This window comes from Protomyctophum parallelum (genome assembly GCF_964188405.1).
Source record: "Protomyctophum parallelum genome assembly, chromosome: 7".
NCBI lineage: Eukaryota > Metazoa > Chordata > Actinopteri > Myctophiformes > Myctophidae > Protomyctophum > Protomyctophum parallelum.
In genome coordinates, this window is record NC_139705.1 from 19,730,959 (window position 1) to 19,802,616 (window position 71,658).

At 41.7% G+C, this 71,658-nt stretch overlaps 6 protein-coding genes across 6 annotated transcripts in view; 2 read left to right on the top strand and 4 right to left on the bottom strand.

Annotated features, from left to right (window-relative positions):
• Positions 1 to 2,292: 2,292 nt before the first annotated feature.
• On the top strand, positions 2,293 to 7,482 carry LOC310861285 (pepsin A-like; the record flags this gene model as incomplete). Its single annotated transcript, XM_083768684.1, has 9 exons — positions 2,293 to 2,348; positions 3,173 to 3,314; positions 3,552 to 3,669; positions 5,428 to 5,546; positions 6,095 to 6,291; positions 6,434 to 6,550; positions 6,671 to 6,815; positions 7,015 to 7,113; positions 7,311 to 7,482. 9 exons carry the CDS (start codon positions 2,293 to 2,295, stop codon positions 7,446 to 7,448), a joined length of 1,131 nt encoding a protein of 376 aa, XP_083624810.1. The 3' UTR covers positions 7,449 to 7,482.
• Positions 7,483 to 14,554: 7,072 nt separating this feature from the next.
• Positions 14,555 to 18,019, top strand: LOC310861969 (pepsin A-like; the record flags this gene model as incomplete). The annotated part of the gene is made up of 9 exons (XM_083769705.1): positions 14,555 to 14,617; positions 15,350 to 15,491; positions 15,824 to 15,944; positions 16,288 to 16,406; positions 16,523 to 16,719; positions 16,993 to 17,109; positions 17,238 to 17,382; positions 17,566 to 17,664; positions 17,885 to 18,019. Exons 1-9 carry the CDS (start codon positions 14,562 to 14,564, stop codon positions 18,017 to 18,019), a joined length of 1,131 nt encoding a protein of 376 aa, XP_083625831.1. The 5' UTR covers positions 14,555 to 14,561.
• Positions 18,020 to 18,751: 732 nt separating this feature from the next.
• Positions 18,752 to 20,300, bottom strand: LOC310862424 (uncharacterized protein). Its single transcript, XM_083770323.1, has 5 exons — positions 20,215 to 20,300; positions 19,877 to 20,024; positions 19,649 to 19,761; positions 19,475 to 19,521; positions 18,752 to 19,322 (listed from the first exon to the last, which is right to left on the bottom strand). The coding sequence occupies exons 2-5, from the start codon at positions 19,912 to 19,914 to the stop codon at positions 19,155 to 19,157; spliced, it is 366 nt and encodes a 121-aa protein (XP_083626449.1). The 5' UTR covers positions 19,915 to 20,024; positions 20,215 to 20,300; the 3' UTR covers positions 18,752 to 19,154.
• Positions 20,301 to 23,395: 3,095 nt separating this feature from the next.
• On the bottom strand, positions 23,396 to 42,090 carry LOC310861072 (zinc finger protein 335-like). The gene is made up of 28 exons (XM_083768365.1): positions 41,989 to 42,090; positions 39,806 to 39,999; positions 39,234 to 39,510; positions 39,003 to 39,080; positions 37,711 to 38,877; positions 37,423 to 37,605; positions 37,162 to 37,326; positions 35,946 to 36,195; positions 35,581 to 35,758; positions 35,211 to 35,323; positions 35,074 to 35,092; positions 34,796 to 34,912; positions 34,560 to 34,636; positions 34,243 to 34,403; positions 33,540 to 33,763; positions 33,007 to 33,106; positions 32,760 to 32,848; positions 29,538 to 29,809; positions 29,254 to 29,371; positions 27,737 to 27,928; positions 27,198 to 27,340; positions 26,725 to 26,864; positions 26,510 to 26,607; positions 26,249 to 26,335; positions 26,057 to 26,140; positions 25,893 to 25,952; positions 24,680 to 24,785; positions 23,396 to 24,309 (listed from the first exon to the last, which is right to left on the bottom strand). Exons 2-28 carry the CDS (start codon positions 39,995 to 39,997, stop codon positions 24,197 to 24,199), a joined length of 4,803 nt encoding a protein of 1,600 aa, XP_083624491.1. The 5' UTR covers positions 39,998 to 39,999; positions 41,989 to 42,090; the 3' UTR covers positions 23,396 to 24,196.
• Positions 42,091 to 42,563: 473 nt separating this feature from the next.
• On the bottom strand, positions 42,564 to 48,610 carry mmp9 (matrix metallopeptidase 9). Its single transcript, XM_083770047.1, has 13 exons — positions 48,306 to 48,610; positions 47,892 to 48,130; positions 47,308 to 47,456; positions 46,757 to 46,885; positions 46,467 to 46,640; positions 46,189 to 46,362; positions 45,923 to 46,096; positions 45,611 to 45,766; positions 45,268 to 45,493; positions 44,546 to 44,685; positions 44,278 to 44,428; positions 43,673 to 43,776; positions 42,564 to 43,283 (listed from the first exon to the last, which is right to left on the bottom strand). Exons 1-13 carry the CDS (start codon positions 48,438 to 48,440, stop codon positions 43,159 to 43,161), a joined length of 2,076 nt encoding a protein of 691 aa, XP_083626173.1. The 5' UTR covers positions 48,441 to 48,610; the 3' UTR covers positions 42,564 to 43,158.
• A 19,544-nt stretch (positions 48,611 to 68,154) lies between these two features.
• Positions 68,155 to 71,658, bottom strand: part of adora1b (adenosine A1 receptor b) — a gene marked incomplete at both ends in the record, with an annotated part of 6,275 nt that continues 2,771 nt past the window's right edge. Inside the window, one exon of the mRNA XM_083769706.1 lies at positions 68,155 to 68,956. Coding sequence (XP_083625832.1) covers positions 68,155 to 68,956 — 802 coding nt within the window. The remainder of the gene's footprint in view (positions 68,957 to 71,658) is intronic.

Here is a 71,658-nt window from a genome sequence, read left to right on the forward strand (position 1 = left end):
TTCAAAATATACGCCCATAAGTTTAAAACATTGACTATGAGTTGTTTGTGCTTCATCATATCATTGAATATTAGGCTCAGAAATGTAAATACCGATTATCATTATTGGCATTTGTCTCTTAATATTCAGTCACCACCATTAACTTTATTTGATGATGTTTCCTTGGCACACAAAGTGAATTACTGAAGCTACTGTGTAGGTAGGAAGCTAGATAGGTAGGTAGGTAACAAGAAGACTCGCCCCGTTTCTGTTTTCCTCCCAGAATTTTCCCCAATGTGAGGGGTGGGAGAGGCTGGACAGCAGACGGCTGGACTTTGAATTTCTCTAACTATAAACTTTCATGACAGCAGACAGCCTAAGTACAAATATAATTTATGAAAATCTACTACATTGAAGTCTGTTCACAGAAGTTGTTGTAGGATATGTGGGGATTATCTGACCTGTACCATTTGCGTGTGCAAAACCTTACATATACTAAATAATACTAAATTGTTTAAAGGGTCAATATAAGTAAAATAATATAGCCTTTCTACATGAGTATCTTTTTATATTTTTCCAAAAAGAATACAAACAGCCAATAGCATATTACAAAGTTATCCCCCTCACTGGTGACAATTCCGGGAGGAAAAACGGGCAAGCACCGGGTCGAGTCTTCCGGTATTCCGGTATAGGTATAACAGGTGAGGTGTGGGTACTCAATCATCCCCAATACAAGTGGAAAGTAAGGCATTACAGAAGTTTTCATCATCAGAAACAGACAAAGAAAAGATACCAATAAAATCCAATATAATAAAAACATCTAAACTAAGCATCTAAGAATAATCAACCTGCAATGTTCAAAGACAGTCCAAACACTACTAAGAAAAAGTCCAATTGATTCCAACATTCCCCTAATTATCCCCTTTTTATAACCCTAAAAAAGGTTATAAAAAAATACCTCAAGGTTCCATTTTGGGCCCTAATGAATTCCAAGTGCTCAAAGTGGACAGTCGACGCCTCACTTCCCACATTCACACACCAATGGTGGCGAGCTCACACCACAAACTCTTTGGAGGCAATGCAGGTTTCAGTGTCTTGACCAAGGACACTTTGACACTGCCGACCCAGGGATCATTGGATGCCTGCTCTAACTCCTGAGCCACGCGGGCCTCAAGTAAAAAATGTCTGTATCCCCAGATGATTTTTGTCTCATTGATTCCGGAATTTCCGGGGGAAGAGAGCATGATCGGGCCAACCTCCCAATCCCCAACCCACCAACCATCCACTATGTTGCATTATACAGTCCTGTGCAGTGGAAAGGCCAAGGTTCAGAAACCACTACACTACTGCATTATGGTGCTAAAAATAAGCCATTAAAGTTTAATGTTCATTGCTTTACAACAGACAAAAGGACTGAAACTGTGGAGCATACTAAATTTAGCTCACGCAAATTCAAAGTATCTGAGATATCATCGCAAAACGAATACATATAAGCTACTTATTTTCAATTATTTTCAAGTTATTTTCAATTCTATTATACAATTTTTATTTAATGTAGTTTGTTTGATCAGTTGACATGGACAAAGTAATGGAAGCCAAATATGCACAACAGCACATGCATGCACTCAATCTAAGAGGTCAGTGCCACGGACAGCGATCATGTCATTTTGGAACCCACTTTAAATAGAGGGTATATATGCGCGTGACATCATCAGTACACCCAGAAGTTATGCAGGAACGCCTACTGAGTGGCAAAAACTACTTTCTGGCCTTGACAGCCCATATACATCCAAACAGAAAAGTCTGTCTAATTGCATGACGTTAAACTCACTTTGCCACTGGATTTGACACCATAATTTGACACTCAATTTGCCAAACACTGTATGCATGCGCATAGCCTCTATATAGTGTAAATCATCAATGGCTAGATTGTTTTAAACGATTGGCATAGCAGCCCATTACGGCGGCCCATCAGTTGTGCCCATCACTACTTCCCACAATTTATTTATGTATCACATTTGTAGAGGGAGGGGGGGAGGTGGGGGGGTCTGCACAGTCCTAACATAAAGTAATGGTCGATGTGAAGGGCCAAGAGAGTCAACATTAAACGGAACACAGAAGAAATATTAATAATTTATCTGCATGATGCAAATACCAAGAGATAAGGCCATTGTTGCTATCACATATTTCTTATCTCAGGTAATCATGATATTTGGGGACAGGAAATGGCATTTGTTGACATACCCTTGATGGACTGTATATAAAGGATGGCATTGTTCGCCGTCTCTTCACTCTCCATGCCCAACAGTAACCATGAAGTGTCTCGTTGTCCTTTATGCCCTGGTGGCTCTCTCTGAATGCCTCCACAGGTAAGTACCAGCTGGCTGACTGAAGCCACCTAGACCTTATTTTAGCTTGTCAAAGCTATGCACATAAGTTTAAAGGTATAGGGTGCTATTTCCTATTTTGAGCATGTACAGTCTGTCTACATATTTAAAGTATTTAGTAGGCTAAATTATATATATGTGTGTGTGTGTGTGTGTGTGTGTGTGTGTGTGTATGTGTGTGTGTGTGTGTGTGTGTGTGTGTGTGTGTGTGTGTGTGTGTGTGTGTGTGTGTGTGTGTGTGTGTGTGTGTGTGTGTGTGTGCGTCACGTGTGCATGTGTCATAATGCTGTCACATATACGTAACCTATACCATGTGTACACACTCAACACTTTGTAAGTTATTTTTGAGGGTCAAAGTTGTGCTGGTCAGTTCCCAGGTTTTAATGTGTGTCTATGGTGTGCAGGGCGTTGCTGAAAATGAGTACTTGTGCTCAGCTACTACCCTGGGTAAATACAAAACATGCGGTGAATCATTGGGGCACATAACACTCAACAAGGATTGACGTTGCAAAGATTATATCTTAGCAATGCTTGATTTGTATTCAGGACAGGTTAGACACATGCCTTGTACTTGTACAGTAGTACAGTACATTGTTTGTGCCTATACAGTTAATGGATTAAGGTTCCTAAGCTATTGTAGGTCTACATTTTACACTGTTTTGCTGTGTTGTAACTTATGTACATGGTGAATACAATTAATTCAGATTCTAATCTTTTCATTTATTTACTGTACTGCACACTGGAAATGAACAAAAAAAGGGACTGGTATTATTATTAGGACTACTGATCCTTTTCTCGCCATGTAGGATGCCCTTGATCAAGGTCAAATCTGCCCGGGAGTCTCTGGAGGAGCAGGGACTGTGGGAGGAGTACAGCAATAAGTACCCATACAACCCCATGGTCAAGTTCCTCCAGTCAGGCACTGAGCCCATGACCAACGATGCTGACGTAAGGATGTGCATGCCAGCAGGACACATTTAATTACACTTCATATAGGACCATATTGTTTTCTGAAAATAACAAATTGGCCACTAAAAGTACAAATTAGTCTTTAGCTCATCTCATTTCAGCCACCCTATAATCATCAGTCCTTTTCCTTTAGTGTTCAAACATGTTATTGTGTTCTGTAATGTGATTATACATTTCAGTTTCAACACCCTGTCTATTGCTATGTGTCGCCTCCAGCTGGCTTACCTTGGAGTCGTCTCAATCGGAACTCCACCCCAGTCCTTCAAAGTTATATTTGACACCGGCTCCTCCAACCTGTGGGTGCCCTCTGTCTACTGCAGCAGCCAGGCCTGTCGTGAGTACTGTTAACTTGAGGGACCGTACAGGCAGTGTGGGGTGTAGGTCTTCCATAAAGGGCAATAAATTATGTATTATGGGGACGGGGTCTGGTTTTATGGTAACACCTGCAACACCTCTTTATTACTTTGCAATGCATATAGCAGGACATTGCACCTTTAACTTTCTTTCTTTCTTTCTTTCTTTCTTTCTTTCTTTCTTTCTTTCTTTCTTTCTTAATTTCTTTCTTTCTTAATTTCTTAATTTCTTTCTTTCTTTACCCTGTTTTCTCCCAATTGATTATTTCATTCTCACACACATTTCAATGTGTTGTCACTGTTTTTGGCTCACCTGCCAGTGAGGAGCCCCCCCTTCCCTCTCCCAAACTTCAACCAATATATTTCTCAGGAAAAATAATAATAATAATAAAAGAAAACACTGAGGGTTGAGACACTCTTTTCCAACACAAAGAGAACTAGATAAAGTGCCAATCGGCACAGGTCTCCACCAGGATTCTTCCTCAGCCTAGTGGGAATATGCGTGCACAGTTTCATTGCAATCGGACGCTGCGTTGAGGAGTTGTGGCCATTTGCTACTCCTGAAAACTGTAGGAGCCAATCGTGGCCAATCAGGATGGAATATGAGAAATCAAACAAACCTGTCTTGATCACATGACTATGGAGATCATGTGTACCGATTTGCGTGAAATTTGGATAAAATCTGAAGGAGTAATAATAGAAAATGTGTTTTACATATGTCGGCCTCCTGGTGGCGCTATAAAGAGCAGATGTGAAAAATTCCAGACAAAGGTTTTTCCTTGGCCTCTAGGGAGTTGGCATACAAAGTTATCCACAGATCCGTGCAGTCAGAGGTAAAAACACTTTTGGGCCAGTTATAGCGCCACCTTGAGGCTGAGTTGAAATTGTTCATGTGGCATTTCGTCCTCGGCCTAGTGGGAATGTGGGTGCACAATTTCACGGAAATCACGCGATGTGTTCATGATTTGCAGCATTTTGTTTGAAACTGAGCACTCCTGTGAATTTTGGAAGCCATTCTTAACCAATCAGGATGGAGTGTGAGAAATCTGAAAGACCGGTTTGGTTGAATGGCTCTAGAGAGACTGTGTACCAATTTGCGTGATGTTTGGACACAATCTGTAGGTGTACTGTGCAAAAACTTGTTTTGCACAAAGCGGCCTCCTGGTGGCGCTATAACAGGCCGTTCTAGAAAGTTTGGGGCAGAGGTTCATGGTTGGCATCCAGGGAGTGTGTGTGCAAAATTTGGCATGGACCGGGTTAACGGTGGCCGAGATTAGCTGCTCACGGACGGACGGACGGACACACAGACACACGGACGGACGGACACACGGACGGACGGAGTGCAAAACATACTCTCCCCCATGCCTTCGGCTGGTGGAGACAACAACATCCCATTACCAGAATCAGCATAAGGGGTGTCTGGTTGCTAGGGCTGGGTTACCAGCACTCCACTTTCCTCCACACTTCCACAGACTATTCATAAGTACTCTGCCAAGGTTCTAGGCTTATTAATAGTTATTATCCAGCCCTCACATATCTTCACATATTGTACAGATATGTCAGACTGAAAATGAGAGAATAAAGAAAGTTGTACTTGAGATTACAATGTGTTAGTAGCAGTGCACAAAAGTAGAATTCTACCAGCTTCTTGGGCCTAATATGGTTCTGATAACAAATAGTTGGACAAGTTATAATTAGTTATTGATTTGTAATAACTGCTTAAACATTTCTTTATACAGAGACCCACAAGCAATTCAACCCACAGGAGTCTTCCACCTTCCAGTGGGGCAGCCATGCTCTATCCATTCACTATGGTACTGGCAGCATGACTGGATATCTGGCCAGTGACACCGTTGAGGTAACCAAAAGGAGCCAGGGCTATCGCTTAATTGAAAATTCAGACAATTATCTGCAAACTGTACATCTCCACCCGACAAATACACCAGTGGAATAAACTCCCCATTGCAGTCAGAACTGCATAGTAAGTAGCCTTGGGAACAAACAGTTCCCAAGCCATGTGGCCAATAGGTCAAGATTAATCTCCTGTCTCTGTTCCTGAGACAGTATACCCCGTGGATATGCCGCTAGTATGTCGCAGGGTATTACCCTTAATCTAAACCTCTCTCTTTATACCTTCTTGTCAGCTTTTCTTATGTTAATTGTTTTTTCCTCGATAGATGCTAGTTTAGTTTTTCACCTGGTATCCTAGTTTATTTGAGGCTCTAGTACATTATTCTTTCAGAATTATGTAGGCCTAACTATTCACCTTTTGTTCATGCTTACTCTGCATGCTTATTCAGATCTCGCATTTGTCACTCTGGATAAGAGCGTCTGCTAATTTGCTCAATTATAAATTGGAAGGAAGAACGTTCAGTAACCACTGACTTTGGTTTCCACACTTTACAGGTTGGTGGACTTTCTGTGACCCAGCAGGTGTTTGGGCTCAGCCAGACAGAGGCTCCTTTCATGGCCCACATGCAGGCTGATGGTATCCTGGGACTTGCCTTCCAGTCCATTGCCGTTGAGCATGTGGTGCCCGTCTTTGACAACATGATGAAGCAGAACCTGGTGTTTCAGAAACTCTTCTCTGTCTACCTGAGCAGGTACTGGAAATGTGTGTGTGTGTGTGTGTGTGTGTGTGTGTGTGTGTGTGTGTGTGTGTGTGTGTGTGTGTGTGTGTGTGTGTGTGTGTGTGTGTGTGTGCGGTTCCTTGTATCTGATATTTGTCTTACATGCTCCTAATAGCAACTCAGAGCAGGGCAGTGAAGTGGTCTTTGGTGATATTGATGAGAACCACTACACCGGACAAATCACCTGGATTCCCCTAACCTCTGAATCCTACTGGCAGATCAAAATGGACAGGTGAAAACATACTACCCTATACTGACAACAATTAACTTTTTAAAAGACAGAAGCAAAAACCTAATGCCAATACACACTGGACCGTCATGTTAATTCTGCTCCTGCTATTGCTGCTAACAGTGTTACTGTCAATGGACAGACTGTGGCCTGTGCTGGTGGCTGCCAGGCTATCATTGACACGGGCACTTCCCTCATTGTTGGCCCATCCAATGACATCAACAATATGAATGCCTGGGTTGGAGCCGCCACTAATCAGTATGGAATGGTGAGATACAGTACAGTTTTCTAGTTTGACTGTTTTATTCGCCAAATTTAGAATACACAGCAGTGATCAAATTGACTTGTGGGTAGTAATGGTTGATTTTATGAGGCCCGTTTCAATTAAGCAACTTTAAATAAAAAGACTGACCACCACGTGCTGTTGCTACTAATAACACATGGTATGCCATTCTTTCTTTATACAGGCCTCAGTTAACTGCCAGAACATCCAGAGCATGCCTGATGTGACCTTCACTATCAATGGACACGCCTTCACCATCCCTGCCTCTGCTTATGTTTCCCAGGTCAGTCTACACACTCTGTAATGTATGCTACATTCACACACATCATGCACATACTGCACATGGTAGAGAAAAACTGTTAAAGATGAGAAGATATTTACAAACACACACATGTGCGCACTTGCACACACTACCACTTGCACTGGCTACTCACACAAGTAAAATGGTGTAACACATTCCTCCTGTCTTTGTCTCTCTAGAGGTCCAATGGTTGCAGCACTGGGTTTGGCAATGGGGGAGGAGGCCATCTCTGGATCCTGGGAGATGTCTTCATCAGAGAGTTCTATGCCATCTTTAATGCTCAGACTAACTACGTTGGACTGGCCAAGTCTGTGTAATAAAACCAAGAATCCCGATGGATAATCAAGAACTCTATATGACTTCAAGGGGGCTGCATGTGCATGATTCATGCTATATGTTACATAGCTGTTAAACAACTTTTACAGATGGAAAACTGCTTCCTTGTGAATTTGCTATAGCTGCTGTTAAATAAAATGTTATTACAGTTATTGTGTCAAGGCATTTGACTTCAGAATCTCAATTATTTATAATTTAACCTTCTAACAAATTCATGAACACTAACAGTACAGTTGGTCTATATACAATTTATACTTTTATTAATTTGGTTGCTTGTTTATATTCAAAATATATGCCCTGCAACGATGATTATAAGTTGTGAGAGTTTCAATCATGCAAATGTAGCCTGCCGAAATAGTATGTTAATACCAATAACATTATTAGGGCATCATTCTCTATAGTATATTATGTAGCCTGCCCTGTTCTATTTAATATTATGCCTAATTGGCACACAAAGTAATATTGTCGATTATGGTCGATATTTTACGATGTTGATATCTGTAAAGAAAAAACACACGGAGTTCGCTTAGCTGTCAAGGCCAGAAAGTAGTTTTTGTCACTCAGTAGGCGTGACATAACATCCGGGTATGATGATGATGTCACTCACAAGCATACCCTCTATAGACCGATTCACAGAGGGGTGCCCTGGGCGCGGCCATTACTGAGGTGTAATCCATGGAGCAGGTGCTCTGTAGGCCAGGTGTAGCTAATCAGTGCTGTTGCACTTAATGGTATACCTCAGTAATGGCCGCACCCAGGAAACCCTCTGTGAATCGGTCTATAGTAAAACGTCCTTTACCAAAAACAAGCAAGAGAGGGACGGGTGGCACAGTGGAAAAGTACAGTAACTCCCCATCACCGTGGAGTCTTAGGCTTTGTCAAGCATCTATAGTACAAACACAATGGACCCGTGTTCTGGGGAGGTAAGCTGGCCGGTGAGGATCCGTCTCCTACGGGCTGGGTGGCACCTGTCAACGGAGAAGACTGGCAGATGAGCCAGTAATATACAACAGCAATGACAATGCACAGAAATTTGTGAGAGGAGAAATCAGTAGGCATAACTACAAAAAAAGGCACAAAGAAAAGAAAACAAACCATATGTCCCTGGGAGTCCCTACACCCTCAATAAAAGAAGAAAAAAACCATTGACAGGGAAAACGAGATGGGACAAATCCCAATTAACAGCGTGGCTTCAGATATGGATCTATGACATCATGTTGATCATGTCACATTGATGGAATGGGATAGTAAGTAAGTAACTATGGAATCGTGCATTTATATATACATATATGGTGCCCAGGTCTCGTGACATCATGTGACATCATCAGGGATGGAGATGTGGAGACCCTGATGTCATAGTAAATGCGACCTGCTGTCGCAGTTAAGACCATGGAGATCCCTGATGTCATCAATATTGGTCAGCAACTCTACACCTGACCTCAAACCTCAAACTCCTTATATCTCTATATATGGATATATGTCAGAACCTGTTCTGACATTCCATATGTTGATCCTTCCCCATCCATCCTTCCTCTTCAATGTCTTCCTTTTGACTTATACCTGCCGATCTGACCCTCCATGCCAAAGCACCAGCGCTCGCCCAGCAGTCTGCCGTCAATGAGGCGGATGCGTGCACGTGACCTCACCACTTCTCGCCCTCAGGCGTCTTACTGGATTCTATAATGTGTTAATTGAATTGGATATTAAATTAGTACTATATTTCTTAAATGTACTTAAATAGTATAGCTATCACTTTTAACACAATAGTTAAGCTATGATTTTGTGTGTCTGTCTGTTGACAGACAAGTTTCAAGTGTCTATACCGACTGATCCGGATCAGATGTTTTTGTGTGCGCTTTCAACACGCCAAGGAATCCTTGGCCAAATGTAATAAATGTAGCTGCTATAACATATACACAAAATGTAATAAATGTAGCTGCTATAACATATACACAAAATGTAATAAATGTAGCTGCTATAACATATACACAAAATGTAATAAATGTAGCTGCTATAACATATACACAAAATGTAATAAATGTAGCTGCTATAACATATACACAAAATGTAATAAATGTAGCTGCTATAACATATACACAAAATAGGACAACTGATGTTTTTACATCAACGCACATTTCTGCTACAGAAAAGGGCACTGAACTGAACTGCTGTCTATAGCAACAAATGTCAATATAAAACTGAATATTTGGTTTTATTTCTTATTTCACATGATGCAACAGGTAGAACTAGAAAAAGTGCCCTTCCGGGCACAGGTCTCCACCAGGTTATCCACAGATCCGTGCAGTTAGAGGTAAAAACACTTTTCGGCCAGTTATAGCGCCACCTTGAGGCTGAGTTGAAATTGTTCATGTGGCATTTCGTCCTCGGCCTACTGGGAATGTGGGTGCACAATTTCACGGAAATCACGCGATGTGTTCATGATTTGCAGCATTTTGTTTGAAACTGAGCACTCCTGTGAACTTTGGAAGCCAATCTTAACCAATCAGGATGGAGTCTGATAAATCTGAAAGACCCGTTTCGTTGAATGGCTCTAGAGAGACTGTGTACCAATTTGCGTGATGTTTGGACAAAATCTGTAGGTGTACTGTGCAAAAACGTGTTTTGCACAAAGCGGCCTCCTGGTGGCGCTATAACAGGCCGTTCTGGAAAGTTTGGGGCAGAGGTTCATGGTTGGCATCCAGGGAGTGTGTGTGCAAAATATGGCATTGAAAAACTTGTTTTGCACAAAGCGGCCTCCTGGTGGCGCTATAACAGGCCGTTCTGGAAAGTTTGGGGCAGAGGTTCATGGTTGGCATCCAGGGAGTGTGTGTGCAAAATATGGCATCGACCGGGTTAACGGTGGCCGAGATTAGCTGTTCACGGACACACACACACACGGACACACACGCGGACGGACGGAGTGCAAAACATACTCTCCCCACATGCCTTCGGCCTGGTGGAGACAACAAAACTTGCAGCTTGGACAAAACTTGGCAAAAAGTAAACAAGCTCAACACTGTGGGAGTTTACTAACTCCAGAAGATGGCAGCAATGCAACACAATGTATGCAAGCTGTCCAGCTCAAATGGAAAATGTTTGCACACCTTTTGTAGTATATACCCAAAAAGTCCAAAATGAATTAGCCTATCAAACAAAAACTTCAGTAGGTCAGCAGATTTGGCAGTTTTTTAACTAGTAATATAATACTATACACAGCCTATGATTCATGCTATATTGTCACTGAATATTATGCATCCATGCTTCGATGCTGTCTCCAGTTATTTTATAGGCTACCTTCATGCTATACACTAGACGTGGTGCAAGTCAGTTGAATGTAATAATAAACATAGCAGACCACATCTTCTTTTATAAAGTACCATGCAATATGTTTATGAAAGGTGAGAAATAGGCAATGCAATGTAGTAAGAGACCTCCTTGACAATTTTCTTTACTAATGTGATATCCAGGTATATAGTATGTCTTTGTACTTGCCAATCCCAATGTATAAATTAGACCTCAGCTGTTGGACAAAAGCCATTTCCAAAGAAGTGAAAGAAGAAGAAGAGCTGAAGTGGCTACTGGTGATAGTGATCGTCTTGTCAGAGGGTAGCCACTTCTTTCTTATACTTCTTTGGAAATGGCTTTTGTCCAGCAGCTGAGGTTTGATTTATCCATCATTGCATTGGGATTGACAAATACAAAGACATACCTGGATATTACATTGAGTCTGGACAGACATGGATGTAATATAAACTACAACTGGATGGTCATTAATGCTGTAGGAGCCATTAGGATGGTGACTTATTATTTGTTAGGTTGGCATACTATTTTTGAACACTTGGTGGCGGGCTTTAGATTTGACAGCACTGGGTGTGTATTTAGGGAGCACTCAGGTGCAGTGATTCAGGTTAGACACAGGGAATGGTGGGAGCACACGTTCTTACCAGCCAGCAGCCAAAAGAACAGGATAATCACTACATATTATCACTGGTATGTTCATCTCATCTGTACAACTGTCAATAAATACAGTCAAACTGAGCTCTACGACTGGACATCCATCTGTCATGTTTCTGTGTGCACTGCTGCATATGACTTCCACCACCTGTGAAGTAATGTGCAACAAAGTTTGGAAGGTGAAGGATTGCCATTACAAATAGCATTTCCTGTCCAGTGCATAGAGGTCTAGTGTGACTAGTGTCTAGTCTAGTGTGACTTTGTCCAGTGTGTTTTCACCTTGTTCTGCTCACCCCATGCCCTTTCAATGCAGCCCTGTTTGAGAGACTGTTTCCACATGGGCAATAGCTTTTGGTTAATGGGACTTGATGTGTACAGTATGTATGTAATGAACTTTGTTATATTGGTTAGGTCACTTGTTTATTTATGTATGCTCTCTGAGCTTGTGTTGATGTTGAGAGATTGTTGAGTATAGCCTATATTATTCCCATGTGACAGTGTACCTGAGTTTGTTTTCCAAGTAAAGAAACTGTATCTGCACGTGCAAATAAGCCACCTTTCCATGCAATGTAATGAATGCGGATGAAAGGAAGGTGACGCATACAGTACCACAACTGAATACAGTACACTGCACTTGTGGGCCCTTGCAGTGAAATTCACCTTCAGAATCTTATGCAACTATGTCATCTACTGGATGCACTTGCTGAAAGCCAGTGACTGAGTCTGAAGGCCTATTCATACTCCATAACTCCTTTTATGTAATAAGGTGACCACCGAAAACTACAACATGACGTCACACCATGGTGGTTAGCACTTCACCGCTCACCCAAACACATATCTCTCTGTTTTAACCAGGTGATGGTCACCTTACCACCTAAAACTGGAGTAGGCTGATGTATATGGAACTACAATTCACAATTAAATAACTATTCTGTTATTTAACAAGTTGTCTCTGTTCAAATGAGATACTTAACTTCTGCTCTGACCAACGCTAGTTGGGACAGCTGCAGGAGAAATTTACAGGGACCCTAAAGATCTGACCTATTGATAGCAAGTACTGTCCTTCCTGGTGACTACCACTTTAGACCATTTGGGACAGTGGGGGTTCGGGAACCACCTTTTGCCATGTCTCTTTGATCTCTTTGTCTTGATCTGTATAAGATTCCACTGTAATGTCTATGTGTGTGTTAGTCCCCAGAAGCCGTGAGGCTGGCTGGGTTCATGCATGGGGCTCCAGCCTCATGGCTATGCGATGCTGTCTTTGTACTCTACACTCTGCAATAAAATGGACTTGGAAACTCTAATTTGTCTGCACCGTTGTCAGTTCTCTTCTCTCTTTAAGTTGCTAAGAAAATATACTTCAAGGCCTTAAAGGTATATTCAGTGATTTCACTTAATTCAAATATCACTTATTCTTTTGTTTTGTTGTGATAATCCTCCCTACTATAGAGTGTGCTGGCCATATAAGGAGTTCCTCCCTGTCCCCATGTATGTACTGTATGTCTACATATGCACAATGTGACAATAAACCCAAGTTACTGTATATGATTGATTTCTGTTGGGCTGAGGGTTGCTGGGGCTGCACACAGACAGGGTGAATCATCATGAAACCAGAGTACTGTAGGTAGGTTTGATAGGGCATAATATGTGACCCCATCTTCCATAGCTCACTCCATATGATTTTTCTTCTTTTCGTGCCTTCTCTGGCACACCTGGCTACGTCCTCCTGATGGCACACCTCCTCAACCAGGTGCTGATATTTGGTGTAGCCTTTTTGCCATGGGGGTTATTCCTCCCAAACCAGATTGCAGGGCATGTAAATTGGTCACATGAGATGGGGCAGCAGTCCAAACTGAAAGAACCATACTGTAGCTTCAGCTTCCCTGTCCCTGAAGAGCACATCCACCTTTTTAGATCTCTGCTATACCAGAATGTGTTGGTTGATACCATGCAGCGACGAAGGCTTTTGATTGGCTTCTCCAGGATTGTTGGTATTGGTTTGTGGAACCTCTAATTGGTGAGCTGGCCTTTGACAATGGAGATACTCCAGGATTTGCGGTTTCCCTGGAGTTTATCCAGGAGATGTTTGGTGCAGCATGTGTTTGTTGTTCTTATTGTCTCCATGTACACCATGATTAGAGAAAGATGCAGTCTATTCTTCAAACGGAGGTCGTCATATTTATTTACATATTCTAACAAAATTATTTGGGTAAGGAATTTGGTTACAAGCCTGATCTATTAAGAGCACATTTTCTACAGGTTGGACAAATGGTGCGTAACAATCGAAAAATGGGAACAAATCATGTAACGTTTTTCAACCATCTCAAGCAACAAAACTTCATGACATCCTGTAACAACATTTAGAAAGTGATACGAGGACTACAGTGGTTTATTGTGACTTCAGTGATGTACTGTGAGTACTATGAGTATAATGGTTGGTGCCTAAGGTGTATTTAAAAATCCTATGTAAAATTTATATATGTAACAGAAGAACAGTGAAATTTAAAGGCAAAATGTATTTTTTGTTAACAAAATCCTACCGGTATATAAGAATTTGTAATATTAATATTATTTGATCTGGAATATTGTAACACATTAATAACCTAGAATTTGAGCAAATACGGTTAAATAAGGTAGTGCTTGTGCGAGGAATGTTGTATGTTGGTGCTAAGCTTTCTGAACACAATGGAAAAATGGTTTTATTTCAATCATTATTCAATTGTGGTTATCTTGATTATCTTCTTTTAATAACACAAAGGTATTTTTTCCAAGAATATGTTATCAATACCGTAGCCTACAGTAGGCCTATAGCTTGGGCAAACGGCCAGTCTACTTCTTGCCACGTGGAAAACATGGATATCAACAAAAAACATAACACAAAAGAACGAACATCAAATCTTCTGATCTGAATGCAAATATTTTAAAAGCACTTCCCAAAAATATTAATTAATTTATCTAGCATTTTCAGAGATATGGCCATATAATTCATCATCGTATCACACATTTCTTATCTCAGGTTATCATGCTATTTTGTGACATGGAAAGGCATTTCAGGGACACAACCTTGATGGCCTGTATATAAAGGATGGCGTCTTTCAACATCTCTTCACTCTCGAAGTCCAACAGCAAAGACAACAACCATGAAGTGTCTCGTTGTCCTTTGTGCCCTGGTGGCTCTCTCTGAATGTCTCCTCAGGTAAGTACCAGCTGGCTGACTGAAGCCACCTCTACACCTACACCTAGTTGGTTAGCATTATTTTGTGATATTAATTATTCAAGATTCAAAAGCTTTTATTTGTCACTCACTCAACAATTATATGCAGTGAAATATTGAAGTGACATGCTCCACAGACTGTGCCAATAATCACTTTTATTTATGTGCAAAGTGAAATATATGTGCACAAAAATGTTTACAGAAGACATTTGACCTGGCATTTTGACTATTGTTAAAGGCTCTGAAAAAACTCAGATATTGAATTATTCTAATCTTGATTAAATTCTCTCCATCATTAATCTAAATTATACGATATTTTGTTTTACTTTTGTCAAGTCTATTTAGAATTATATAGATAGCAATAACACACACATAGTATAAAGTAGGGGGCTGTTTCCTTACTGCCTATATCTAAAGTCTTTCTTCGTATTAAAAGGTTGTCCCATTCTTGTACACAATAAAAAGCTGTTGTTTTAGTTAGTTTGTTGTTGTTGTTTATAAACATGATGCCTGTACAGAGCTTGGTTGTCAGGGTATACACAGCTAGGAAAACAGACTGCATCAAGCTAAGTCAATGCATGTACACAATGTCAGAGTACAATTAACACTGTTTTGTGTGCATAGTGAATAAAACTAATTCTGACTCTAACCTCTGTAAAGGATAACAAAAAAGGCCTGGTATTAGTTATTACTGATCATTTTCTTACTGTATAGGGTTCCCCTGATCAAGGGGAAATCTCCACGCCAGGCCCTGCGGGAGAAGGGACTGTTGGAGGAAACACTCAAGAAGCACCCATACAACCCCATGGCCAAGTTCCAGCAGACAGGCAACGAGCCCATGACCAATGATTATGATGTAAGTCTAGGCTTGTAAAAGGAGTCAAGGACACATTTCTAAACCTAATACACTTCATCATCAACCATGCTAAAAAGAATAACAGGTGTTCCACCTCACCTGTTGTTCTTATTATAACTCAGAATATAATATATAACTTAGAATATATTAGGTTTTATTTCCTCAAAATGTCTAATAATCACTGCCAAGGACATTGTAAGCCAGATATTGAAAAAGCAGGAGAAACTTTAGTCAGTCACCCTATAATAACCAGTCCTTCATTGTTCATATAATGTAATGTTCTATAATGTTATTGTTACGTCACCTCGTCTTTTGCTGTGTGTCACCTCCAGCTGTCCTACTATGGGGTTATCTCCATTGGAACTCCTCCCCAGTCCTTCCAGGTACTCTTTGACACCGGCTCTTCCAACCTGTGGGTGCCCTCTGTCTACTGCAGCAACAGCCAGGCTTGTCGTGAGTATTGTTACAGTACAGTTTTTTGCTCTCTGAGAGGCAAATCCAGGCAGAGGACAGTACAGACAGTCGTAGGTCTGCTATAATTGGCACCTGGGTGCAATAATTGATGTGGGTGACCCCTTGTTCTATGGTGCAACCACTGCACCACCCATTTGCACTTTGCAATATATGATTCTGACAGTGATAACCTGTTGAATACGGTTTAACAATAACTAGTTTTTGTTACCTAACAATTTAAGTTTGTAGTAGAGACACTGTTTTAATTACTACAAGAATAGGTATGACAATTGGTCTGATTTATCTTCTCAAATGCCCAGCTAAAAAAATACATATTTTACAGAGAACCATAAGAAATTCAACCCACAGCAGTCTTCCTCCTTCCAGTCGAATGGACAGTCCCTGTCCATCCAGTATGGTACCGGCAGCATGACTGGATATCTGGGCAGTGACACCGTTGGGGTAAACCAAAAAGCAGCCAGAATCATCATTTGGCAATTCTGACAATTATCCACATACTGTACCTCTCTCCACTCAACAACTAGGAACGTTCATTAACCTGCGACTTTATCTTCCAGGTTGGTGGAATTTCTGTGGCCAACCAAGTGTTTGGGCTCAGCCAGACTGAGGCTCCTTTCATGGCCAACATGCAGGCTGATGGTATCCTGGGACTTGCCTTCCAGTCCCTCGCCGCTGACAATGTGATGCCCGTCTTCCAAAACATGATGCAGCAGAACCTGGTGTCTCAGCAAATCTTCGGCGTCTACCTCAGCCCGTACGTAAATTTAATGGAAGAGTGTTCGTATTTGGTTGTGTACAATGGCAGGTATAGGTATAGTACATGCACATGTACTGTATCTGTATATTGTATACTATGTATACTGTATGTACAGTCTACATATATGTATATTTACATGTATATTTAAATGTGTTCTAGGTGTATTTCTTTGTTTCAGCTTAGTACCAGCACATAAGAGTATATATTAATTTTGTTCTGGTTCCTCATACATTGTAGCAGCAATAAAACCTTTGTCTATGCTCCCGTTAGCAACTCAGAGCAGGGCAGTGAGATCATCTTCGGAGGTTATGATCAGAACCACTTCACCGGACAACTCATCTGGATCCCTCTGAGCTCTTCCACCTACTACCAGATCAGTATGGACAGGTGCAAACACATCACTATATTGACACAATTAATTGACCTTTTAAAAGTTGACTTGGCAGAATATAAACATTTCCTAGATACAAAGTGTACTTCTATTAATTCTGCTTCCGCTAATTGCTCCATAACAGTGTTACCATCAATGGACAGACTGTGGCCTGTTCTGGTGGCTGCCAGGCTATCATTGACACCGGCACTTCCCTCATTGTTGGCCCATCCAATGACATCAACAACATGAATTCCTGGGTTGGAGCCACCACTAACCAGTATGAAATGGTGAGATATATATTTTTTCTTTTATTGACTTTTTCCCCCTCTAATTTAGAATACACAGCAGTGTTCAAACTGACACCTTATGTCTTGGGTAGGAATGTTGGATTTTATGTTAAGGTGCTCATTTTGATTAAGCAACTTTAAACAAAAACAAGTACCATAATACACATGTCATTCTTTATACAGGAGACAGTGAACTGCCAGAACATCCAGAGCATGCCTGATGTGGTCTTCAATATCAATGGAAACCAATTCCCTGTCCCTGCCTCTGCCTATGTTTCTCAGGTCAGTGTAAACTACATGCACACACACACACACACACACACACACACACACACACACACACACACACACACACACACACACACACACACACACACACACACACACACACACACACACACACACACACACACACACACACACACACACACACACACACACACACACACACACAAACATATTTGTGAGTGAAATACACTTTGTCCCCTGTTTGTCTCTCCAGGACTCCTATGGTTGCAGCACTGGCTTTGGCGACGGTGGATCTAGCCTCTGGATCCTGGGAGATGTCTTCATCAGGGAGTACTATACCGTCTTTGATGTCGGCGAGAAGTACGTTGGTCTGGCCAACTCTCAGTAATCAAACTAAGCATCCCAATGGACAATCAATAACTATGATTTCCTGTGGGGGCTGTATGATTCATGCATTGTTGTAAAGTATTTATAAAGCAAAAATGGGAAACTGTCTAAGTTTTAATTGTAAATTGCTATGTCTGCTTTTGAATAAAATATATTGTAGCAAAAAAGGAATTTATGTACATTTGTATGTCTGGCTTTGAAAACAGTACACGCCACGGGCATGTTGTATTCATGGGGTAAAGAAAGACCACAGGAACATGATTAGTTTTGTCCTTTAGCTAGGAATGAGAATGAACCCTTCATAATGCCCATTCTTGCACTCCCATCAGTGAAACACAATCCGATATGAGAATACCCAAAGGATGGCCACTACCCTTTCTCTGTAAAGGAAGACCAGACCAAGAATAGAATATTGAGCTGAGCGCTCAGAATAGCGCTCAGCTCAAGTGTGTCAGATATATTCGAAGGTTGTAAGGCACCATGGATAAAACATGATAACCAGACCGTTCTGCTCTAGCTCTCCGAATAGAAGTGAAAACCTTAGGAAAGGAAACCTTAGAGAAGTCAAGACTTTATTTATACTTCACAGGATGATATACAGTTACAATGACAATGTTTCTCTTTTCTTTTTATATCAACCCACACAGAAACCGATATAATTAGAAACATGTATTATGTTTTAGTCTAGACAATTTCCCCATCAAGCTTGAGGAACCAAATAGAACATGACGCCTGCACTTCATAGAACTTCAATGGACATTGAAGTTGCCATATTACTTTCTGTTGCCATATACTTTGAATGGTGTGCTCGTTCTTGTTATATAATATATCTACTCATGTATATTGATGCCTGTTGCCTGATATGATGCAATATCAATATTATTATTATATTATATCATAATGATGTCATAGACTGGCCTGCCCTCGACTCCATATGTGGGAATGCCTGACATTGACGCGTTACTCCATATATGGGCGTAAACACAGACAGACAGACAGACAGACAGACAGACAGACATAAACAACGGGGACACTGACACGGGTATAACGGGTATAGCATTATTGGGTGGGGTATGCGTTTCCAACTTGCATCGTTCGTTCCCTTGCAAACCTCCTTTAATTATTTTCAAGCACAATCACTGCCTGATTGCCAGTGTGGTGTATTCAACCATCCCAGCATGGTCTTCTTTATTCCTGTCAGGGGCTCTTGCTCTGGGACTGGGCACCGACAGGTTTGCGTACAACTCTGTGGGTACCTGGTGGGGTGTGAAGTCCACAGTTGTGTACACTATACTGCTCACCTCCTGTGGAAGTCATAGAACAGAGTATCAGGTCAGGTCACATACATATCAAGGACGTTTGAAACAAAAACACTAGTCTCCCTTTCTGTCCACTTTAAGAAAAACAACAAGTGACTCTGAGTCACAGAGGGTGCATGTCTGAATTTAGCACTCACGGAGGCTCTGTGTTGCGATGACTCACATAGAGTTTCTTCACATTCGTCTAGGGAAAAAATGCATTGTTTGTTTTTACTCATTCAAAAGGATAGTATACTGCACTCAATGTAAACGTATGTTTTCTCATTCCAATAAAGTACATACATACATATACATAATGTTAGACAGCTTACTTTTTGCCTTGACTCTGTAACTGTAACACACCGCAGCAGTCACTGAACTGAAGATCATTAGAACTGCTATGGACACAACTACAGTCAGTGGCAGGCCAAAGCTCCATGGAACCCTGGTAGAGGGGCAGAAGAGTCTGTATTAATTGACGGTTGCATTATTCCCCTCTGTAATAAAACACTATTTGGCCTGTGGATAACTGGAAAAGAGGGAATTAGAAGAGTACATACTTGGAATTTTCACTGATATCCTTGGCTAAACTAGCCATGGTGGCATCTGGTAGAGTTTTAGAAGTCTTGTATGGTTTGATGGTCGTCGTCAAAGGAGTTGGAGTTGTTGTCAAGGGAGTTGGAGGAAGGCTGCGACGTCTTGAAGGTTCTATAAGTGTCAAAAAGCAATCAAAAAGCAATTTCATGTAGAATTACATTATAATGCCTACTTTTACAGTCCAAAGAAATGCAAATTGACTGAAGCGAAAGTATGTACCGGTAAAGTCACTCTATATGAATTGCAAAGCACACGCTTGTACTGTGTGCTAATATTTTGCCTGATAGCAGAGATTTCTTACCAGATATTTCGATATAATAGTCCTTGTAGAGGTGATTTTGGGTCCCAACCACAATGCACCTGTAGTACCCTGTGTCCACTAACTGTGCGTTCCATATTTTGAATTCAATCCAGCCATCGCTTTGAGCATTGGTCACTCTACCCTTGAGAACATCACAGACAAATCCCCTGTTGTCAACCAACTTGTAGCATCCTCTTGGATACAGTTTGCAGCAGTACTTTTCATAACCATTGTAGAACGATGGGTAGTAGAGCCTCAGCGCAATGTGTCCAAACTCCTCCGGTTTCTGCTGTCCTTTTGAATGAGGGATGTCTGGAAGGCAAACATTTCCAATTATCATGTCAGGCCCAAGGGGGGAAAAATATGATTTTATTAAAATGTCATACCATACCTAACAGAAGAAAGAAGACAACAGCGAATTTCATCTTCAGTTATTCAATAAGGCTCAGCACATTTTCCCATTACAGTTGCACTTCTATAGCTTTAATAGCCCCTCCCAGCTAAGGCAGAAGTAACAACAATGAGACCATGTGTTACTGCTGCTAGTGTACCACGAGTCTGCAGTTTCCTTTAAGTAGCATGCTACTTAGTACTTAAAGGAAACTGCAGACTCTCTTGTGGTACACTTCCTAAATTAATTTGTGTAAGGCTTAGTTAAAATGTTTAAAGTAATGTTGTCTTTAAAAGTAATTCTGATTCATCTGTATGATGTGTATATGTACAATATGTATGGTATGTAGCTTTTTATAGGCCTAAGATATTGTCTATATACATGGCTGAGCACATTGGTATTGAGCACATTCTTTTATAGGGGATGTGACCATACCATTAAGAACCTATAGCCAGGGGGCACGGTGGCACAGTTGGTAGTGCTGTCGCCTCACAGCTAGAAGGTCCTGGGTTCGATTCCCGCTGGGGACGCTGTGGGCACTGGCGGCGTGTTCCCTCCTCCGCGTCATCAGTGCCCATACCCGAGGTGGGGGTTGGCGATAGGGCCTTTCTGTGTGGAGTTTGCATGTTCTCCCCGTGTCCCCTAGGGTAGATACCCTCACAAAAACATGCCGTAATCCTGGTCTCTAAAACTACCTCCCCCTGGCCAGCCGGGGCGCCTGATGGAGGGGAAAGGAACTGGTCGGAATAACGTGTCCCTTCCACGCACTACGTCCGGCTGGGGAAATTCCCCTCTGTCAGGTGAAAAGAAGCAGCTTGGACTCCTCATGCATAGAAGGAGGCATGCGGTCAGTCCGCTGCCCCCCCAGGTTGGCAGAGGAAGTGTAGCGCCCAGGATTACATTAGATAATTGGCACTGGGTGAAAAGAAAACTGGGTTACAAAATCGTGGGATAAAAATGTAAGGAAAAAAAAGAACCTATAGTCTATAAGTCAATATGTCATTATGCTTTAAAGTAGCATGTGTCAAACTAGGGGGTGTTCATAATTCTGAATCCATTCCAAGCATTAGTTTTGCTTTGGCTAAAAACAGCCATATAACCCTGAGGTCAGCACATTTTGGGCACATTTGGGCATGTGGCTATGGCCATTTTGTCACATGCTACATAATACATTTTGAAAATCTTGCCTTATACAGGTTGTTAATGGTATTTTTATTTTAGGTAAATAAAAAAACTATATAGCCTAGTAAGCCTACCAAATTTCCCACTTTAAATAAAAGTAGCCTGTTGGTGTTGGCTGCCAGACTAACAGGGAGACCTGTCAACATATACAGAGTTCTGTGTCCATGCCCCTGAATTACTCAGGTGTAAGTGGTCACTGATTACCCCCTCCCCTATAAAGCCTGGTGTTCATTCATTCATTCTTGCTGGCTCCCGGCCGATATGCACTGATTTATTTGAGAAAGATATATAGGCACTGGATTGTTTTCATGTAAAACCATTGTTGCTTAGACCAGTGTGTATTTGTAATGGTTCTATGTTCCTCAGGTGCCCTCTATGCCTCAGTGTTGAGGATCAAAGGCCAAAGTTTGTAGACAGAGTAACCTATAGGGCCGAAATCTCATCTAACTGGAGGAGGTACGTTGAGCAATGTTGCATTTGTATATTGTGACTTCATATTGTGGTTCTAACATAATTTTGTACTTTGTACATGTTCATTTTTGCACTCCTGCCATGAGTTCCCGGCCTGCCCGTAACAGACCTTGATATATTTTGATGTATGATAATACATGGTGGGAGCTTACTGTTTACTTACTTACTTTATTTGATCGACAAACTGACTTAATCTTGAAGCAGTGTGTGTGTGCTTGTGCAGTAGAAACTCCATGCAAAACTGGGGCATGTGGATCAGCCATCTGGCTTGCACAATACTTTGCCAAAGTCAATCAATGTATAATGAGAAAACAAAGCAACTACAAGCCGAATATTCTGATGAAGTTGACAATGGTGAGCCATATAAATTGGGACAACAATTATAAATAGAGACATTTGTTCTATTAGTACAATGTGAATACCATAAGCAATAAAAGTGTAAAGTACGTGATGATGCCAGCTATACATTCCATTTCATTAGGCTGATCTCAGATGAAACCTCCAGTCATCTGACTAGCTCGCCAATGCTTTCTGCTCCTGCAACTTTGCGATCAGTATCCAATATGTGTAGGCTCCCACATATTTTCTTTCCTCATTTTAGCAGATATTTATCAGTACAGTTGGAAATTGAAATATAGAACATGCCTTTTTACAATTTTAGCAATAATTGCCTACCAAAGTCCATGTATTATAATGTGTATATAAAGTGACCTTATGCTGAAAGATTCTCAAAGGTCAGCAGTTGGAAAATTGTTGAGGTATTGAATGACCTAAAACCACCTTTAGAAAAACTAATTCACTCATACTAGGCATATATTTCAATTTATAAAAACTTTGTGTCAAGACATTTCCAGTCTACTTTTATAATGAGAGCAGAGGTATGGTCAAATTGCTCAATGCTGAATGGTCGTTAGCTGGCAGTTTCATGAATCTACATGTTTTTGACCAATAAGAAAATTATAAATACAACCAATTTAGACCCTATTTCCCACCCCAGAACTCTGCCAGACTATTACAGCTCCTACTTCAAAGAAAGGTCTGCATAATCAAGGTATTTATAAAATATATTATACTCTTGGATATACGGATGTATATCAATTATTGTCCCATCAAGTTTACAACCATTAAATACATATGTAAACAAACTAATAGCGATTTATTTGGTGTAAGCGTTTAGCTTATTCAAATGCATTCACCAACCAAGTCAAACATACTTAATCATGGAACAGGAGACAACTGAAACGGTTATGTACAAGTTTCTAAATTATGCTGCAGCATTCTATAACGGACAAGTTTCTTTTTACAGCTCAAAAATAAACATTCACTTTTGCATTGCCTTGCATTTGAAAATTTGAATATCCTTTTCCTCCTCCAAAATGTAACATTTGCCATGTCATTTCCTTAAACAACTGTCTTGCAAGTCAAAGCAGCTAATGCATATGATCACCTTCAATATTTATACAGTATACCAACTTTCTTTAATTTAACTCTTTAATGCACAGCCCGTATTAAATTAGAAGCAATGGGTGCAATATTCTAAATATACAAAAAAGCTGTTTGTTTAAACAATACCCAAATGGATGATACCATCCAAATGATCATCGTCGCGTAAGGTAGCTGAAGGCCAGAGCAGAGATCACTGATACTTTATCGGCTCAGAGGTTCTTAAGCTGTGATTCATCCTTCTATGCAGTAACCAGGTAGCCAAAAGCAGAGAAGCTCTAGAATCTGTTCCATCATCTAACCTCGTGTCACCAAACTTTCCACAGTACCTGACATCCAGGATTTTATTCCAAATCAACCAGTGTGATCCGGTTTAGAGCCTGCCTTCCTTATACCGGTATAATTTGCGCGCACACATACATGCATGCATGCACCGTTTCCATAACCACTCTAGACCCAGACCAGACCAGCAACTTGATCCCAGTCGAGTTCCATCTATAACGTGATGATATCATAGCGGATGCCCTGTTGCTGTAGCTGCTCCAGTTGTTCAGGTGTAGCCTCAGTGTAGACGGTATGCGTCTGAGCCATGGCTGCATCTGCTACTGCTGTAGGACAGGCAATGAATGGACCATGTCAGTGAACTAAATGACAAGAAACACTGATGCTGTGGGTATTCTTTCCAACGGGCACTTCACTCAATATTACGGATACAAATGACTGTTGGTTGGCTCAGTGTTGGTTGCATAAATCGGTGCTAGGGATTCGAGCGTATACTATTGACCACATTCACGTGGAATCCACTTTTCTCCTACATCAATCCACCCGAACAAGGTTTCCCAACCCCCCCCCCCACATCACATAACGTAACACATAACTTAATGTAACATGAGCAAAACTTATGTAGGCTACTGTACAGTAGTTGTGGTGGGGGATAATTCTACATTTAAAATGTATCAGTTGAATGAGAGAACCAACCTGTGACAGCAGAGTGAGCAGCAGCCTCCAGGTCCTCAGGGCTGACTATCTGCTGTTCCGTACTGATAGGCAAGTACTGGATCTGACCATCATGGCTTACAGCGATCTGAAACATCAACAGAGTGACATGGAGCAAAGTCAGCCTTCAAACGCATTCCTTTTTTCCCCTCCATTGCATTCTATAGGTTACAACATTCTGTTGTTGCTATGAGACATAAAAGCGATGTCAGTCTGCTTTCAGCTCCCTAGCACAGCAGTCCCCAAACTTTTGTGGCCGTGCACCCCCTATTACCTCCTGACCTAGCTGAGTCTAACGCTAAGTCTCGTTGCATTTGGGCAAAAATGATAAAAAATGTAATATGATTTATGGCAAATAATCACAGAATGTCACTGCACTGAGACATGCAGCTGCTGTATACTCCTGCAGCTGCTCTATACAGCTTCCATCTCTCTGGTTTACTAGATTTTGCTGTTTGTGTTAACACCAAAAACTGCCATTATCCTTTTCATGTCACTCATAGAGGGCATTCACACACCACTAGGGGTGCTTGCACCAGTTTGTGAACCCCTGCCCTAGCAAAAAATTAATATCTTACAGATATGTTTTGTAGACTAGCTAAGTCAAGAGACAAGAACAACAACCAGCGCACATTAGCAGTCTCCACCATATTGGAGTGTTGCGACATTTGGTTGCTTAATAAAAACAGATTAAAAAGTCATGCTGTAAAATCAAATAAATTTGACTTTACTTGAAGACAAATTACATAACAAAACTGTTACTACAGTGCAGTAAGTAATCCACAGTCTCTGCTGACAGGTAGATTAGAGTAGACTAGACATCTGGATATTTAAATAACATTATATTGATGCAAAATACACAGGACAGTCAGTTGAAGGAAACAAAACAGAATGGGAGATCAACAGAGTCTGTGTAGGTTACAGTGTAGGTTAGGTTCATATACTGTGCATATTTTAGACACATATGTCGGCAGCGCTGCCTCTACGCCATCTACTGGTGATTCCAAAGATTTCTCTGGAATCTATTTGGCTTAGTGAAAGCTTTTTATCTCTGATAATGGTGTTTCCCAGGGCAAATGTGACAAACAGGATGTTCACAAAGGCTGAACGTTCAAGACAAAGTTATTAAAGTTAAAGTTATTATTCTCAGAACAAACCATCTATACTGACTGAATGGAGTTTAAACCCGGCTCACCTGTTGCTCTTGCAAAAAGGCCCCGTCATGCTCATATTGTATGATCTGTCCATCTGGCAGCTGGTGGGCAGAAGGACACTTTAAAATGTAGCATTGTTACGTAAGTTTCACACACATTTCTTTCCTTGTTTGAAAGGCCTTCTTACATGCCACGCTAGCCTCACCTGTAGGTGGTTGCCGTCAGATAACACGACATACTCCTGTGGTAATAAGTGTTGCACGCCGTCCTGAGAGATGATATACTGGACCTGGGATGGGATCAGAGACAGACAGACAGGCAGAGAATAAGAAGCCGGTATGACAATTTAACAGTAATGGTGACATCAGCTCAGAGTCCAAATCGGCCTGTAATGTACCTCGGCCACCTGGTTGTCCCCTGTCATTAGATGCTGGATCGTTTGTCCGTCTGAAGTGGTTATCTGCTGAATGTACGGGCCATCCTCCTGACCAAAACAAGGAGTACATATGAATTAAAACACATGATTTCCTAGTTCCCACATATATCAAATCTTACGAGGAAATTCTTTGCAAATAGTGAGGGTTTAGTTTAAATTTTTGTTCTCCCCTTCACTAGGAAGACTACACAGTGGGTGCCATGATGCACTATACTGTCTTACCTGGTCTGACAGTGCCTGTTCCTGGGCTACAATGATGTGCTCTTGGCCGAGGGCCTGCAATCGCTCTGGGCTGATTATTGCCTGACCAGCTTGCAGGGCTGTAATGCACAAACAAAAGAATACGCAATCGCATAAAATAAAGTAAAATAGTCTTTAAGTTAGAAAGTTAAACAATATATATAATCTTTCATTGGATAAATGAGTGTCCTCCTTACACTGTAGTGTGGCCAGGGCCTCCTCATCACTGTTGACTATGATGGTCTGCTGAGAGGTAGGGGTACGGGTCTTGCGTGTGGACTGATCCTGGCTGTGGAGACGCTCCATGTGGAACTTCAAATGGCCGTTACGGTTAAACCTGAGAAAGGAGACAGAAAACCTTGACTGTGCCATCAACAAGGCTATTCAATGACACCTAAAACAGACAATTACGGCTATTACGAGTGTAATTAATCCATTTTATTGTGAGAAGCATGTTGTGTATTTTAATACAATATATAACGTCAAAGGTCATGTCTCAACAAGACACAGGGTCTGACAAACATTTTTACAAACCGGCCTGGCTCAATGGTAAGTTTACTATAATTCATGTATGTATTTTTTATCCAGAGCAAAGGCCTATCATGAAATGTATATTCACCATTGGTTACTTTGCAGGACAGTTCTGTATTAGAATAACATTTTGTCCCACCTTTGTCCACACACTTCGCAGGAGAATGGCTTTTCATTGGTGTGGGTCATCATGTGTCGACGCAGGTCTTTCTTGTTCTTGGAGGCAAAGCTGCAGCCGGGGCACTTGTGAGGGCGTAGGTAGGAGTGCAGCTCCATGTGGTCCTAAAAGCAAGATCTTGGTTCAACATTTTTACATACTGCGAGTGCCTTCTTTTTCAGCCCCCATTGCAAAAGTGATGAGTTGTTTCATCTCATGCTGGGCTACAATACCCAGGGAGCCAAATGACGTCATGATGACGTCCTCCGGCGACCCCCGTGATGTTCAGGACTAGGCCAGATCACAGCCCATATGGGGATGATCATTACGTCATTTCCAGGACGTCTTCAACAGTTGAAATAATATAGCTTATTCTGGGCCAGATCTGACTAGTTATGATATGACTTAGGTTGATGAGTAGTCACCACACCAGGTTAAACTCGTGGGATTACTATGCGTGATACTATGTAAAGTTGTGCGAGCCTTTGTTAAGGGGCAGGTTGGGCTGTGTGGCGACATACCTTGACCTCGGCCCAGGAGGAAGCTGCAAAGTCACAGTCATTACACTTGAAGGTGTTGGTGTCCACATGCGCCCTCTTGTGGTTCTCCATGTCAGAGCGGCCATGAAAAGACTCCATGCAGACCCGGCAGGAGAACCTCTTTGCACTGGGGGAGCTCCCCATGGAGGGAGAGGTAGGAGCCTCACTGCTCAGCTGAAGGCACAGACAAAACACAGGCAGGAAATGGTGATGGTCTTTTGTTAAGACCTGAAGTCGATTTTACAAATGGAAAACTGATGGAAAACTGATGTTTCAATATCAGTGGTGCTTACACCTTTTCATGTCAAGGAACCCCCAAAAGTATATGTAATTGGCCGTGGACCCCCATCTCAAAATACTTTGTTCCAGCAGGGACCCCCAGAAGCAAAGATTTGAGTTAAAATGTTAGCTTTAAAAGAATATATACTGTTAGGCAGCCTATTCAAAGATTTGCACAGATTTTTGAATAGCCAAAGTGTATGAAATAATGCGTTTTAGGACTCTGGACCATTTTTGCCTACATTTCTGTTGGATATTGGATAGTATTTACCTGAGACATTGATTGAGTGAATGTTGGGCAAAACTCTATAACAATAACATTTGAAATCCAACATTTGGACGGAACCAATTTATCCATGCATATTGAAATTCTGCTCAACGGCTACATTCGGCTTTGCTTTGTTGCGATTCACTGGGCAGAACCGGAGTATAGCACTAGCACTGTTGCAATGTCCCGGGTTGAAACCTGAAAGGGGCCTTTCTGTGGAGAATTTGCATCTTGTCCCCATGTTCACACAATGGGAGGACCACATGTTCCACACCAAAAGACATATCGGTGTGTAGAGGAGTCTACTCTAGTTTTTGGCTGGGTACCCCTGGAAATGCTTTGGCCATGTCTCACGGTTTCAAATGCAGAGGATTACTTTCACCTTGGGCAAGTACAACAATCATTGGTCAACAATTGGCTGGAAATTACAGCAGTGAACTTGTAAACAAGAAACAGAGTAGCTAGTTTGTGTGCCTTGGCAGTCAAACACTGTGCACTTGTAATTGAGCTTGGCATACACTTAAACAAGAACTTTTTTAACTTGATATTAGTGGCAACCTCCCCCACCTACTGCCACTACATCTACGAGAAATCATATTGCTGTGTTCCAGTTGATCATCCCATGTGTTAAAATGTACTTTGAGTGGAAAACACATTGCTTGGAAGTTTATCACCAGATGGCATGAGACCCAGTGACTCCAAGAAACTGCTGACGGGCAGAAGAAATTTTATAATACAAATCCACAAATCCTAAATCCTCAATTTAAGTGAAAGTAAAGGGCAGCATATAGTTTTCAAGAATGAATAACCTATAACTAATAACGTTCCCACTCATTGTTTTCTCCAAAGCTTTTCAACATGCAAATGGATGGTCTCTAAATGTATGATTTTTTTTTGAGTTTCACAGGTGTGAGTTGTGATCCTACCAAGCGTTGGAGGCTCCAAGACTTACCTCCACCTGCTGTAGAACACCAGCGTCTGTGAGCGCTGAGGTCACGTAGTACTGTTCACTTTTCAGGCTTTCTGATTCAGAGACCTCAACCTGCTGAGATGGACTGCTCTCATCGTTGCTGTGAAAAACACAGCAATCATACACTGGTTAATGCCAAGATGTCATGAAGGTGACAGTGAGATAAATAGCATGTAAACAAATGTAGGTCGGTCTGGTTATGTGAGCAATATAGACATTTTCGGCATGCGAAACAGTCGTTCGACAAAGTATAAATTAAACATTACCTGTAGCCAGGGTCAGTGCTGTGAATCTCTTCAGCTGCCTGCTCCACCACGTTAAATTCCCCTCCAGCTTCGTAGGCTTCCATAGCAATCTGGGTGAGCTCGCCTGTTTCAGGTGGGGCCTCCTCATAGGCCTCCTGGACGACTGTCTCGCCATTCTCCGACACGTGGAAGGTCACGACCTTCTGCGGTTGGCCTGGTGTCGAGGTCAGCCCGCTCCAGGTACCCTCCTCGAGGGGCTTGCCATCTGACTTCAATACTGTCAGATGGCCTGCCTAGGGACGTGTAAATGTGTGAGCTCACATTGAACCAACAAGCAGTCCTCGGCTGCAGAAAATCTTGGGGCTTTGTTGACAATCAATAGTGTTGCTTCAGTAACAGGGGTCACCCTGTCAATGGCCGCGTTTATATGCAGGGTGATCATTCCGAATAAATACTTCAGAATAAAATACTTCGGAAGTTAAAAAAATGCCACGAGTTTACATGGGAAATGGTCATTCCGAACGAGTGTTTACAAGGATATGTGATATAAGACATAATACATGTTAATTCACGTAAAACTACGCCATCTGTTGGACACATAAAATATAGGCAGTTCATTCATTATGTGACTGTCTCAACAATATGCTACTACAGACATTAATAATAATAATAAAACTTTATTTGTATAGCACCTTTCATGACATGAAATGCAGCTCAAAGTGCTTTACAGAACAATGGAGAATAAAAGAAAAGCAAGGCAACGACATTAAAAAACAAGCAGTAATGCAATACAGTGAGGACATGAATAACAAAATATAATAAATAAAATATCAATTAAAAGCAATGTTGTAGAAGTGGGTCTTGAGCTGAGCTTTAAAAATGTCTACAGAGGCTGCCTGACGAAGGTACAGTGGGAGCTTGTTCCATGCCGACGGCCCATAGAAGCAAAAAGCTGCTTCCCCGTATTTTTTAGTTGCCATTTTTTTTAGGCAAAGCGAGCAGGCCAGCAGTGGAAGACCTTAGGGGGCGGTTTGGGACATATTTAGGCAGGCAGTCATGTAGGTAGGAAGGTGCGAGACCATTGAAAGCTTTATAGACAAGTAAAATAATTTTAAAATCAATCCTAAAAACAACCGGAAGCCAGTGCAGTGATGCCAAAACTGGAGTAATATGTTCTCTCATCTTAGTTCTAGTTAAAACTCTGGCTGCTGCATTTTGGACAAGTTGTAATCTGTCAGTTGTTTTCTTAGGCAGTCCTGAAAAAAGAGCATTGCAGTAATCAAGCCGAGAAAAAACAAAGGCGTGGATTAGCGTTTTTGCATCGTCCAAGGACAAATAGGCTCTGATTCGTGCAATATTTCTAAGGTGAAAAAAGACAATCTTGGTAACATGATTAATGTGTGAATTAAAATTCAATTCAGAATCAATAATAACCCCCAGGTTCTTTACTGTACTGTTACTTTCTACAGTCAGGTTGCCAAGTCTGCTTATTATTGATTCTTTCTGCTCACTAGAACTGATTATGAGAACTTCTGTCTTATCCTCATTTAGCTTGAGAAAGTTCTCACTCATCCAACATTTGATGCTAGACAGACAGGTCAACAGCGGGTCTAAAGCACAGGGATCATCTGGAGCCACAGAGAGATATAGTTGGGTATCATCAGCATAGAAATGAAAATTGACTCCGTGATTGGTAATGAGTTCGCCCAATGGCAGTATGTACAAGGAGAAAAGCAGAGGGCCAAGAATAGAGCCCTGTGGAATACCAGAACTGATGTCGTGTTTGTCTGAGTCAAACTCGGCTAGATTGACAAAGTAACTTCTGTTTGATAGGTAGGAGGAAAACCAGGACAGGGCCGTACCAGACAGGCCTATCCAGTGCTCCAGACGCTGTATTAAAATTGAATGATCAATCGTGTCAAATGCAGCCGTTAGATCTAGAAGTAAGAGAACGGATACATGTTTCTTGTCAGCAGACAACCTAAGATCATTCATTACTTTTACAAGTGCTGTTACAGACGATACTTTGAAATCCCATCATTTCATTCCGCAGTAGCTTTGAGGCTGCTGGTGGTTGGATAGGGGCGGGCATATATGTTTACCGTCTTTTTTCCCCCACCCGGGCTCCCCTTCTCCGCTGGGAAGGTGATCATCTCGTTTTTATTTGTAGGCTATGCGCTGATCTACAGGCTGACAACGTGTCCCATCCCATCTGTGGTCTTATACATCGCATAAAGCATATAGCCGCATAGCTTATCTACACGATACACCATCGCCGCATCATTATGGCATAATATATTCCGGGCAAAGTATAGGCTACCAGAGAATAAATTGGGTGTTTAATACTAGATTGATCATCAATGCAATTAAACTGCAAAGCCGTTATGTTTCATGACGTTTTGGTTGCAACTTGGAATAGGCCTATATAGCCTATACAAGTTTAAAGGGATAGGATGGACATTATAGCGATAATAGCGTATTCTTCCGACTGTGTGAGTGTGAGTGAGTGAGTGAGAGAGAGAGAGAGAGATTACTGAACAGCGGACTGACGGCATTTCGTCCTCTCGCTCCTCCGTCTTTCTGTGACGTGATGCACTGTAGCCTGCCCTACAGTATAGCATCAAGCATCCAGATACATATAGGCTGGCTATATAACCTATCAAACATATTGAACATTATCAGAGTGATCATCAACTCGGGACGGTTGGATCTTTGAACACTCACAGATCAGGGGGATCATCATCACTGCTGCTGCTCCACGTTTTTTTTTGTGGATTTCGGAGCTGCAAAATGCACGAAATAACCGCTCTATGTGCAAACTCCTCGGCGCGCCTCGGATATGAGCGCCTTGGAGTTGGAGCGCCTTGGAAATGAGCATGCTCAGAAAGACCAGAATGAACTTACATCCGAAGCAGTGTATACATGCAAGTCCAATTTTCTTTCAATCGCATTGAACATCGGAGTAATCCGGCCAGTGACATCGGAATGGTTTTTAAATCGCATCAAGTGTTTTCATTCGGATTTAAGTTTTTGTAGGTGTTTACATAACAACGTTTAATAGGATTTAACTTCTATTCGGAATGAAAAGGGGATTTAACTGCTCATGTAAACGTAGCCATTGTCAGGTCACAAAGATAATTTATTATATTAACTTAAACCACCTTTAATCAAAAATGTTAAATAGGGTTTTCCCCTAAATGACTGACGTCCTACAACAGAATGCAATGTAGTACTACTACGTACCTGTAGTGAATTTCCCACCAACTCCCGAGCATTGCTCATATTTAGCAGTAGATCAAGTGCATTCTGGGCGGACAGGTCACTAGAGTCAGCTTGAGGAGAACACGGAGAGAAGTTCCATTATTAACTCTTGTTATGATAATATTGTTAAGTGGGGCAACATTACGGTGCTGTTCATTAAAATATGCCATTTTTGTGTCATTTTCTGATGAGTACAACCGATCACATATGCAGCTGATCTGACACTAACCATGCTCATAAATGATGGTGGTGTTTCCTAGTGCATCTTGGGTGACTGAGGCATTCTCCATGCCCTGCATGGCTTGTAGTGTCACTGCATCCACTGCCACCTAATGGGGTGTAAACAGTTGCAAACATAACCCCAATTAAATACTAGTGAAATACTAATACTAATGAAATACAGCTACACTGCAAAACAAAGTTATCATTTATCTCCCCAATATATATATTAACCTCCCAGCAATAACACACACACACCACACGACTACACACACACATACACAGAGACGCACAGCCCGGCACGCGCACACACAGACACGGGTCCAGTAATAAGTTCCGACTAGTCATTGGTCCGACAACGACAACCTACCTCAAACCCTACCCTAACCTAACCCTAACCGCAAGCACAGAGCAGCACATGTTCTCCAACCTTAACGCATGTTCACCAACGTTAATCTGGTCGTTTTCCGCATGTTGGACCAATGAGTCTGCTCGCGCACACACATACGCACGCACGAAAGCGCGATGCATTGATGGACTCACAATAGTATTCTGGAGGCCCTCCTGTGTGTCATCATGCTGTTGCTTGAGCTCCTGTATCTGCTGCAGTGTGAAGAAGGGTTTCCTGCGTCTCCTGATGGGCTCCTCGGGGTGGGCGACGCTCCAGTCCTCAAAGGCCTCCGGGTGGCGACACTGGACATGCAGACGCAGGTTCTTCCGGTGCTTGGTCGTGAAGTGGCACATGTCACAGGAGAAGGGCTTCTCTCCTGTACAGGAGAGGGCACACAACACATGCATGATGACACGAGGCAGTGTTAGGGTTGATCTCATTTAGCAGTTTGGGCAGTTCTGAGCCATCGTTCTTCACGAAATTCTGCAATATGGTAGAGGGCTGTGAGAATCCCTCGGGAACTGAAGCTCACACTCATTCGTAAATTGAGTATATTGTCGTTGGTAAATTGTTATGATATGATTGGCCTTTTTTTTGGCCACATCAAAGAAATCACATTTCCATACATGCGGATGGAGTCTGACTCTGGTTACACACAAAGCTGGCTGCCCAGCTTTCTGTGTGCCACATTTGTGATGTTTTGATTGGCTGAGCAAGGAATGTGATGATTTATGATGATAAGAGCGCTCTTAACTTCACACAAGTGTGATTTTTCTTTATTACTTGTCAAATAATAACGGATTGATCCGTTTATACTGAACATCACCAGAGGAAACAATGTTATGCATCACTGACCAGTGTGTTTGATGGCTAGGTGGGAGACCAGGAACTCTTCCTTGGAAGTGGAATATTTACAGTAGTCACACTTGAAGGGCCGGTCGTTGGTGTGGGACAGCTGATGGTTGAGGAGCAGTTTCTTGTTGTCACACATGTAGTCGCAGTACTCACACTTGAACCTGGCAATATAGGCACCCAGACATTTGTACACGGTTAATTACAAAGAGTTAATATTAGTGTCCTCTGTAAATACATTTTACTGCATATTCAATTGGTTAAAAACAGTAATGAAAAAGGTGGTTTTAAGTCATTGACAATGTTTAATGAATACTGACTTGCTGTCATCAAGACATTGAATGTGGGTTAGCAGGTGCATTTTGAATGTGTACCGCTTCTTGAAGGACTTGCCACACTGGAAAGACAATAAAGCAATGTAGACATGAGATTAGAAGAGAGGAACTACAGGCATCTATTATTATAACCATCTACCGATATTAGCAATGCACATTTTTGTGAAATGTTCTGCCATAATAATACACCATAATGTTTTCTTTATTGTTTGATGTCTAACCTTATCACACATATGAGGTTTCTCTGCGCTGTGAGTCTTCATGTGCTGCGTCAGTCTCTTTTGCATGGGGTACACCCTGTGGCACACTGGGCACGGGAACTGGGAGACCTTGGGCACCTAGTTGGAATTGGAAAACAGCAGACACTCCTACTAAAGCATGACAGGTACATGGCTGACTACTTTAAAGGTGAGATTAAGTCTCACACCGGATAGTCATTGGTTATCATGGAATGGATGTTTCTAACTAGAAATCAAAACAGAATTTCTTCCAGACTTACCAACTCAGTTTTTATTCTCCTGAGAATAGAAGAAAAGAAGGCTAGCATCAATATCTGACAACCTTTAGAGGGCACTGTTTTCCATATTCAAGCCAGCATATTTACCGTTTTCGGTTAAATTTGTTTGAGGCACTCACTTCTCTTTGTTGTGGACTGCTGAATGTCGGAGGACATCTTTCTTGTAGACACTACTGTAGTCACATTCATCACACTTGAATGGCTTGGAACCCTCATGGTTGAACATATGCTCCTGAAGAAATACAGACCAGAATGTTTTATATAGATTAGAGAAACACTTGACATGACCATAATTAAACAGAAATAATCCAAATTACGTTTGTGACCTTAAATGACCTGTGAGTGGTGGCCCAAATTATAGAGAGACATAGACAGAGCAAAGGTCGTTGGGATCGGGAGTCGAACCCGAGACACACTGTTGGGCTGAATTAGCAGCCTAGGTGCCCGGACCACTAGGCCGGCCGAGCCTATAGAGACATTTTAACTGACCTTGAGTGAAGACCAGCGTTTGCAGCGGTAGTTGCATTGCAGGCACTTGAAAAGCTCAGGATCGTTGCCCTCGTGAGAGTCCACATGGAAGCGTAGGTCATCTTGGGAGAGGAACCGTGAGCCACAGATCCAGCAGTTGTGAGGCCTCATGAGGGGTTTGAGGGATTTGTAGTATCGACTGAAAAACCGTTGACAACACAGTAAAATTCGGTGTAAATTTAACTCTGAGAGAGTTACTCTCTCAGATTTACGAATGGATACATTGAAATGAATTTTACTGAGAATGCTGGCGCAGTGAGCTTGTTGTGATGTTTATTAATATCATGTTGTAAAATGTTGTTCATTATGTATAACTGGATCCTTACCTTCGATTAATATATTTCCTATACTTCTTGCGAAGGAACCTCTTAGATGGTCGACCTCGTTTCCTGGGGAAGAACTCCTCGTTTGGCTCTGTGTTTGATGATGGGTCTTTGTTCTCAGAGTCTGATTGGCTTACTGCTACCTCCATTATGTCTCCATTGATCAAGGTAGCAGATGAGCTGGCCTCCTCTGGTGAACCAGCATCCACAGATTCCACACTAATCCTGAACCTCTTAGCAGCACTCTCTGCTTCTATAGCACATACAAATATAGAAATAAAGAATGGAGTGAAGTAGGAAATATCAGAAAAAGTTGTCTGTCTAAAATGCTAATCTTAGCCTTTTCAAAGCTCCCATGCAAGCTAAAGTTGACTACCGTTTGTTATGACGTCCTAACATCACGTCATATATTATGACGTGATGTTAGGACAGGGCAGTAGTTTGATTGTTCATGAATTTTGTATCTCACATTGCATTTCCTTTCTCTTTTGGATGCAGGACCACCAGGTTCAAGTTATATAATAATAATATAATTAATAATAACTTCACATAAACATTGCTAATAAGATTAAGAATAATGTCAAATAGAAAAGTGTCTCCGCCAGGCCGGGTTGTCTGCCTAGGGCCTGCAAGATTTGGAAGGCAGATATCAGACAATAAGAATGGAATATGATGACTTCCGGTAGGATGGTGGAGGAAGGAGCTGCTTGATTAGTGAGCTCCCCAAAGTTGGTCATGATAAGTTAAAATAACCACGGAAAAACAGATTAAAAATGAAAAAGATATGACACGAAATGAGTGGTGAACAACAAGGAAGCCGTAGGATAACTCGAAGTTATAAAGCAGATGAACAAACTAAAGAAAACAACGACGGGAGTGGAGTGAAAGAAAACACCGACAGCATGGCGGAGGACTGCGCCAAAGTCATACGGACCGGGCTCGCTGAAATCACCAAAGAGCTAAAGACTTTTAAAGAGGGCATACAACAGGAGCTGGCTAAATTTAAAGAATGGAATATGATAAATCTAATACATCTTGATCACATGACTTCAAATACAGTCTACCGATTTTTGTGAGTTTTGGACAAAGGTTGTAATGCAGTGTGTAATGTGTGGCAGAGGGCCTTCCTCTGCCTACTGGGAGTGTGCACAAGTGGCACGCTGATTGGTCCAATGATGCTGAAGATTAGCTATTCAGACATGTTGTTGGAACAACCCACCTTTACTATTGTAGCCTTCTTCCACAAGGCTAAACTTCCTGGGACGGCCCACCTTGCGTCGAGGACGCCCATGAGATGATGAGGAGATGGGAGGAGGTGGCTTCTTCAGAATGGCCGGTGGTCTAGCTCTGCAATCCTCATCTGCTGGGTTATAGTCACTGTCCTCTGGATGAACAGAGGGGATGGAGGGAGAGATCAATAAACTTGAGTCATTAATATACAGTAAGTGAATGATTGATTTCTCAACTTCTCATCACAGACCTTCCGGGTCATCAATAGCCCCAGCATCCACAAGATCGTCTTCTTCTTCCTCTGCTTGTTGAGGGGCCTCCGTCTTCACTACTATGGCCTTTCTCTCTTCTGCTGCCTTCAGTTCTGCCTGTCGGCGGGCCAGGGTCTCACTCTTAGGGGGCCGTCCTCGCCCACGCTTCTTTGAAGGATCCCCTGAAATGACCAATACAGTACCACAACCAATAAGGAAATTACCTAATTATCCAAAATTCCAAATTATGTGTACTTTGTTCCTTACGCCCACCATAGTAACCCTACCTGCAGGTCTGAAGTGCCTGTCTCTCATGTGGTTAATGAGGGTGTCTTTGGAGGAACTTTTGTACGGACACATCTTGCACTTGAACTGGTGCACTATTACAACCTCCATCATCTCCTCCAACTCAGCCAGGTTTGGGGGTCGGTTTCCACTGCCTTCTGCCAGCGCTGAAGTCCCTGACTCACCTACCAGGCCGGCCTCATCCTGAGGCCCCTGGGAGCCCTGGGGCTCCTCTTGACTGGGAGAGCACTGTGAAGCTGCCTCAGTCTCTGGATGAGAAGTGTAAGTTCCACTGCTGCTGATGAAAGGCCCAGACTGGCTCTCACTGCACTCCATGCCCTCAGGAAGCCCTGCTGAGCCCACGGTGTCTGCAAGGGGGTGGTCTGAAGAGGAGCTCTCATCAGCATAGAGAGAGCCTTCGGGACCATTGCTGTTGTCTGCGTAACAGGAGTGCTGGGGCTGCTGTTGAGAGTGCTGTGGTTGATCTGGGTCCTGATTTTGATCATCATCATCATCATCATCATCGTCGTCGTCGTCATCGTCATCCTGATCATCGGCCTGGTACTGAGAGCAGCCCGGCTGCTCAGAGTCTGCAGCCCCCATGCACTCCCCGCCATACTGAGATCCATACTGCCGAGTTGTTTGTGAGTGGTGGTCAGCGCTGCTGTCGATGTAGCTGCGTGAGTGATGCGGGTGCTCCTCGTCATCCACCGCACACTCGAGGTAACCTGCACTGCACTCCACCACGTAGTGATCTCGGCTGGTGGCGTTGGAGTCGGCTCCGCTGCATTCGACATAACCTGGCAGGTCCTGGTCACAGTTGCCCCCGCTGTAGTCGGGGAACCCGGACTGGGAGCGCGTCTGGTCGGGCTCTTCTCCGGAGCAATCCATATAAGAGGAAGATGACTCACCAGTTTGGTCTGGGCCATTAGTACTGCACTCCATGTACTGGGAGGGGTGCGAGTGCTGGGGCTGGTCAGGTTGGCTACTGCTGCTACTGTCCTCTGGATAACCAGAGTGCCCAGGCTGGTCGTCAGGTTGGTCGGGGTCCAGACTGCCATGCATGTCTCCCTGCTCCAGACTAGTGGAGGTAGGACCCTCTCCAAGAGCCTCAATAGATATCCGGCTGGAAAGGGCTGAGGATGACATGTGGGCTACCATAGGAGCACCTGCAGTAGACGCAAAATATATAGTACTGTACTAATAACCACAAACATTTAAATATTTTCAAAAGGCATAGTGGGGCCTTACATAATAAAAGGATGGATGGTAAAAAAAAAGGTGAGAAGCTTACCATCATCTGGTCTTTGTAATATCAAATACTGGGTTGTTTCTGCACCCCCGTCTTCTGCACTGGTAACCGCTATGCATCCTACAAAACAGTCATATTGAATAGATTTCTACTCCATTCGCTACAGATATCGCATCTGAAATCCTATGACATTTTTTATCAAAATGAAAGTCTATGTTGCTACAGACTGAAAAATCACAAAACGAATACTTCTGCCTTCTTCTTCACCCATACCATTCATGATGTCAGGACCAATAGTGGATTCTATGATCTTGTCTATGGCAGAGCCCAGGTCTGAGGAGGTAGAGGCTGTTGAGTCGGACACCATCATGGCACCATCAGACGCGGCACTAGAGTGGACCAGCACCTGGGCTGACTCAGACACCAGCACCGACTGGGTCACAGTGGACACGCTGGACACACTGGTAGACTGGGCCACAGAGGAGGAGTCAGGGAGGTGGACCGACGAAACTCTGACATCTGTGCTGGAGCTGGTCTCTGGGATGAATACCTGGGCAGAGAGGGAATGACTTGAGTCACAGAGAAGGGATGTCCCAGTGCTTTAGCGGATCATTCCGCTGTAATATATTAGTGTTGCCACTTTTCTCCCACAAGACAAATGGAGTATGTCTGAGGTCTTTAAAGACAGAAGTCTGTGCAATGGTCAGCTATAATTGTGTAATAATCATAGCATGCAAAAAGAGGAAATATTTAGCGTTAACTTATGGGGATCAGAGCCTCCGTTTGGACGTGTTGTTTTGTTCCCCCTCGCTTTCTCCTATACCCAGGTAGGGTCAAATGCTCACCACTACTCCTTCTGAGCTCTGTCCCACATGACAGTCAGACACTATGGCCTGTGTCTGTGAGGAGGCAGCATCACTGCTGTCAGCAGACATGGCCTCCGATGACTCCATGCCCATGCCGCTCTCAGAGGGTTCCTCCATCCCCGAGGGGCCCGCATCACTGCTGCTCTCCACCTCAATCTCCTCGCAATCCATAGCTGGTCATAAAACAACATGAGTCACCACATCACTGTGAGCATAATATGCTAACTGTGAAGTATTGTGTTGGTCCTCAAACCACACACTCAGTACTTTTATATAGTTCAAGATGAAACAGCACCGAATTACCGGTTTTAAATGTTATTTCTGTAGTACGACCATGTGCCAGTATTCAAAAACATGTAAGACTGTTCCAGCTCATAATCTTTGTTTTTTCGTAAGCTTTCAACTACATAGAGCAGGGGTTTTTGATGGGCAAAAAGGTGGCCACCCCTCTATTTGTTGGTTTATGTTGAATTATTCTATGCTTGAATTATTCTATTAGCAGGCCTACAATAACACATAAAAGCAATGGTCAGTGGTGGAACATAACTAATTATATTTACTCAAGTACTGTTATTAAGTCACTTAATTTATGTTTTTTTTTGTGGCTTTTGCCTTTATTTTATATTTTTTAGACTGGGATAGACATTAGGCGGACAGGAAATGGGGAGAGAGATGGGGGGTGACCGGTGACATGCAGTAAAGGTCGTCGGGAGTGGGAGTCAAACCCGCATTACACTGCCAGACTGGACTACCAGCCAGGGTGCCCAGGCCTAAGTCACTTTATGTTTAACCCATTTATCAGGTTTAACTTTATTATTCCATCCCAACCTGAAATCCATGTTTACTAAAGAGCTGGAGAAAGGGGGGAGACCCCTGTTACTAAACACTCTATAACAGTTATATTACAGATGAGAATATACCTAGAGCTTAACACAAACCATGACTTACAGCCTTGGATCAAGAGTATGATAAATAAAATACATCTATCAGTCATCAATTCTGTGTATCTATGATTTGCAAATGTCAAAATCGAAAAGATACATGTGTCACTGTCTAATCTATGATAGTCTAGTTTTGATCCATCCAAGGCTAAGCACTTTTAAATGTACATACTGGGCTTGACCTGACTTCACTCAAGTACTGTAAGTACAGTTTTGAATGTTTTTGATGTGATTGTGATTTGGGTGACCATGTATATCTATTATCTATATAAAGGTCTCTAGCAGTCTCCATCTAAAGTTTAGATGGAGATGGATGGATTCTAAACCATGGGGTGGTGGGCGAGGATGACTTCACTCAAGTACTGTAGGTACAGTTTTGAATATGTGATCATGTCCAATATCAAGTCAAATGAATCAGGTATAGATTCATTGTATCAATAGTCAAAATCATAAACAGAATAATTACACCTCCTGACATATACTATTGTGTCATATTCCTCCATGTGTAATGCTGAAAAAGAGGACAACTGTGGCAAGTGGTAACGTAACATTTGATTTACATTTGTTTTGGAATTGGATTCACCATTTGCATTTGGCTAACAAACGATGGTATTCTATCTAAAATTAGTTAACCTTGCCGAAACTAATGTAAATTGGACACAGACATAACTCGCGTTTAAGACGTGTTTTTATTTTTTATTTCCGAGATTACATTGACTTTGATGATTGCCTGCATCACAGAGTAATAACTCTCTTTGTCGGTCGTATGCTGATGGAAGCTAATGAGGTTAGCTACCTGTGCCTAGTATGTTGTTTATGTATGAAGTTGCAAAAGAAAACAGACAAATGTTCCGATTTTTACAGCATTGTTTTGAAGTGTGCGATTTCTAGATTATACGAAGACGGTCGTCGGCGTCACACAAGTCAACTTGTTGACAAGTTAAACCTTCACCCTCCGACCTCAACATCACAGTTTACACACTACTGCTCGGTTCGCTATTCGCTAAGCAGGCAAGTTAGCCCTATTTAAGCAGGCCTAGCTGTCCGTCTTTCTGCCTGCTCCGCACCGCCATTGCCATTATTTCCACTCAGGCATTCTGAGAGGCTCTACTGGGGGACCTCGAGGGCCTGAAGGTACAACAGTCCGCCCAGATTCTGTCCCTGAAGAAAATGAAAATGTTTTCTGTCTCTGGCAAAAGATACAGCGTTATTTCCTCTTACCGTTTATTTGCGAGTTGAAATGTAAACGTCGCTGTAGGCACGCCGAACGGAATATGACTTTGTAAGCTATAATTCTTGCTCCATTCTAGTCGGGCGCCATGAGTATCTCTCTTGCTTCCTGTTCTTCGCCCTACCGGATGATCTTATTTATCGTTTTTTAGCAGAAGAGTTGTTTATTTCATGGGTTGCTTAATCTACAAATATACATAATACAGGCGCACATTGGCAGAATTTTAAACGTTACATTTTAATACAGATCCTTGGTAAAGAAGATATTTATTTTCATTTGATGGACTATTGTCTTTAGAGGAAGGCGTGTTAGTCTATTTGCTGCGGAGTAATATCCATATGCGCTCAATGGCCGAACAGGGAATGATTCAATATTTTGCAACAATTGGCATACGACATTCTTTGATTGACCGCACATGAACATAAATGAGTTATTTTGTGTAGCTTATAGGTCTGCTATATCCATTATGTAGCCTGTATTATGTAAATTACATATACTACATAACTACATTTTGTGTATGTATCTATATCTGTTTGGCGATAATAATGAAGTGGACAGGAGTAGGTACATTCCCACATATTTTTTTATTGCATTTAAAGTTGAACTTCATTACAAAACGTGTCATAAATAATTTCAGTGAAGGAGACATGCAATGTCACCCAGTGCAAGTAACTGGCCTTCAAGGCCATTTTATAGAAATAAAATCCCCATAATTACAAAACAAACCAAAAAAAATAAACACAACAAATTCTATAAATAACTAGTTTAAATCAATACTGTTGCAGTCTGAGCCTGTCAGACATATATAAATCTTTCATCAACAAATAAGGAAGGCACTCTGATGCAGAGATACTGCTTTGGAGTATTTGGACTATGGTATGTTTATAGGTCTAACCTTTTTAGACCACACTTGATCCGTTCACAGATTATTCGATTGAGAGCTTGTGATATTTGGCTTTCCTGAGCGGAGAGCCATTGCGTTGCTTGTAGGCATTAAGGCCAGTTGAGTGAGTTCACCATGTCATAAAGCACACACAAATCATACAACGGGCTGTACACAAGCATATTCCACTTGAATGTCACAAATGTCCTACACAGGAGAACAGAAAAGGATGCCCTGACACAGATTGTTCAGCACATGGTGTTTTTTTATCTTTCCCTCAGTAGCGAAAGTTTGAGGAATCTGTACACTTCAGAAGGTCGTACTTCACATAGCCCACACGGTCCACCTGTCTGCGACTGTTCATACGCCAGTAGAAGCGATCCCGACAGAAGTAAATGTGACCTGGAATAGAGATATTAAATGTATTACAACAATGGATTCCTTCATACATAGCAATATATAGTATAGTGATAGTTTATAGTTTTGATTAAATAAAATCACACCTGTGTGAACCGAGTGTTGCAACTCCCCTCTCCCCCCCCCCCTCCTCTCTCTCTCTCTCTCTCTCTCTCTCTCTCTCTCTCTCTGCACAGCTTTATTATGGATATCAATGAACCTAGACAGTCAGTAGTTGGATTTGCGTCCAGCAGGTGGCAGCCATGTCACATACTTCTCTCTTTCCAATTTCACGCATGCGCACACCACTCGTGCTCATGACGGATACCCACATGATACCCACGGACATTCCTGATTGTAGGAGTGGTTGCACCACTCAAAAATAATACTTTTACCTTTGTACTGGAACACATCATGAGCATCATTGGGTACTCCACCAAAGACCAAATCTGTGTATCGGGGGTACCCTTTGTCAATCTTCTGGGCCTTCACATCAAGCCTGTTTTTATCAGACAGACAGTGTCAGACAGTGCAGTAGAAAAATATAAAAACAAATATAACATACTACACATAATGTTCTTTAGGAATTCTATTTGCATGACTTAAAATAAAAAGGCATATATATGGCTTTATAACCGAAGGGAAAAACAAGGCAACTCTTCCGGTAGCAAAATGTACTGGTATCTGCAACTACTGAAGAGCACCTTCTGGGTCTCTGTTCATACGGTGTGCCTACACAAGTTCACTGTTTGTAGGATTTTAGTTTTCTTTCTTTTTTCAGATGGACTTAATTAGCACGCAAGCTAGTTAAAACATTGCAGTAACAGCCTGGGAGATGTTGCAGATGATTCAGTCTTTTGCTCAAGCACAATTTGGTCGTTATTGAGGGAAAGAATAGTTATTACTGATGCCAGATTGTAAAGAGTAGGAAAATTATAACTGGCAACCTTTTTTGTTACAGACCTGCATGCCTAATATGGGCACTCCAAATTAAGCTCACCTCCAATAGTTCTCCCCACTGAAAAGCAGGACTTTGCCTTTCCCTCTCTGCAGTGCTCCTTCCACCTTCTGAACACTACTGGGTAGGCCCAGCTTCTCTATGCCTCGGGGACCCAGCAATTTTGTTCCTGTATATACCCAGAACCGAGACCCTATGGTGGAAAGAATATCATATAGGTGAGTTCATTATAACTTAATACAAAGCACTATTAAGGAAATGTTGAAGACTATATTTCCATTAGTAAACATACTGTATATTTGTATGTTACCTGAGAAGAAGTACAGTTTCTTGGTCAGGAGATCCTCAAAGACGGTATCAATGTCAGCTGGCAGAGCAGGCCATCTCTGAGATGTAGAAAACGGACCCTTGAGCCCTCCGTTGTTCTTGCTGGACATCTTCCAGTAATGTCTGTTTGATCGATGCACAAATAAGCACAAGGTCACAATATGTTACATGAAAGTTTTTCTTCAACCAGAAAGACTATTTTACTAAACAGAATAGTGAAAAAACACTCATCTGCCAGTAAAGTTTAACTCAGTTTACTATATGTTAGCCTCTGTACCAGGCTTTCATTTTTGTTGGTGCAAAAATTGAAAGCCTGGAGGAACACATTGGCCGCTCTGGTCTAAAAGTGGGAGTCAACCCTTCCGGGTGGGCGTCGCTCCAAATGATGTGACGTAGCGCTGCACTAGGGGAGAGGAGGGGCCGGGGGTGACGGACAGATCGATGAGATCCAATCAGGGCGTGCGCAAATCTGAGCCGCGACCCGCCCCTCTAGACCAGAAACCTAACACGTTAGCTCAGGCTAACTATATGTCACCAAATATAAAACAACATTTTTGCATATTAACATATTTCGTATTTCCTTTTTTCTTTTCACACAATAACGTCCTACATCACACCAACATATTATATACATACACAAAAGAAATAACTCACAACTGTACATACAATTAAGAAAAAAGGAAAAGAAAGAGAAAAGTTTCTTACCCATCCTTGAAGAAATGCAACTCTTTCTCAATCTCAGTGATAGCGTCGAATGAGGCCACCTGGCAGGCATCTTTGGTTGGATCAACAGGTCTTGTGGTGGCGGTTGTGGTGGGTTCTGTGGTAGCTGGAGTGTCAGGCTCATCACTGGTGTCTGGGGAGAAGGTGGTGGTGGTGGTGGTGGGGGCAGTGGGCTGAGGAGGAGTGGGGTCAGGGCCTGTTTTAGGTCCTGTAGAAAAATAAATCACTGGTAAAAAACTAGAATTGAAGTTGAAAATGTGTTCACTTCTTTGCATTCTGAGATTAGTGTGATTATATGTACGCATAGTAAAGTGTTGATATATACCATATAGATACTGAATGCCTTCAACATCATCTTGATTCAGGGAAAACGTCTCTACATAGCTGTACATGGGGTACATGAGTGCATCTCTGATGTTGGAGTGGTCCAAGCCCAAGGCATGTCCAAACTCATGGGCTGCCACCAGGAAAAGGCTGTAACCTGTGAGGTATAACAGTTATTATTGTGTTGAAAATCAGTGGGAATGGGCAACAACATTAATGCATAATATATTCTACTTAGTCTTCCTCTACATGCTTTTAATATTAAGCCTAGATTACTCATAGCCTGTTTTGTGCAACAACCTATATACTTCACCATTGTCGGGACAGAATCCCCATTTCTTGTCATCATCATAGTCATTTGTAGTAGCACACCACAGCTTGCCGTCTCCTCGTCCCTCACTGGTACAGGAGTCATACTTTTTCCCGAGGAACACAAAGGGAAAGTGGCAGGGCTCTCCTTCAGAATTTCCGCCAAGCGTGGCAGTCTCTGTTCAAACAGATACGACAATAAGGGATCAAGCCATTGTTACAGCAAGGTGCAATAATTCTTCTTCATGCACGGCTATGACTGGCACTCACCTCGAGTAGGACAGAATCCATATTTCTTGTCCGTGTCAAAGTTGGATGTGGTGGCACACCAGCGGTACTCATCGCTGCGTCCATCCGTGGTACATTTGTCATATGTCTCTCCCAGAAACACAAAGGGAAAGACACACTCGGCTTCATTGCTGTTTCCTCCAAATGTGTACAGAACTGTTGGGGGTTTCAAGCCGTGAGTTGAGTTTGGGATTTGAATAAGACAGCATGTAACTTTCTGACCTATGATTTGTCTCTAGAGTATACATTTTCCAACTTACGTTCACTGGGGCAAAAGCCAAATTTCTTGTCCTTTCCATAGTCTGCTGTGGTGGCACACCATGGCAAGTTGTCATCACGGCCATCTGCGGTGCAGCTGCTGTAGGACTTGCCCTCAAAAAGGAAGGGGAATTGGCACATGGCACCCTCTGCATTGCCATATCGAGTCTTCACAGCTTGAGTGATAATAACAGACATTACACATCATTTGGTTGTAATTAATAAATGCAACACTAGGGGGAGACGTTGTTCCATGACTCTGAAGCTAGGTAGGTTGCCTTAATGCCTTTACCTGGTCCTTTGCCCAACGTCCAGTACTCATCATCATCAAAGTGAGCATCTCCCTGCATCCCCTCACCAGGTGGATAGGCATGTGCCAGCAGGCCATCTTTACCATCAAATGGATATGGATCTCCATGGTCTAGTAACAATGAAACCGCATGCTTTATAATATTACACTACTTTTTTAATTTATCCTGAATGAATATGCCACAATTCAGTTATGTAGCATAAATTATGTATATAATGTAAAATAACAACGTGTACTTTAAGCAAAAGGAGCACAGCACACCAGTCCTTGTGAGGTGCCAGCCAATAGGAAAGATACTATAGTAAATGAAAATATGTATAGCCGCACACTCGTAGCTGCCATTGCCAAACATTTATTGTGGACACAGAAGAGAAACCAACGTTTCGGACAGGTATACTGCGTGCGGCTATACATTTTCTTCATTTAACAAAGTTTACTTTAACATATCCTGTCATTTGTGTTAAATGATGCATTCTGCTATATCTCAGACAGACTTAATTAAATTGCTTAAATTAGAAACCTTAACCACTTACCGGCTTTTCCAAATGATATCATGATGTCAGCAGTCCCGTCAAAAAGTCGAGTGAAGGTCAGTGGAGTGACCTCACTCCATACATTGAAGGCTCTGGCGAAGGCGTCGTCAATCAATGAGCTTTCCATGTCTGGAGAGTAGTTTATGATCCTTTGGAGAATAGCAGAGTGATATATACTGACTCATTTCAGCTTAATGATGAGAAGAAACATTTCAATATGTTCACAGTCGGATATTCATGGTGACTTATGGTGAAAATCATATGCCACGAGCATTACAGTAACACAACAATCAGTTTACACACTGGGCACTATTTGCATTCAATCGTACAGAAGGAAAGGTAACAGTTAATGAGCATGACTAATAGCCCAATATAATGTAGCATTAACAGTTTCGCACAAAAGCAGCAAGATGTTGAAAATAGTGGAAAGGCAAAGTGGTTAGGTCTGTCGGTGGGTTTTATAAATATTTAACCAATGAAAGGTATTAACAAGAGGTTGTTACTAAATAATAACTACATTGAACTATTGTTTGGACATACAAGTCGTCATCTTGACAATGATTATATTGACAGAGCCTTCTCACCTGTAAGTGATGTCATTATGGTCCCATTTGAGGTCACCCTCGAACGTCTTGTAGCTGCGTACATCAGGAACTCCACACCGAGGATGCCTCATGGCCTCCAATGTGGGCTTGTCCAGCTGTCCAGTTTCCTCTAAACCCATCTGCCTCTGCATCCTCTTCAGGGCTTTGGAGGTGGACACCATGGACTGAAAGCCACTGCGTTGCATAGTGTTCATGTAGCCAAATTTGTTTAGGTAACTCTGCAGGGGAACATGTCAAAACTCATGTCAAAACCCGTACAACGAGGTGAAATATCCTAAGAATATTTGTTTTTTTGAAGTAAAAGGTAATTTAGACACATTTTCCACTTCACAGAACACACAATGTTCTAAGAACACTAATAACTCCAAGCAAAATAAACCATCTGCTACTCACTTCTGCCAGTTCCATATCAGTCATGTTTTTATTGACATCGTTCGGGAAGGTGACAAACACAGATTTGAGGGGAAGGCTCCAACCATCCATTGAGCACATCCCCAAAACAAGTAGAGCTGAAGCCCAGGATCTCATATTGAGACCAATAGTGAAGTTAAGTTGCAATAGAAACCTATCCACGAACAAGATCTCGGTTAGATGAGGGGGGAAAAATCCTTGCTTCTAAAGTGAAGATCGATGAATGTCAACAAAGTTTCCACGCTGCAGTGTTGGCTCCGCTTTTTGTTTTGACTCGTCACACTTGTTGTCGTTCTCCTTTGTACCCGTGGAGCGGTGGAATCTGTATTTATGCTACATAACGTCTTAGTCACTTAACCTCGCCCCCACATGCAACTAACCTCATCCCTCCCACTTGACAGAATGTGTGTGTTGAAAGTAGAGGGGGAATTCCAAAACGGCTACATTTAGCCATATCTACTGTAAGACCTAATGAGTGGTTAGTTAATTGTTCCTTTTATGGACAAATGTAGAGTGTCTGCTTATGTTACCATGTTGAGCTACTGGGGACTTAATGCTGAATGTTCAGATTATATACTTCCTTTAATAGTAAGTGTGACCCAAAAGCTCCAAAAGTATAATGTCCAGATGCTTGACCATTTCAATTGTCACCAGGAAATGACAAAGAATTTGCTGGACTCATTTTGGCTGAATCAGCGTTGGGAAAACTACTAGACAGGTTTTACTCATTACACCTGCGAGTGCGTATCTAAGGTCATTGGATAGTACATGGATGGTCAGACTCATCAGAAGACCTAGCCAGACATTTCCATTATTCCCACAGTCTTGTTAGTAACATGCAGTATATTACTCTTGGCTCCACGTGTCTGTGGCCATACATAGAAACCCGTTTCCTCTTTATCCCAAGTTGGATCCTGAGTAAGATGTCAAACTGGGTCGAGTCAAACCCAGAACAACACAGACAAAGAGAACAACTCTGTATGAACAAATTAATGAATTAATAATTGTATTTTCGTGTCTGGCTGCCTTTCACAGCGCGTCCCTCATGGGATTATTCAGACACAATTTAAAGAACTAAGTTTTCCAGTGCCTGAGTACCAACCAATGTCAGTAACTGGTAATGATTTGTGCACCCAGTGAATATGTGCAATTTGTGCAAATGACTCATCTTCAAGTTCAAGAGGCATAAAGCTTCCCACACACACCAGTAGCCAAAGTGCCAATATTTTATTATATACGGGATTGGACATAGAGGAATAGAAACCAATGTTTTGGCAGATAACTGCCTTCTTCAGGGTAATAAGTGAATATGTGCTCAGCTTTATCAGTACCACAGTCTATAATATAATGTAGGATTATACATATTATAGGATTGTTAAAGGACCACTTCACCACTTTTAAACCTGCCTTCATATAATTGCTCACTAATGTTTATGATAAAATGCCACAATTATTTTCTACTCTGTCTGTGTCTCATAGGAGGGCTGTGGGCAGTTCAGAAACCCGTCCACCAGTGACATCAACGATGGGGGAATCCAAGCCAATAGAAACGGAAGCCATCGTTTTGGAAAAACACAGTTTAAAAAAAAATCTACCTAACGATGATGTCACTGGTGGACGGGTTTCTGAACTGCCCACAGCCCTCCTATAAGACAGACTGAGACTTTAATACAATCAAATTCATTTCTCAATTTAAGTACATCACCATTGCTGACCGCCTTGTCCGGCCAGTCTATGTCCCTGAGCAGGACAGTTAAACCCTAACTGCTTCCCAGGCACTATACTGTATTAATTGTGTCCACTGCTTCCAATACTGTATTTAGGGTGGGTAAATGCAGGACAATTTTTACTTTGCAAATGTACAGTGACAAAAACACTAAAACTAGATATTTGTGTAGCCTATGAGATTTCAGTGTATCATCACAATCCAATGACACAAGGTCCCCAATATATGAATCACCCTATGACCAAATCACATCGGTGATTAGTCTAGTTAGTACTAGTACAAATCCTTTGTGTTTTTCCTTCAAGGAAAGGATCTTAGTTATTGCCCAATTTGTCACCTCTCTCTCTCTCTCTCTCTCTCTCTCTCTCTCTCTCTGCCCCACTGTCTCAAATCTGTAGTCATACAATCGCCTATTGAATAAAAATGGCTGATAAAATGCATCTCAATAGCAAAACAGAATCATACAGTACATGGGGTGTCAGTGGGGTGTGAAGTACTACATATAGTATTTGTACACTATTAGTAGTAGAGTAGAGACAAGATGCCTGTGGTTAAGTCGTGCACTATCTATGTCTCTTCTATATATTCTCTATTCCAGTATTTGAGGCATTGCACACTATTAGTGAGTAGCAACAAGATTCCTGTGGTTAAGTGGTCCTCTAGGTCTCTTGTGTATCTTCTCTACGCCAGCATTTGGTGACTCACTTGGCTCCCACATAAATAACCAAAGCTGCACTAGAGGGACTTTTTTCAATGAACTCACTGCTGACGTCCCATCTGCCCTCACACTCATGTTTACTTGGTATCTGGCCTAAATTTGGGCTGCAGAAAAAACATAACTCGCTCTTCAACGGTTGTGCCAAGTTTAAACAGACTATAGCAAACAAGGTAGATTGCATGCTGTCTACAGCTGCACAAGGCCTGCATCGTTCCTGGATTTTAGTGCTTGTGTTCGCCATAGCCTCTGGGAAGGCAGATAGAAGACGCTGCTTGAAATTAGCAGGGCTGTTGCAATTTAGGAAATTGCTTTTTTTTATTGGTTCCCATGTGCCTTGCCTTAATAGCCAAAGGAAATATACCAAATGATGTCCTTACACAAGATGAGGTGTGAATACAGTATTGTGAAAGACCTGTGGTTTCATGAGGTTGTATGTTAGTTTGGGTGCTGCAATATAATTGACTTGCTCACTGGTTTATGCACTGATGTATGATAACGCGGAATATGACAGAGAAATGACTCCATATCCTCCTCTCAAAGTATTGCAACCTTGCATTTTAGCAAACGCAATAAAGAGATGAATTTCTCAAATAAAACCGACAATACAGTTAGTTCTTTAGCTGGACAATGTTCCATAATGGAAAACACTTGACAAATTAAAGCATGAACATGCATTCGCATATTAACCCACGCATTATGTTTGCTAAGAATATCTCTTGAGGAATGTGTACTCAAAATGAAGGTCAGCAAAGAGTAACAAGCACTATAAACTGAAGGAAATTAAAACCATAGAATCCCTCTTAAAACCAAATGACTTTTATTGACTTTCCCATGTAGTCTATAAGAAAAGACTGGCAGCACTGTGTCCTATTGGGGCAGTGTGTCATTTTACAGTATAAAGTGTAAAAACCATTATATTGCTTCAAGGTATATTAATAGTTATAAGAGAAGCAACATATTTGTAATTCCCAATGATGCAAGCATTAGAAAAGTAATCTGAATGCAGTGCTTTGATTTTCTAGCGTGTTAGATTCATTACTGAAGTAATCTCTTTTAACAGGCAAAATGTTTGCTATATATTCATAGTTTCTGCATGCACTGTATATTGAATTTATTTTGGGCTGCATAGATTGTGTTTCACCCAGACTGAGACTGAAACGGCTCTGCACATTTTCAAAGAGAATGCTCAGCACGGGATCATTTCATGCAGTGCTTTCAGACAATCATATGTGTGTGTGACACTGTGTGTGTGTGTGTGTGTGTGTGTGTGTGTGTGTGTATATGGATGTGTGTGTGTGTGTGTGTGTGTGTGTGTGTGTGTGTGTGTGTGTGTGTGTGTGTGTGTGTGTGGGCGTGCGCGCATGTGCATGTGCATGTGAGGATGTTTTTCAGAGGATCCCCAGGCCTCCTTTGAAAACATCTGCCACTGATTTCACATGGCGTCAAAGGCTTAATGAATATGGCTCCACGGATGTTAGAAAAGGCCACATTTCGTTTTGTTTTGCCACACTACCTTCAAAATCACGTCTGGCACAGGGCCTCACAAAAATACACATTTTTATTTTGCCATCACTCCCGAAAGCCGAAAACAATTTGGCTTGGGTCAGCATGTTTGCCGAGCCAGCCGAGGTCATGCAGCTAAAGGTGGACGGGGCCAACTGACGTCGCCAAGGACTCAGAGCTGGATAATGTCACGGTTGAGTGGCACGAATGTCACAACACAATATGGCCTGGACAATGTGTATGGTTAGGTTAACCATGCGTACTGTACACAGTAAAATACTGAATGTCAATTGAACTCTGAAAATGTATAAGTGGAACCAAATGGACAGTATGGGGTCATTTGGTTCCATTTGCACACTCTTGAGTTAAATTACTGTAACACTCGATTTGAACAGAATTAATAATTTTGATAATAAAACTATTTCTTATAATAATAAGTTATTATTTGTGTAGTGCTTTTAAAAACAATGTTTCTAAGTGATTAATAGAGAACAGGAATCAAAGTGAACAACACACAAGCAGCAAGACAAGGGGAAGAAACATGACATTTAGGACTAAGACAATAGTGGAAATTCAATAGATAACAGAATTTGGAAATAAAGTAGAGCAAAAATAAATACAATTGTAAAAACAATAAACCGAAAATAATAAAACAAGAAGGATAAGTGGTTAAAGGATTATTAAAAAAGGCCTTTTCATAAAAGTAAGCTTTGAACAGACATTTAAAAGGTACTGAGTTTACTAGTCTGAGACATTCAGGGCAGGGAGTTCCAGGGCTGGGATCCCTGACAGAAAAATAAATACATTAAAAGGATCTCCTGTAACATAAAGTAGACCCCTGCCTGAGGTACACAGTTGGGCAGTGTTCTGGCTCATAAAAAAATAACATGTCAGATGTAACTGGGAGCCAACCATGTAAGAGGCTTTCAATGTTATCAGTAAAATCTTTAAAAAACAAACAGGCACCCTGTGGGGAGAGGTCCTGGTGGGTGTAATGTGGTCATGTCTCTTAGAGTTAGTTTAAAGAATAACAGGTGCATTTTCTACAAACTGGAGTGAGATGGCTTTCTGCAGGACCGTGCGCACGCACGAGCGTGCGCGCGCACACACACACACACACACACACACACACACACACACACACACACACACACACACACACACACACACACACACACACACCTACCTAAAAAATAACTTAAAGTGAATAATAACAGAATTTAGAAGAATAAAATTGCCTATTAATTCCTGAAAGATAAAAATATGGATCATAAATTATGATTCATGCATATCCCTAATAATTAAGCCTATCAACGGAACCTAGTAAATTCACAATTTTTTGGCATGATCTGCATGAGATGGATGTTCTAGGCATGTCCTACAAACAGACTTCACACACCCACATACTGTGGAAACGCTAATGACTTAATTTGTGTAGGCGCCTGGCACTCATCAGACTTTTGAGTTTCACACACTTCAACCCTTCAACACATACAGTAGCTGGGGCTACTGAAACCTCTGAGAAACAAGTCTTACTAAAAAACAGGTGGAGAAAACAAAACGACCTACAGTATAGCCTTTCTAGTAAATGAGAGCAGGGCGGACTGTGGTTCAGCAAGAGAGATATAACTAAAATAAATTATGTAGGCATACAAGGACACTTTCTCTATATGAAGTCAATCGAGCTGGTGCTCCGACACTAGTTGGCTCCTATGTGTGCATGTGCACAAGCCTGGCTTTCTGAGGAAGGTCATTCTACAATGAATTGCAACAATCACTAGAGATGACCTTCTCAAGGTCAGCAGCAGAGGATATGTTCCTTCTCTGGAGGAAACAGACAGAATAGAACAAATGCCCAGAGTTGTAAATCACACCCAAGTTCCATGCAGTCAGCTGTCGGCATGTTTAACATTAGAGGACAACTTATCAAGATTACCCTTAATAATGCAGCTGTCTCTGGGGGCCCAAATAAAACTATTTCTGATGTTTGTTCAGCTGGAGGAAGTTCTGTAACAGTGTTGTCTGCATGAATTACGTGATCCATCATTCACAAGTGATGAGACACTGGAAAGAAACCTACAGTACTACAATGAGAATGTTCTGCCTGTGAGTGTGAGGTACTGTACTAAAGAAACCTACAGTACTACAATGAGAATGTTCTGCCTGTGAGTGTGAGGTACTGTACTAAAGAAACCTACAGTACTACAATGAGAATGTTCTGCCTGTGAGTGTGAGGTACTGTACTAAAGAAACCTACAGTACTACAATGAGAATGTTCTGCCTGTGAGTGTGAGGTACTGTACTAGCGGAACCATTAATTAGCTGAGTCCCAGATGCAATCATATTTTCCAGCAGATTGATTAGTACAGTATATTGGTACCGTATAAAAATGATTAAAACCAAGCACTCACCTTAACCGTGACCTTAACTGTGACATTCCCTCTCAGACATATTGCTATAGTACAATTTAATTGTTCCTGATTATAATCCACCATGACACCCCTAAGGCCCCTAAGGCATGAAGTGAGTGAGATAATGATACAGGAGGAACATCATATGGAATGTCAGAACAGGTCAGCTCCATATATGGAGATCTACGTTTTTGAGGTTTGAGGTCAGATGTAGAGTTGCTGGCCAATATTATTAATGAAATCAGGGATCTCCATGGGCTTAACATTGATGACATCAGGGCTCTCCATCCCTGATGATGTCACGTGATGTCATCGCGGTCATGCCTGGGGGTGACGGGAAATGTACAATAGTAAATGCGACCTGAGGTCGCAAAAAAGGAATTGGATTGGATCCAGTGTGTTGTGTTGAGAACGCAGCTGCAGGGCTTTTAACTAGTACAAAAATAAATAAACAGGATCAAATCTCCCCTGTTTTAGAGTCTATCATTGCCTGCCAGTTCATTTCAGAATTGATTTTGCATATAGCCTGGCCCCAAGTTATTGAGTGGTGCTAGCCACTCCTATAGACAGCAATGTGTGTCCGTATGTCTGTCCCTATGTGTCCGAGTAACGTCTGTATATCTGAGTACGTAAATAGCGTTTGTTGACCACCAAGTGTCACTGTTGTCACTGCAGCCTAACACACACACACACACACACACACACACACACACACACACACACACACACACACACACACACACACACACACACACACACACACACACACACACACACACACACACACACACACACACAGAGAGTACAGTACAGTACAGTACAGTACAGTACAGTACAGTACAGTACAGTACAGTACAGTACAGTACAGTACAGTACAGTACAGTACAGTACAGTACAGTACAGTACAGTATTTTTCTGATCTCTTGACAAAGGTCTCCCTTTCCCTATAGGGCCTATAGACAAATTCACAGAGCGATGACCTGTAGTTGCGCTCTCATTATTGCAGCTTGACACAGCGGTTATGATTGCCGCTCTGTGGATTCGTCTATAGGGAAAGGGAGAGAACTTTGTTAGTCCTGCAGGGGAAATTCAGTTTCTCATGATGAGCGCTCAGGAGGGGGAGCAGTTAGGCGTTAAGTATCTTGGGACACTTTGAGACATACAGTAGCTGGGGCTACTGAAACCTTTCTCAGACGGCATCTCTACCGTTCAGCTATGATGTGAGCCAGCATGCAGCCTGAGGTCCTCCTCACTGACTGTGATCAGAGGTGACAAAGCTTTTACCATCAGGGCTCCCACAGCTTTGGAAAGACTGCCTGAGGAACTCTGTGCCTGATATGTATTATTACTTGAGTTGTTGAAGCTGAGACCTTTATTAGAAGGCAAGAGATCTGTTCAGTAGAACTATAGAATTATCTAAAGATTTATTTTTTATAAAAGTTTGGAAATGCGTCTAAAATGTTAAGATATGCTTTTTGGCGTGAGAATATATGTTTACATTGTCAAAGTGTCAAAATATAATATAAACTGTTTAAGAAAATGGGGAAATTATACTGTATATTGTATACAGTTGGAAGGTGTACAGTCAGCATTGTGTTAAACAGAGCTATGTCACATTGTGTAAAGGTAGCAGTTCTCTTTATATGCATGTCTACTCTGTACAGATATTGCTGGAAACTCAATGGTTAGTCGTCTTGGCTTTGGGTGGTTGTATTCCACCTTCTTTTATCGCAACATGTTCACACATCTTGCTGCTGTGCACACAATGTTGATATTTCAGTGAAAGGCTGGGGTCATTGTATTAGAAGTTTGCATTTGAGAAGAATCTACTGGGAAAAACCCCACAAAGATGTTTTGATATCTGACTTCACTTACAGCATAGTTACCCTGGCATCTTGAATGTTTATAATTCAACACTTTTACTTTGCTATAAGTCTTGGGCCTTGGTGCTTAATTTGTGACATGGCCTGTTTGGTCTCAAGCTGCCTTGTTAAAGTACTGTTTATGTCTTGCACTATGTTTTCAGTGTGGGGGTCATAAATGCCCAAATCACTTCCTGTCTGACAGTTGAGTTGAGTCCATGATGTGGTTCCTTGGCTGGCTGTGCTGTTCACAATCCTTTAGCTGAGTTGTGTTTTGTAGTGGCTGGTTTGTTGACTTTGTGGTGGGACATGGCGACTGTGCAACACGCAAGTCCCAAAGTGTTTGATGTGGAAGGCATTCTTACCCCCCTCACTAATGTCCAGGTACTTTACCAAGCCTTGCTAAGCATGATGTATTGTGCAAGTTGTTCTGGGAAAATTGTTTTGTTGTTTTAACCCACTTAGACCTTGCATCATTTAATACAAGCTTGCCAAAAGCTTGTTTCCCCTTTTATGTTTCCTCTTTTTGCAATAACCACAATTTTTATTGTCCCTATTATTATTGCTGCAACAATTAAATCAGTCATTTTAGGAAACATTAATGAGCAGAGTAGTGGTTTATTCTGCACAGTTTCTAAATATTCCGAATCTCTCTCTCTCTCTCTCTCTCTCTCTCAAGCATTATCTTAGTGATGTGTGATTTCACATATATAGCACGTAGCTGTCCAATGAGTCAAATAGGATAAGCCTTAATTTCAAGAACAGATTCTGGACACTTGCCATAAATTACAGTCATCTGAACAAGACTGTAGCTAACATGCATGGCGAACAGAGACACTGACTCATGGTTCTCACAACAGACAGGAGTGGTTACTTCTGCTATGCTGAATCTTCTATCAAAGCAGGTTCTAGTCTATACAGTATCTGAAACGCGAGACAATTAGTCATGATTGGACATTGTGAACGTATTCTGTGCTAGTGCTGATTGTACATAATAATGTAATCCAGTTGTTACTATACTCCGAGCCATAAAAATAACACAACGGTCCTAATAGTCCATTTGGGTTTGTGACCCACAAACCTGAAAAGAATAGCAAAAACCTTTGCAAATGGATTTATTACTACCACTAATGCACATCAGAACTTTTTTCAGCAATTTTTATTATCTTATTAGCTGCATTTGATTTTAAGGAATGCCATTCTTATTTAGTTGAAAAGAAGTTAAGTTAAGTTTAAATATGTATTTAAATTAAGTAAGTAATGAGTGAGTGAGTGAGTGAGTGAGTGAGTGCGTGCGTACGTTCGAGTGAGTGTGAATTAAAAACATATTCCAATATATAAACAATTATTTTGCATTTTTACATTGATATCATTTGTAGGAACATAATAGCACAGTAGATAGACCTTTATTGGTTCTAACATGGTCATTATAAGCAGGGGGAGCAGTACAAGCATGTAGTGAGCTTGTAGATCTGCTATTTTCGAAATTATGTAGAACAGTTTTGTGGTTAAGTGGCTCAGTGATTAAGTCCTAGAGTCAGCACTTGGTCCATCTGGATATGGAAACTGATGTGCCAGCATGTTGCCAGGGATCAAAGCACAGATTTTCGACAAGTCAAGTTTCGTGAAATGTTTTTGGACCATTCATTATGATCTTTCTTTTGTTGTCCAGCCCCTCTAGCAACATGCCGGCTTAAATGGCGATCACTCACATCACATACTGTGCAAACACACTTCCTCTATTGCCAGCTAGGTGCAGTACAGGATTAGTTCACTTGCGTTCCTGTGAACCGAGCAGGAGGTGATGTAGCCTTTGAGTGATGGAATGACTTTGTGTGCATGTACTGTACAATTCCCAACACTTAGGTCATATACTGTACTACACGCATGCATGCACGCACACACACACACACACACACACACACACACACACACACACACACACACACACACACACACACACACACACACACACACACACACACACACACACACACACACACACACACACACACACACACACACACACACACACACACACAGGCAAGCAGTTAAATAGACAGACAATCATGGAGGCACAGGTGATTAGATCTGGCCCCATTCCACAGTATTACTGAGAATCAGAAGACGGATTTGACTGAGGGCCATTTAATAGTGTAGACTGTGGCTGCTGAGGCCCATGGTTGCCAGCACTGCTTAGGACTAGTTGGGCTGTGCTCTATGGCTGTGGTGTCTGTATGGAAAGCCATCCCTCGCCACCGCAGTTACATGCTAATTACTACCAGGCAGTGGCCTTTATGGGCGTGCCATCTCTGTCAGCCAGAGACAGCCACAAGGCTGTGACAGCATGGACCACGATGGGAGCGCTTGATTGCTTCAAATATTATTATTGCTTATTTAACTCTTTTTGTGTATAGAACAACGCCTTCATAACCTTTTTTAAAGAGCTGTTTTTCCAAAAGTGTGTGTTCGCGAGAGGCTGAACCAAACCAAGCTCAGAAACCGTTCTTAGAATGTGTTTCTTGGCTCATTGTGTCAGTCCTCACCCAAACAAATGCTGTATGTATACAGTGGTAGTGTATATTGTATAATTAAGTACCGGTGACCATTTTCTTTTTTCACCGTTTTTCTGAATTAGTTTGAAATCCCAATTGACAAGCTTTAAAATGCACTCTTACGGAAAATGGGGAAAAAGAAGGATGGGAATTCCCCCCTTCTGGGAAAAAAATGACAAGCAGCTGATAGCATGCGGGAAGTGATTCAGCCTCAGCGGTTCACTAGCCTCCACGTAGCATCTTGTTGCGACTTGTTGAGGTGGGCAATTATCCCTCATCATGGTGTGTTTACTGTGTGACGCCTGACAGCAGAAGGTCAGGACGAGGCCAGCGGAACAATACCAACACAAAGACAGATGTTGGCACAACTGTAGGCATACTGTAAGATAGATTGTTCCTACAAAGCATTTGTATTTTTTTTTAGGATATTTGTAGGGCCTTTTTTTGCCTTTATTTGACAGGTGATAGAGATGGGGGGAGGACACACAGCAACGTTCTACGGGATCAGGAGTCCAACCCGCAACACGCTGTAAAGCTAGCTTACCAGCCAAGGTGCCTCTGAGCCACGGCCCAGGCCAAGGTTACTATACTTTGATCCGACGGAGCATTGGTCCGATCGACAACCTACCTCAAACCCTCACCCTAACCCTAACCGGTGAAGCGCACCCCCAGCGCACCTCGGACCATTGCTCCTTCGGAGCAATGCTCCGTCGGATCATAGTATGCCTCCCCCAGGCCAAGCATTTGTATTTCTGTATTGCTAGAAGCATGCAGTCACTACAGGTGAATGTGCCATTGATTAAGAATTGAAGTAATAAGTAAACTACAAGTAACTGGCCACAGGTGGTGTGATTTACAAGGGATGTGTATAAACGTTTTTTCAACTGTTAATGCAGTAGGATTTTTCCCTTAACCACTTTCAACCTGGCATCCATGTTATGGGCAAAACTGTTTTTTTTTTTTTAAGTAAATTTTATTCAAAGAGTTAGATGTGCAGTTTTCACAAAAAGAGAATACGACTCTTCGTTTTTTTTACATTTTCTCCCACAACTCCCTTCCCAGTCCTCCCCACCCACCCACCATCTTTCCCCACGAGGCCAGACATACAAACAACATACAAACACAGGTATACAAAAAAAAAAAAAAATAATTTGAGTACAAAGCGATACACACAACATACAGTATTTACAGGTATAAAACCAATAGGTAGATAAGATACTAAGACACAAAGAAAGGGATCACATGGTTATGGTTAATAAACAACTTCAATGGGGGGTAAGATTAACAATAATACAAACAGGTAAATAAAAATAAAACAAAGTAATATTAAATAAAAATAATTATATATATATTAAAAAATAAATAAATAAATAATAAAAAACTATATATATACATATAATATCCTGCTTAATTGGCTCATTTCTCGACTCTCATGTGTAATGATTTCCGACATATTATGCTATATATATTGCACCAGGTAGAGATCCGCACACCAACACCATGTGTCTTCAGTCAGGTGAAAGTGATTCTAAACTGCTTACATACGATATCAAAGGTTGCCAATGGTTGTAAAATTTGTCAGAGGACCCTCGAATTGTGAATTTGATCTTTTCAAGTTTCAGAAAGGACATATCATCAATCAACCATGATTTAGCCGAGGGAGGGGACTCAGCCTTCCACTGTAAAAGTATCCTCCTGCGGGCGATTAATGAGGCGAAGGCAATAACATTAAGTTGCTTTCTGGGTAAAACTACATCCTCCTCCGGGATTCCAAAAATTGCAATTTGGGGGCAAGGCAAAATGGTTGTCTCCAGCACTTCAGAAATTATGTCAAAGAAAGATTTCCAGAATGGTATCAATTTGGGGCAAGACCAGAACATGTGGGACAGATTTCCTGGTGATTGTGAACATCTATCGCAACTATCCGTCATGCCCGGATATATTTTAGATAACCTTACTTTACTGTAATGAGTTCTGTGGAGAACTTTAAACTGAATGAGGCTAAGCCTAGCACAGGAAGAGGAAGAATTAACCCTCTCCGTTGCCTGCTCCCACCACTCATCTGAAAATGCGATCTCCAATTCGGCCTCCCAGCCTGCCCTGATCTTATCCAAACCCTGGTCTCTGCGGGGGATAGTCTCATAGAGACAAGAAACAACACCTCTAGCTAGGCTTGCTGCAGGCATAAAGACCTCCACACCCGACCGCATAGGTAACTGCGGGAATGTTGGAGAGTGGGTTTTAACAAAGTGTCGAACCTGAAAATATCTAAACCGGTCAGATTGTCGCAGGTAATAGGTTGCACACAAATCTCTGAATTCTGCAAATTGGCCATCTATATACAAGTCTCGGAAGTGAATCAAACCTTCTCTTCCCCATGCAGCAAACCCAGAGTCCATTTTAGCAGGTAAAAAAAGATGATTATTGCAGATGGGTGCTGACATGGTGAGCAATGACCTGGGCAAAACATTTTGAGTGGTTTATTTTATAGTTCTCAACGGCACTGAAAATGAAGGCCCGGCCCTAACTGTGCCGACCCGAGGCCGGGTAGGGTCGGGTTTGGGCAAAATGTGAGAACTCTATCACAGTGTGTATGTATATATATATATATATATATTTTTTTTCCTCTTTTTTTTTCATGGAGCCTGGCCCGACTAATTTGCATATATTTTAAGGCCAGCCCGGCAGAATTTAAGAACTCTAGTTTATTAGTTTATTAGTTTATTATAATCATATCATATAGTTTTGACCCAGATCTGTGATCTAATAAATTCAAACTGCGTCTCAAAGATGGCATCTTTCTGCTCATTAATGAGTTTCAGTCAAGGAGTGCCAAGCAGGTCTTTTGCGATTTGCCATTGAGAGACGTGACTAGAAATATTTGGACGGAGATCTGACCTATGGGACTCGGGACACCTTAATGAAGGAACCTGCTGTGACCCACACCACGTGTCCCCTATCTCAGAGACAGTCAGGCAGTTAAATCTCCAGGCATTGTACGTCAATAAATACCAGCAGGTGGCACTGTGTTACTATATGATCCTCAGTGTACATACTGTAGGCTTGGGCAGAGAAAAAGCAGAAGCATAGTGCATTCTAAAATCACACCTGTGTGAACTGAGTGGTGCAACTCCCCTCTCCCACTCTTTACCAAAGCACGAAACGTTTAGTTTAAGAGTGTGTGGAAGCACCCATCCCTTTATTCCCTTCCCACATTGTCCAGCCTTTGCTCCAAGGTTATGTTATCACCACATTCTCTGAGGCAGAGATTTGTTAAAAATAAAAAGGAGATTAAATATTGATGCTGTCCTGATTTTCTACCTCATGTTCAGTGAATAATTGATTGTTGGGAGAAAATCTATTTGTTTTATAAATGTCTTATATCCTATCCTATTGTGTAATCGGATTCAAGGCTTTGAATGAGTTTTGATCTGGAACTGCTATTACTACTATACATTATGGTCAGTGTTGCATTGTATCATAATGGCCTGTGTACACTTCCATCTCCTGGACATCAATCAAGACCATGTATGCGTGCGTGCGTGCGTGCGTGCGTGCGTGCGTGCGTGCGTGCTGGGAATTTTGTCTCTCCCACAGCTTTTATCATAGCACAGATGCGAACGGCACATAATGCTCTTTCGAGGAAAGGGAAAATGCATCTTGTGTAATTGTGAAATATTGCTCATTGCAAGGCGACACCAGCAACAACAATAACCACTCATATAATAAACATACAATTACTGTATCATAACACAACACTCTGGAGCATTTCAGTTTCATGTATTTGGTTCTACAGTTATGCATGACACTCCCTGAGCCAGGGATGCGTGGTGATGGCCTGTGGAGATGTTCTGACAAGGCCCCCTATTTCGTGCGGCGCGAGCAGCCCCTCGGGGCACAGAACGCCTGCTTTATTCATGACTACTGATCAGAGCTCAGGTAGATCAGCCTGCTGCTCTATTTTTAATGTGAAACCCCCTTTAGTGGAGCATAAATACCATGCCATGCATTTCCCCCGCAGCCTGCCCTGGTCCAGCCCAGTGAGACCTCTGGGGACAGGATGTTCAGTGCCAGTTTGATCCTCTGCTAATGGGCAGAGGGAAATATTGACCTGAAACATGGTTTAAAAAAGACATTTCACAAAGTGTCCTGAGCAGATACTATTATTATGCCACAAAGGGAATAATTAACAGCCGGGTTTAGCATGGGAAGAAACTCCAACTCCTCCTTTGCAGGTTTAGAAAGTCCTTTGTACTTCCAATCTATTAAACTATTAAACGAGAGGGACAGCACTAAAGAGGATCTGATGGTATCGTGGTCACAGGGTGTGCAATAATTGACATATGGAGCTCATTCTAGCAGTGAGTTATGTAGCCCACTGACGTTTTAACATGTGTCAGCATATGCTTGAGCATGGGTGTTGGGAATTGTTCCGACTGTGTGTGTGTGTGTGTGTGTGTGTGTGTGTGTGTGTGTTATGTGTGTGTGTGTGTGTGTGTGTGTGTGTGTGTGTGTGTGTGTGTGTGTGTGTGTGTGTGTGTGTGTGTGTGTGTGTGTGCGTGCGTGTGTGCATGCGTACGTGCGTGCGTGCATACTCTGACTGTGTCGTGTGTGTGTGTATATTTGCATTTATATTTGTTTCTTGGATTGTTTTGTGTACCAAGGCCAGGGTGATGAATTTGAACTTATACCTCACCTTACAGATACTCAGACAATAGTGAGTATCACTTGAGCTACATCAATTGAAATACTGTATTATTCTTGCACATCCAAAGAGAGATGGTGATATGACTGAGGTATTGTCTTAATAAGAAGAGGAAGATATTGCTGAAGAATGTGAATTTGAAATGGTGGAATGAGAATAACAGCTCTGTTTCCTTGGGGATCTGCGGTTAACCCATACATTTGCCCCCAGGACAGGAGGTTGGTGCAGTGAAAGGTCACCTTGACTGTTCTGCTAGAGATACGGTGCTCCAAGCTTTCCTCTCGTCTTTATCTGAAGTCTACTTTAAACTTGATACCAGTGGTAGCCTGGAACTTTTTGTCTTTGACCGAGAAGTCCAGCCAATAGTGCAGCATATTCTCATTCTCACGTAGTAGTACTATAGTAATGGCTGGGGACATCTGACCATCCTGCAACATTTCACAACATCCTGATAGTCCTGCCCGCGCTGCCGTCGCCCATTTGACAGCACAGGTGTGAGAATGCATTGAATATTACAATAACATTAAGTAACAAGAAAATGTTAAACATTAAACTGTAAATACACAAAATATTGAACCAGACTATTGGTCAATCTGATCAACACTACATTACATGAAGGAATTATAGGATCATGTCTGGCATCTTTCCAGTTAGATTGATTCGTAACGTTAGTTTCTGGAAGATTAGCCTCAAATTACCCTGTTCATGACTTCTGACTGAGACCAAACGTCTGGAAGTCAGTTACAGTTGAGTTAAATTAACAGGATTTTATTGTGTAGTCATAGCAGTAAAAAAAAACGAGTGAAATTGGCACTTGGATTCCGTTATCTGTCCAGGAACTTCATGCATGTCCCAAAAGCTCAAGTGAATTAATATCCGGTGGGGGATAATTGTGCGGTCAGCGCTGTGACAATTGGGCTCTTATCTCAGAGGCACTCACTGCATTGTTGTACTGTTCCGAGCCAAGTAGGTAATGAAAAGCTACTCACTGGACTGCCGGAAGGTGCTATTGCAGCATTGGAAATGTCTAGCATTAAAATATTCATTGTTTTGAACGATAAAAAATTATATAATTTAGGAAGCGTACGTTAGAGTACAATACATCATCTTCCTCTATGTGCTAACAGAAATATCTACATTTTCTTCTGCATTTGTAGTCTCTTAATTTTGCATATACTGCACATTGTCATTCACTCCTTCTTCAGGTCCTTGAAATCCCAAAGACCAAGCGCTGAACCTGGGGGGTGATAGGTCATTTTGAGTTGCTGCCCCCTCCCGAAGGAAGGCACTGCACATAAAAACGCCATATATCCAGTAACCACATAACCACATAAAAGAGGCCTACATCCTCCCATCCTTCAAAACAGCCCTCCTCTTCAAACTGGTGTTTTTCCAGCCAACCAGACCCCCTTGTTTCTTTGTTATTTTTATGTTCTACTTAATAAAGTTTATTTCTCTTCCTCGGGAGGAAACATCTCTATTAAGGATCGTGAAAGCACCAGGAAGCATAAATCTGCCCTGAGAGAGTGCACTTTTAGCAAGAAACAAGTGAACTGCATGCTCAACTCAAAAGTCTTCAAGTTCAGAATATGACACAAAAATAGCAAATTAAGTCATCAGCATTCACTAATAAATATGTACACTTTTAATATGAACAGCAACAGAAGGAAACAAACCCTAGAATTTCCTGCAGTGTTTTTGTGACATACAGTATCAGGGTGTGAAATGGGTTAACGACATGCATGTCATACCCAAAAGTTTTAACTTGCTAGGTTATCATTATAATTATTTATTTTTTGTTAAATTTAACCAGTTAAAAGTTTTAGGACTTATCAATTAATTTCATCATCCATATTTTATGGATTCTAGATGTGCTACTGAACTATATGTGCTACTGCACTGTCCTCTGTTAATCAATAACCTTTTCCCTCTTGTTTTTATTCGTTTGTGAGTTTAATGACAGGAAAATGTCTGTTTGTTAACTGTTAAACTTATTTACTGAGCTGGACTGTGTAAGAAACATCAGCCTTGGCAAGATGGCTTTGAATGTCTTAACCATAGAACAATAAAAGTATAGGATTTCTTCTGTGGCTTACTGCCAACATTTATACATCTATACAAATGTTGGCCCCGGACATGCAGTCTCTCTCAGACATGCTGTAAAAATACACCAATATTAAATAATTATGATCTGCAACGTTATAATCCCCAGGCATTACTGAATGCTACAGTGTCCTTATTCTGGGGTGAACTAACATTCTGCGATTATATTTAGTGTAGAGCAAAAATATGAGGGAGCCTATGGAGTCCTGGGGGACTGGGGTCAACTAAAACTAAGGGTCTAAGACTCTAAGTGGTTTTAATGGTGTTGCTAGGGGTACAGTAGCATGGATGGCCCCCGTTTGCATCAAAACCCTAACCTCTTTACTCTGACAGTACCACGCTCTAGAGAGAATGCTTTACTTATTGAGTCCCATAGCAGAGAACCACAGCGAATCTCAGACATACTGCATTTTTCATACAGCCTTAGATGTTTCTACTGAAACTAGCATTTCAAATGCTTGAGGAACACCAACCTAAAGAAAAACATGATACTATAATATCTTTATTAATTAATTCACATTTTATCCTAGGTGTGTACAGTACAACTGGCCTAAAGTATATACTTCATAGACACATTAAAATAAAAGGTAGTGGGGATTGCATTAAAGATTCCTGGTGTCAACTCGTAATCCGTGCTCCTTTCAAACTTGAGAACTTACAACTTATAAACGTTGAAAAATGTGTGTGATTTTGTAAGAAGTTATATATCTGAATATATATAATATATATATTTTTAATGTCTGTTCTTAGAGTAGCAAATCCAAGTTATTTAGATTTATTTTGGAGCTCACTAGTGCCATAACTTGCTAGAGGAGCAAGTGTACAATTGATATCATACAAGGGATAATTATGTTCACTTTGTGTCACAACCAGTTGGAGATAGTTGTCAAGAAAGCAGAGAAAATTATTTCAGCCCTACACAAGAGATTGTCACCCACTTCACAGAGTATCAGTCTTAACATGGTGTCCAGTAAGTTACAATAAACTGAATTACAAAGTGCATCATATTATGCCAGTGAGATTATGCATCGTCAATGATACTCCAGTTACCACCTATGGATGCAGCTGCGCTAGGCAGGGCATTATATGCAAATTGTCGAGATAACACCGTAGTGAAGATAGTCACAATCTCACGGTCATCTTCTCTGGCCCTTGACAATTAGTCCATTCCACACCAGTTAAAATAAGGCGATAAAAGCCACTGTCTTTAGTGGCAAGTCATTATTCAGAGTGTGTGTTGGAGGGAAAAATTTTAAATCACTACAACCACTAGCTGGCATGTAGACTGTATACAGTACAGTTCCTTCCTGTCTCCCTCTCAGCCATGGATCTGATGCACACATTTTCTACTGACAGGGCAGAAGCTTGTCAAAAAGGTATTTGGAAAGCAAAACCCTCCCTTTCCTTCAAGCTGCCCTTTTCTTTTTCCTGGTCACCGCTTTCTCAGTAATGGGTCAGCACTATTGGATTGCTGAATCACTTGAGCCCCAAATGAAGAATTCAATTGAAGCGATTACAAAAGCTTGGTTGGTGTTGGAAAACTTGGCATACACCCTCTTGTTCCAATAGGTTGTCTGGTGCTTGTTCTACCACAGTTGTGCCTTTAAGAAGACCCTGAAAAGAGATGAGTGTTCACAGCTTTGCTGCTACAATTTGTCACATACACAGTTATTACATTCATATTTTTCATCCACTGTCAGTTAAAATTAACCAGTGGTTTTACAGTAGTAAGACAAACCTGGTCTATTGACAGTACAAACATCTTAATCCTACAGAATGTCACATACTTCCATTAACATTTGATAATTTCATTTTATACTGATAAACCACTATACGGTATATTGCACATTTTGAATTGGCCACACCAATGATGTTTTACCATGATAAATAAAACCAAATTTTAAATGTAATATCTTTAGTCAGTTACTAAGATAGACACGCCTTATTTTCAAAAAGACTTATATTATTGCAAGTTTATAAATACCCTTTTTACCGTGATTCTTTTGTACTCCTGTTCTGAAAACCCTTCTACTCCTGCACATCTCCTGAGTGTAGATGCATGATCCCTCAGTGTTTGAGGTTTAGGCTGCAAGTCGCCACGCCTCGCCTCGATCGTTACAGCAGCATCCTGGCATTTTGTGTACCATGTCACAATCCTCATTAGAATAGTTTCAAAATGAGGAGGGGGCAAAGAATGCTCATGCAATAATGTTCACTAACTTCCAAAGAATTGGCTCTATGCCGGGTTTTAGATGGCGTTCTGCTCCGCCTCTAACATGGGCGGTTGTTCTTTATGTTGTTCTTGCTGCGAGTCCAGCTTCTGAGTTGAGGTGGACCTGACTGTTGTGGTTGTGTCAGGGTTCTCCTTATGATCCTTATTATCTTGAGGTGCTACTTCAGTTTGATGCGGGTTTGCATTGGTGATCTCCTTCCTCTCGCTGGGCTGCCACTCCAGAGCTGGCGTGTCCTTGCAGCAGAAGTACTGCGCCCAGATCTTCAGGAAAGCCATGCGGAACTTCTCGATGCGGAAGGCGTAGATAATGGGGTTGACGGCGGAGTTACCGTGAGTGAGCAGGATGGCAATGTAGATAAGGAAAAGGGGCTTCTGGCACTTGGGGCAGAAGAGTGTAATGCAATTGATTATGTGGAGGGGTAGCCAACTGATTGCGAAGAGAAAGAGTACCAGGGCCAGAGACTTGGCTAGCTTCAGCTCCTTGTCATAGTACTTGTTGGGGTCTGTGTGGCTGGTGGTGACCTTCTTCTTGTTAAGCTGTTTGTGGATCATGTAGAAGATCTCCGCGTAGATGACCAGCATGAACAGCAGCGGTGGTAGCACCCAGCCAAAGAAGTTAAAGTAGACCATGTAGTCCATGCTAATCACGTTCTCAAATTGGCAGGTGATGATGAGGTCAGAGCTGATGGAGTCGTTCTGCTGGAGGCGCCACAGGTTGTTCCAGCCCAGCATGGGGGTAAAGCCCACGATGAAGGCCACTGTCCAGCATACCACAACTGCCAGCCCAGCCCGCCTTTGGGTTACCACCCGCTTGTAGCTGTAGAAGAAACACAAGATTGCTGGGTAAGCACTTATTGAAGTAACAGGGCGTGAAAGATTTTTCCCTACAAATTCATTTCATTTTGCAGGCCCGTCTGTTGGCTTACAGATAGCTGGAGTCACAATAAAAAGTTGGCAATCAATTAAAAATGTTCAGTAGCTGCTGTTCTTGCAATATCACTTGCAGTATATATTCCCACTTGACACAAAGTCTCCCCTAAACCCTTATCATTATTCCTCATGACTCTCAGCACTCCTGCTTTTCAATGCCTCTTTTGTCATGGAATATAGGATTTATGTCTCTTGACTTCATTATAATCTACTAATTTATCAAAGCAGCACAGTGAACACTGACTGCAGCTCAGTGTGTGGGTTTAGTTATTGGCCTTTTTCATTGTTATTCATGTTTTATGGGTTGGCTTTTTACTGGCAGGTCCACAGCCTGCAGTAAGGTGACAGTGGAATAGAAGGTGATGATGTAAAAGTCTCTGAAAGCACGCCAGAGCGGGGCTGTTGACTTGTGACCAGGACTTGTGACACACATAGAGTCTTCTTAGCATGATCCAACGCTGATGAAAACGCTGTCTGTCGAATAGTCTACTTCATGTATAAACATGCTTGATATTGATAATATTAGACACAATTGTGTCCATAGCAATTGTTGGGGAAACGTTGCATTGTGTAATAATGTGTGGACTGGAAGCAAAGCAAACCAGAACATTGTAATTAAGTCTGACTGTCACAGGCATGTGCTTAATTTAATTATTGATTAGACATTAAAGTGTTATGATAAGTCGAGTTCTTAGGAGCGATGGTTACACATCGTTACAGACTGGGAGCCTGTCGGCTTGGATGTTTTCAGATGCAGATCAAACAAAGAGGAGTGCGCCCAGTGACACATGAGGTAGCTTCGGATTATATACTGTTTCTATAGTAACCTATATAGGCAGATAAACAATACAAATGCCAAACACGTCCCACTGTTTACGTTTGTGACTTCTGTCCGTACTGATAATGAGATTAAAGCGTGGGGTGAGAGTGGCAGGATGACTACACAGAGTGCCTGATCTGAATAAATCTATAATGTGGGCAAGTCCCAGCTGTACATGAATCGTACTTAACAGTAGGCAGATGATCATTATTTCTGTTTCTAACGTAGCTCTATGAGAGAAAGTTCTGCAAATTGTCCTGAATTTGAGTAATATCTGGAGATTAATAGTGTACTAGGATAATTAGCTACATGAAATGCAGTGTAAAATGACATGTCAATGACATCATGCCTGCCAACGGCCATTTTTAAATAATAATAATTAATAATATAACAAAAGCGCTATATAAGTTTGAGATTATTATTATTTAAAATAATAGTAATGCCGGTGGCAGGCATGATGTCATTGACAAAAAAAATATGATTTTACAATACATAAGAGCATCAATGTTGAGGAAATTCCATTTGCAGCAAAAAGCTGAAATGTGTGACAAATTTCAATCAGAAATGATGAAAAAGAAAGGACATCTCATGAGCCAATAAAGACTCAACTGCTTCTTGAATGTGAAGCTATTGGTGACAGTATTCTTAGACAATTGAAAAACATCCCTTTTCTTGTAAGCTTATCTTCTCTCTCAGACTGGCTCTCCAAGTCTTTTGTTACATCTCTTGGCATGATAAAGTACTGGTGGGCGTGTACAAATCAAATACAAAAGGTGGCAAACTGAACAGCATTGATTGGAAATGTGTTCTCTTTTCAGTCTTTTTGTGTCAGTGCATATAGCCATATACTCACACACACACACACACACACACACACACACACACACACACACACACACACACACACACACACACACACACACACACACACACACACACACACACACACACACACACGCCAATCCGACTTGACATTATACCACAGAGATTCTTCTCTTCCAATCCAGCGGACAGAAGTGCAAATTAAAGCTGATTGTTAATCACTTATGCTCTGGTAAAGCTGCCACATCAATGCAGGAGTGTCAGATCCTCTACCTCTATAGGGGCCTATAGCAGGATGTACTGTAACTGTAGGCAACCTAGTGAAATAAGACCTACAGTATAGCCTAGGGGGAAATCAATGACAGGAAACTGGGGTTTACCTACATTGTGCCCGCAGAAAAGGTCAATCAATATTATGAATTAGCCTACCAATAGTCAGCTCAGTATTTTTTAAATGTATTTGAACTATCTTTGTATAGTGTTCTGCGTGTGGATGTGGATCCAAGCAAGAGTAAAGTTGCCATGATGTATAACAGCTATGGGGATGATCAAACTAAATTATCAACACTGTCTGTACCTAACACATAGTAAGGCTAAACCAGTGGTTCCCAAACATTTTCATGTCAAGGACGCCTAAATTGACACTTATTAGCCCGCGGACCCCCATTCGAAGAGACATGCCAGCCCAGGGACCCCCATAAGAGAAGATTTTTACGTCTAGCAGTGATTCTCAACCCATTTAATTTCAAGGCCCCCGAGTTTGACATACAATAGGCTACGGACCCCCATTTAATGGCATTTCTATATCTGGGACCCCAATTTATATTATAAAATCAATGTTAATTTCACTCTGAGAGCGTACAAATGGAACACACACACACTTTGTACACTATCAGAGTTACAGACCAGTAAGGGTCCATTTGATTCCAAACTATCATTTAGCCACT

What these genes read in the sequence shown, in the direction of transcription:
- LOC310862424 (XM_083770323.1), bottom strand. Translation starts at nt 19,914, where the DNA reads ATGGCTAGTTTAGCCAAGGATATCAGTGAAAATTCCAA. An exon ending in GATATCAGTGAAAATTCCAA is followed by an intron (nt 19,762 to 19,876) that starts GTATGTACTCTT and finishes CCCCTCTACCAG; the next exon opens with GGTTCCATGGAGCTTTGGCC. An exon ending in CATCGCAACACAGAGCCTCC is followed by an intron (nt 19,323 to 19,474) that starts GTGAGTGCTAAA and finishes TGACTTCCACAG; the next exon opens with GAGGTGAGCAGTATAGTGTA.
- LOC310861072 (XM_083768365.1), bottom strand. Translation starts at nt 39,997, where the DNA reads ATGGATTGCGAGGAGATTGAGGTGGAGAGCAGCAGTGATGCGGGCCCC. An exon ending in AGAAGGCTACAATAGTAAAG is followed by an intron (nt 36,196 to 37,161) that starts GTGGGTTGTTCC and finishes TATGTGCTATAG; the next exon opens with AAGCAGAGAGTGCTGCTAAG. An exon ending in CCTAGCCATCAAACACACTG is followed by an intron (nt 33,764 to 34,242) that starts GTCAGTGATGCA and finishes TCTCCTGTACAG; the next exon opens with GAGAGAAGCCCTTCTCCTGT.
- mmp9 (XM_083770047.1), bottom strand. Translation starts at nt 48,440, where the DNA reads ATGAGATCCTGGGCTTCAGCTCTACTTGTTTTGGGGATGTGCTCAATG. An exon ending in AGGCATTCAGTATCTATATG is followed by an intron (nt 45,494 to 45,610) that starts GTATATATCAAC and finishes ATTTTTCTACAG; the next exon opens with GACCTAAAACAGGCCCTGAC. An exon ending in TTGCATTTCTTCAAGGATGG is followed by an intron (nt 44,686 to 45,267) that starts GTAAGAAACTTT and finishes TCGATCAAACAG; the next exon opens with ACATTACTGGAAGATGTCCA.